Source organism: Lepus europaeus, chromosome 10 (genome assembly GCF_033115175.1).
Source record: "Lepus europaeus isolate LE1 chromosome 10, mLepTim1.pri, whole genome shotgun sequence".
Lineage (NCBI taxonomy): Eukaryota > Metazoa > Chordata > Mammalia > Lagomorpha > Leporidae > Lepus > Lepus europaeus.
This window is the reverse complement of record NC_084836.1, coordinates 64,008,445-64,076,412: the sequence shown is the minus strand read 5'-3', so window position 1 is coordinate 64,076,412 and position 67,968 is coordinate 64,008,445. Positions and strand designations below refer to the sequence as shown.

Genomic DNA, 67,968 nt, shown 5'->3' with positions numbered 1-67,968 from the left:
AAAGCTCAGTCACTCAGACTGGGGGTGTCCAGTGGCCAGGCGGTGGCTCTGTCTGTGTCTCTGCCTGCGCTCAGGGCCAGGCCAGGGGGTGGAAGCTGGGGCAAGACCGTGGAGCAGGCGTCTCAGCCCTGGGACTAGAACAGCAGCCATCTCTCCTGTTACCCGCTTCCCGAGGCTCGTGGATCCACCTGTGGCATCCTGGAGAGCGTGTTGGGGCCAGAACAGCCCAGGCAGGCCGCAGAGTTCCCCGGAGGATGCTCGCTCCGCCCTGCGCTGGCTGCAGCTACATTAGCACTGGCCCCTCGCCAGAGCGCTGCTCCCATAAATACAGTTTAAAATGTGTAAACGATTTGAGAAAAATATTTTTAGAGAAATTTTCTAGGCATTACAGAAAGCTATAAAGTAAATGAAGAGGTTTGATAGCCTAGAATTTTGTAAACTAAAAAAGGTGCTCTAAATTTGAAGAGATTAGAACGAATATTTGCAACACAGAATAGACAAAGACTTGATATCTGTTATTTAGAAAAATAAAAGTCAAGTATGGGGCAGGGAGAAGTGGTGGTGTTGTGTACTGGTAGTGGGACAATTTGGCAGTAGCAAGAACCAGCAATTTGAGACCTTGAAACTTACGCCACAGAAACATTGGCAGAAATGTAAATGTGTCCAAAGGATCTACTGTGGTATCAATCTGGGTGAACACAAAACAGTCTAAGTACATTCTCTCTCTTTCAAGATTTTATTTATTTGAGAGGCACAGTTACAAGGGAGAAACGGACACAGGTGTCTTCCATCTGCTGGTTCACTCCCCAATTGGCCGCAACAGCCAGAGCTGCACCGATCCAAAGGTAGGAGCCCGGAGCTTCCTCCAGGTCTCCCACGTGGGTGCAGGGGCCCAAACACTTGGGTCATCTTCCACTGCTTCCCAGGCCACAGCAGAGAGCTGGATCGGAAGTGGAGTAGCCGGGTCTCGAACTGGCGTCCATATGGGATGCTGGCCTTCAGGCCAGGGCGTTAACCAGCTGCGCCACAGCGTAGGCCCCTATTTATTTATTTGAGAGGCAGAGTTACAGACAAAGGGAGAGAGAGACACACACACAGGTGTCTTCCATCTGCTGGTTCACTTCCCAATTGGCCACAACAGCCGGAACTGAGCCAATCTGATTATCTTACGATTATAATCGGAAAAGTATGCAGCTGAGGAATATATTAGAAAATGTTCACGACATAGAAAATATTATGGTTGGGGCTGATGCTGTGGTGTAGTGGGTAAAGCCGCTGCCTGCAATGCCAGCATTCCATATGGGTGCTGGTTCGTGTCCCAGCTGCTCCACTTCTGATACAACTCTCTGCTAATGGCCTGGGAAAGCAGTAGAAGGTGGCCCAAGTGCTTGGGCCCCTGCGCCCACGTGGGAGACCCTTTGTCTTCACAACCTGAGAATTTCCTCAGAGCAGCTGGGTACACTTGGTTCAGAGCCTCTGAACCGTGAGTGGCTAAGGAGGGAAGAGGAGCGTACAAGGGGCCAGGATTGGGCCTCTTTCGCCTGAAACCTGTATGGATTTGAGCAGCTTGACAAACAGACCACACAGCTGCCACACGTGAGCTTTGTAATGTGGGCTTCTAGTGCCTGCCAAGTGCCCAGCTCTAGGAAAAACAGCTCTCAGTGCGTATTCTTGTCGTCACCCCGGTGTGGACAGGACATTTCTTGTTGGAATGGCAACAGGACTGTCTGGAGGGAAGCCTACAGGAGTCCACGCGGGTGTCCAGCCAGAGCATGCGCACTGGGGTCTATTCAGGGGTCCGTTCCGCGCATGTGTAAACCGTCCGCCCATCGCCGATCTTCCCCAGCCTGTCACCGGGAGAACTAGGGAGTGGTTTTTGTTAAAATATTCCTTTACCATTCTTTAGGCGTTAGCCCCTCAGGCATCCCTGTGGACTGTCAGACCATTGTTCACAATTACTGTGGAGGAAAAAGCAGGTATCAGGCCAACTTCTTCCAGGCAAGGTTGGGCTGCATACGGTAGGAGCAAAGAAATCCTACCCGAAAATGTCATTGACGCCCAAATCCCAAATCTCAGCCTGTAATCTCAATCAGGTGTGGACAAGGATCTGGGCACAATTCCTCTCCATCTGTGGACTTGAGCAGTTAAGTAAACAAGTCATTTGCTCCCAACATGTAATGATGGTCTGGCTGGGATCACAGTCACGGACCTTCTGGCTCAAAGGGGAGGAAGTGGAAGGTTGGTGTAGTGGGTAAAGCCGCCAACTGCAGTGCCGGCATCCCATTTGGACACTGGTTCGAGTCTCGGCTTCTCCTCTTCTGATCCAGCTCTCTGCTATGGCCTGGGAAACCAGTGGAAGATGGCCCAAGTCCTTGGGCCCCTGCACCCACATGGGAGACCCAGAAGAAGCTCCTGGCTCCTGGCTTCAGATCAGTGCAGCTCCTGCCGCTGTGGCCATTTGGGGAGTGAACCAGTGGATGGAAGACCTCTATCTCTCTGCCTCTGCCTCTCCCTCTCTGTAACTCTACCTTTCAAATAAATACATAAGTAAATAAATAAATATTTAGGAAAAAAAAAATCACCAGGCCAGGTCCATTCTGAAACCCAGCCAGGCCTGGAAGCGATCATCCTCCGTGTCCCCAGTCCCGTGTGCTATGCTCTGGGCCCTTCCCTGGGTGCTTTTGTCGCCCCAATCCATCTTCCCATTTCAGTGAACGCAGGCTCTTGCAGCTGAGTGGTTTGATCAGGCAGCTTCCTGTCAACCCAACGGGGGGCCCTGAGGGCTTCTTTCATTTCATATTCTCCCTGTCGCTTTCAGCCCTCGCTGGCAGTGTTTCTGCTGCTTTACCATGATCAAAGATCTTGTGGACCAATTAGCTGGAGCCTGCAGGGCAAGTTCCTGTGGGGCAGGGTGCACCCTTGGGGACTGTGTGAGCAGATTCTCTGAGAAGAGGGGAGTCATCCGGGGGGGCGAATGCAGTGGTCTCCAGTGTTGGACAGATGGGTGTATGCTCATTATTCTCCTAAAACAAGACCTAACTGTCCTTCAAAATAGATTTGTTTCAGTTGATAAAATTGGAAGAGATAAAGATGAAGAGAAAAATGAAGATCAAAGGAAATCCCACCACCTAATACAACAACTGCTGAGAGTCTGCCCATCTTGTCTGCTTCTGCATCCCTCTGTATACAGGACCATGCTGCCCACGCGGATCGATGGTTGTCATCTTCACTTATTTAATCATCAACATCTCGTCGGACCCTCGCCAGCAGGGGTCCAACGCAATCACGACACGGTCACTGTTTCTCGGTTCTCAAGGAACTTTTACTTGTGGGGGCAGAAGGAAAGAGGGGGAGAGAAGGAAAGAGAAGGAGGAGCTCCAAGCCTAATTCCCAATGTCTCTTTATACCCCAAGTCCGTGGAGCATCCGCTCCACAGCCAATAGCGGCTCTCTTCACGTGCAGTTCACACTGGTATCATCCAATCAGATGAAAGGGCGTGTATAGCCTCAGGTCGAAAGTTCATCTGTTTCACCTGGTTCTTCCTAGTTGTTTATGCAGAGTCCATTCTGTTTCATCTGTTTCACCTGGCTGTTTTCGTGGGCCTTGTGGTCGACCGATTGCTGCAAGCTATGCAGATGAGGAGGTTCTCACAGGTGGCCAGCCTGCGGTTCCCCACAACATCTCTCTTTTTAAAACAATTATTTAGGGGTGTGGCGCCGTGCGCAGTAGGTTAATTCTCCACCTGAAGTGCCGGCATCCCATATGGGCACCAGTTTGAGTCCTGGCTGTCCCTCTTCCAATCCAGCTCTCTGCTGTGGCCTGGGAAAGCAGTAGAAGATGGTCCAAGTCCTTGGGCCCCTGTACCTGCGTGGGAGACCAGAAAGAAGCTCCTGGTTCCTGGCTTTGGATCAGCGCAGCTCCAGCCGTTGCAGCCATTTGGGGAGTGAACCAGTGGATAGGAGACCTTTCTCTCTGTCCCTCCCTCTCACTGTCTGTAACTCTACTGCTCAAATAAATAAAAAATCTTTAAAAAAAACCATTTATTTATTTATTTATTTGAGAGTTGGAGTTACATAAAGAGAGAGGGAGAAAGAAAGAGAGAGGTCTTCCATCTGCTGGTTCACTCCCCTAAATGGCCGCAATGGCCAGAGCTGCACTAATCCGAAGCCAGGAGCCAGGAGCTTCTTCCAGGTCTCCCATGTGGGTGCAGAAGATGGACTTGAGCCATCTTGTGCTGCTTTCCCAGACCAGAGCACAGAGCTGGATTGGAAGCGGAGCAGCTAGGACATGAATTAGTGTCCATATGGGATGCTGGTGCTGCAGGCAGCAGCTTTACCCTCTATGCCACAGTGCCAGCCCCAATCATAATCATTTCTATGTCATGAACATTTTCTAATATATTCCTCTAACAACTGCGTATTTTTCCAATTATATACATAAGCTATCATTTTAAAATATATGTTCATGCTTGTATTTGATGAATGAATAGAACTTTTTTTTTTTTGACAGGCAGAGCTAGACAGTGAGAGGGAGAGAAAGGTCTTTCTTTTTTCCGTTGGTTCACCCCACCAAGTGGCCGCTACGGCCAGTGCACTGCGCTGATCCGAAGCCAGGAGCCAGGTGCTTCTCCTGGTCTCCCATGTGGGTGCAGGGCCCAAAGACCTGGGCCATCCTCCACTGCACTTCTGGGCCACAGCAGAGAGCTGGACTGGAAGAGGAGCAACCAGGACAGAATCCGGCGCCCCAACCGGGACTAGAACCCCAGGGTGCTGGCGCCGCAGTTGGAGGATTAGCCAAGTGAGCCGCGGTGCTGGCCTGAATAGAACATATTTTAAGATCCATTTCTTGGGGCCGATGCTGTGGCGTAGTAGGTAAAGCAACCGCCTGCAGTGCTGGCATCCCATATGGGCGCTGGTTCATGTCCTAGCTGCTCAACTTCCCATCCAACTCTCTGCTATGGCCTGGGATAGCAGCAGAAAATGGTCCAAGTCCTTGGGTCCCTGCACCCATGTTGGAGGCCTGGTGGAAGCTCCTGGCTTTGGATCGGCACAGCTCTGGCACTGCGGTCAACTGGGGAGTGAACTATTGGATGGAGGACCTCTCCCCTCTCTGTGTAACTCTTTCATATAAATAAACAAATTTTTTTTTTTAAAAAGATCCTTTCTGTGATAGTAAAAATGTTTAAATACTTTTCACATTCACTTACTAATGATGTCTTGCTTTCTGTGACTTGTCTACAGAGCTGGTATTTATTATGTGTGTAACTATTTAGTAAACATAATGAAATATTTTCTCCCAATTTTCTTTTTAATTTTGTTTGAAGTGGTTTTTTTTCTTAAACCTAGAAGACTTTTTATTGATTGTTTCCTTTATCTCATCTGTGAGAATTCTTCAAAATGTTCAAGGAGAATATGTAGTGTGAAAACACTGTGCATTGATTTCGAAAACTTGTTGCATGAAAAAGAAAGTTCCCTTCAAAAAGTCACTTTATTGTTGTTTGCCTTGCTTATTCAAAAGGCAGAAAGGGAGAGATAAAGTTATATTTAGAGATCTCCCATTAGCTGCTTCATTTCCCAAAAGGCCACAACAGCATAGGCTGGGCCAGGTTGAAGCCAGGAGTCAGGAGCTTAGGACTCTCCTATGGGTGACCCAGCTGCTTCAGCCATCACCTTGCTGGCTCCCAGGAAGTGCCTTAGCTGGAAGGGATTATTGGGAGCAGACCTGGGACTCAAACCCAGGCACTCTGACTCAGGAGCAGGTGTGCCAAGTGGTGTCCTAACTGTTGCTCCGAATGCCCACCCCTAAAATTATCTTTTATTTCTATTTTCCACCAGCTTTTTGAGGTACCCTTGTATGTCTTGCATAACGTTTACAAATACATTCTCTGCACCCAAGATAAGATATTGTCCTATATGTGTTATTTTAATACTTCTGTAAGCTTTACGCCAGTTGTAATCACAAGCCATCTGAAACCCGCATGTGTGTGTCCAGTCAGTCCTCTGTACCTGTGCATTCAATCAACCATCAATCAAAAATATTGGGGGAAAAATGTGCTCCTATTGAACACACAGATTTTTTGCTTGTCATCATTTCCTAAACAATACTGCATGGCAAGTGTATTTTTCAAAGATTTATTTATGTATGTATGTATTTGAAAAGCAGAGTTACGGGGCGGGGGTGGGGAGGAGAGAGAGAGAGAAAAAGAGATCTTCTATCTGCTGGTTCACTCCCCAGATGGGGGCCAGGAACTTCATCTGGGACTCCCACATGGGTGCAGGGGCCCAAGCATTTGGGCCAGTCTCCGATGTTTTCCCAGGTGCAGTAGAGGAGCTGGGTCAGAAGTGGAGCAGTCGGGACACCAACTGGCACCCATGTGGGATGCTGGTGCTGCAGGTGGCATCTTAGCCCGCTATGCCACAATAGCAGCCTCCATATTAGCTATTATAAGTAATCTACTGATGATTTTAAAGTATATGGGAGGATGTGCTGGTTATATGCAAATAAAGTAAGGAAAAGGGTGCAGAACTGAGAGGAGACAGGATACAAACTCTCAGCCAGAGCAAATTTATTCAAGGAAAATAAATAAATTTGCAGAGGTGGGTGACCCACTGCCAGCACACACAGACTGAACACGTGGCAGAGGGCCCAGTCCTTAGCAGACTGGACTTGTTATCTCATGGTGGGCTAGGGGTCTGGAGTGGAGGTGGAGGTGACAGATGGAGCTGAATTTTTCCATACAGGTTTTTTTTTTTTTTTTTTTAAGTTTGGTGCTGGCTTCCAAACCTGAAAAAGACTGCAGGGGTTGGGGTGGGGAACAACACAGGGTGTGAGACTCAATTGGTCTCTTGAAAGTATGTTAAGGATAAGAGGTAAATTCTGATTTTATCTATTTTTGGTTGAGGAGCTAGAATGGCTGAAGCTTATGTCTTTGTTCCATTAATCCTGGATCTGTGTAGAGACAAGGAGGTGGATTCCGGTTTCTTTCTGGCTACTTCCTGCTGATATGGGGATAGCCACAGGGCAGGGGAATCTATACTCAAGATCAGATTGATGGAAGAAGGAGAGCAGTCTTGTGTTGTTCCTGCATGATGGCTTGGGATGGAGTAGTCATTCATTCCTGTAAGAACTTTTGAAATAAGTTAATTATAAATATTTTTACTTATTTATTTGAAAGAGTTATACAGAGAGAGGAGAGACAGAGAGAGAGAAAGGTTTTCCACTGTTGGTTCACTCTCCAATTGGCTGCAATGGCCACAGCTGCGCCAATCTGAAACCAGGAGCTAGGAGCTTCTTCCAGGTCTCCCACATGGGTGCAGGGGCAAAAAAGCACTTAGGCCATCTTCCACTGCTTTCCCAGGCCATAGCAGAGAGCTGGATTGGAAGAGGAGCAGCCAGGACTCAAACTGGTGCCCATATGGGATGCCGGTGCTTCAGGCCAGGGCGTTGACCCACTGCGCCACAGTGCCAGCCCAAAAATAAGTTAATTAGACATGGTTGGAGTAGGAGCACTATGATTAGGAGGATAAAAGGAGATATTAGAGACCTTGCCTATGACAGAAAAGATGGCCAAGATGAGGCAGGATTATTTTGGGAACACATTTTGTTACCACATTTTTTAATGCATTTGAACCCTTGTCTTGCCACACCCAATTTATTGGTGTAAAAACAACATTATTCACCCAAAAAGAGGCAAAGGAGGTCTAGCCCCCACAGTTCTGGAGAACTACTAGTAGCCACTGATGAATCCACCTGATCCTGGAGATGAGGCAGTTGCCTCATCTCCTCATGCTGAGGGAGGGATAGGTCTTCAATTTTATTTGCTTTGTCTACCAAAATGGCCAATCCAGCCATTCCTGTTCCAATTCCTACCAAGCCACCCAGTGAGATTAGCAAGGTGCCGAGCCCAAAATTCCTCTCAATGAGGTGGCTTAGAGGGACAGAAAACATAGATTGGTCTAGGGTATAGGACAAAGTGGGAGACAGGAAGGTGAGTGTATAAGTCCCTGTCTGGCTGGTGGGGAGGCAGAGGTACGCCTGGTTGCCACGGAGAAGGAGAGCCCGTGCTTCTGGTCCTATACATGACAACTGCATGGAAAGAGACAACCTTTAGGCTTCTTTCTGGCTGGGGGACTTGATGAGTAATTGCCATGGCAGCCACTTCCACTGGGTGTGAGGAGGAGTGGTGGGCAGTAGGGGGTGGACCTGGAAGAGTGACAAGTGGGGGTGAAAGGTAGTGGGGGATTGGAGCCATGAAAGGGGGCCAGGTTAGAAGCAGCAGACAGGGGTGGTGCTGTGGCGTAGCAGGTAAAGCCACCATCCTCAGTGCCGGCATCCCATTTGGACACTGGTTCGAGTCCCGGCTGCTCCACTTCCAATCCAGCTCTCTGCTATGGCCTGGGAAAGCAGTGGAAGATGACCCATGTCCTTGGGCCCCTGCACCCACATGGGAGACCTGGAGGAAGCTCCTGGCTTCTGGCTTCGGATTGGCGCAGCTCCGGCCATTGCAGCCAGCTGGGGAGTGAACCATCGGATGGAAGACCCTCCCCGCCCACCCCCCCCCGCCTCTCCTTCCCTCTCTGTGTAACTCTTTCAAATAAAGAAATAAATATTTAAAAAATAATCTTAAAAAAAAGAAGCGGCAGACAACAGTAAAGCATCTTTCCTAGAAGAGGAAATGAGAGTGCTAAGAGAAGTTTTTTCAGTCTGTTGGGGCCAGGGTTAGGGCTAAGACTGACTAAAGACACTGGCAAAAGGGGACAGTGTATTATGGTAAAAAATGTAAACAGAGGGTAGAAAACGATATTTGCGTAGGTGTGGGGTCACAGTGGTCACCCTGGGAGCCAGCAATCGATGAGGTCGGGAAGGTAAACAGGGCAGAGATGAATAGTAGAGAATAGTAGCTATCTCATTGCATCCTGTAGGGGGCGCATAATTACGATTTGTCTCATTCCTGACATCGTTTGTGTTCGCCACTTGGCTCCGGCGGCCTTTGCCAGGCTTCGCCTCCATGAAGTAATTAGTGTTTTTTTTGGGGGGGGGGAGGTAATTATGAAGCTACATAAATACTGTGTTACCCATTAACTAATATCCGTGTGGGGCTACCATAATGGAATACCTTAGACCCAGTGGCTTAAACAACAGGAGGCCATTGTCTCGCAGTTCTGGAGCTCGAAGTCCATGGTAAAGTCCAGGGTGATGTGGTTCTGATGAGAGCCCTTCCTTGCCTGTAGATGGTTGCTTTGTCATTGTGTCCTCATGTGGGGGGGGGGGGGAGAGATCTTCCACTTCTTGTTTAAAATTTTTAGAATTTTTATTTTTAAAATTGTATTTAAGTTATACAAGTTTCATGTATTTTGTATATACATATATACATAGGAACATAGTGATACTTCCCACCCTACACTCCCTCCTGCCCACGCTCCAACCATTCCACTTCTTATGAATTGGATTAGGTCCACCCACATATCCTCATTTAATCTTTTTTTTTTTTTTTGACAGGCAGAGTGGACAGTGAGAGAGAGACAGAGAGAAAGGTCTTCCTTTTTGCCGTTGGTTCACCCTTCAATGGCCGCCGCGGTAGGCGCGCTGCGGCCGGCGCACTGTGCTGATCCGATGGCAGGAGCCAGGTGCTTCTCCTGGTCTCCCATGGGGTGCAGGGCCCAAGCACTTGGGCCATCCTCCACTGCACTCCAGAGCCACAGCAGAGAGCTGGCCTGGAAGAGGGGCAACCGGGACAGGATCGGTGCCCCAACCGGGACTAGAACCTGATGTGCCGGCGCGTCAAGGCAGAGGATTAGCCTAGTGAGCCTCGGCGCCGGCCCATTTAATCTTTTTTTTAAAAATATTTTATTTATTTACTTGAGAGGTAGAGTTACAGAGAGAGAGAGAGAGAGAGAGAGAGAGAGAGAGAGAGAGAGAGAAAGGTCTTCTATCTGCTGGTTCACTCTGATCACAATGGCCAGAGCTGAGCTGATCTAAAGCCAGGAGCCAGGAGCTCCTTCCAGGTCTCCCACATTGGTACAGGGGCCCAAGAACTTCAGCCATCTCCCACTGCTTTCCCAGGCCATAATCAAGGAGTTGGATCTGAATTGGAGCAGCCAGGACTCAGACTGGGGCCCGTGTGGGATGCTGGCACTGCAGGCAGAGGCTAACCTACTCCACCACAGTCTTGGCCCCAAATACTCTATTTTTTTTTTTTTTTGACAGGCAGAGTGGATAATGAGAGAGAGAGACAGAGAGAAAGGTCTTCCTTTTTGCCATTGGTTCACCCTCCGATGGCCGCTGCGGATGGCGCATCTCGCTGATCCAAAGCCAGGAGCCAGGCGCTTCTCCTGGTCTCCCATGCGGGTGCAGAGCCCAAGCACTTGGGTCATCCTCCACTGCCTTCCTGGGCCATAGCAGAGAGCTGGCCTGGAAGAGGGGCAACCGGGACAGAATCCGGCGCCCCAACCGGGACTAGAACCCGGTGTGCTGGCGCCGCAAGGCGGAGGATCAGCCCGTTAAGCCACAGTGCTGGCCCCAAATACTCTATTTTTAATGAGAGTTTACTTTCTCTGTTAAGTTATATAATTTCTTTAAGATTTACTTATTTATTTGAAAGGAAGAGTGAGAGATCTCCCTTTCACCCATTGACTCCCCGAATGATTGCAAAAGCCAGAGCTGGGCCAGGCCAAACCCAGGAGCCAGGAACTCCATCTGGGTGTCCCATGTGGGTGATAGGGACCCCAGTACTTGAGCCATCATATTCTGCCTTCCCAGGCACATTAGTAGGAAGCTGAATGAGAAGTGGAGGATCCAGGACCCAAACCTGGCAGTCCGATATGGGACGTGGGCATCCCAAGTGGCTTAGCCCACTGTGCACCACGGTTGGCTCTCAGTTACGGAATTTCTGTAACAAACTTGAAACTTTTTTTTCTTTTAACATTATTATAAATCAGTCCTGTCTAAACTAGATATATTTTCCCATGTCGACACCAAACATTTAAAAATAATCGTCATTTTAAATTAATTTATTAGGTGTTTAAATTGATGAGAATTATATATAATCATGCTATACGACATGATGCTTTGAAATATGTATACTTTGTAGAATGGCTACATGAACTAATTTGCACATATATAACTTCACATATTAATCTCTTTTTTGTAGTAAAACACTTAAAATCTTTCTTAGCAATTTTCAAATAAATCATACTTAATATTTTCTACATTAATTTTGGACTTAATTTCTTTCATGAATTTTTAAATGTCATAATCTATTTTGTTGGTGGTATTTTTTACTTTTAACTAATGTCATCCATTTGTTGTTGAGCCATGGTTTCTGTTTCTTGCCCTCCACCACACCAGAGGTGAGCACCAGGAACAGTGGCTCCTTATATTCTAGACAGCCGTGTATTTCATTTCATAGAAATGCCTTCGAAAGAGAAAGGGGACGCTACTATCAGCTGTGCTTGGACAACGAGCGTAACCCTGGGTCTTTCTAGGCAAACTGGGATGTATGGTAACCCTGGTTATAGTGGCGATTCTGAAACGGGAAGAGGGCAGAATCTTCTGTAAGTGAATGAGTATGTCAGAATGCCCAGGGGTGCAAGCCGCATTTAGAGTGCAAGCAGAAAGCCCGAAACCACACCAGAATGGGATCTACGTAACTGCTAACCAGGAATTGGGAGAACTGAAGAGAGGAAGGGAACACTGGGTTGCATGACACGGAAACTGCCAGAAGCAATGGCCGCTCCTAGGACTGCGGAGGAAAAGTGGTCTGATTATTTGAATCTTCCTGCTCCAAAGAGAGCTCCTGAAGCAGCTGGAACTCAGACCCTGCGGAGGAGGCAGCAGGTGCCTGGGGTGGAGAAGAGCTGCAACCTGCAGCCCAAGGTCGCTGCTGGACCCAGTGTTGATGCCCTGGTGAAGAATGGTTGCCTGGGTGACATTGGCAGGGAAGGAAAGCAAACACGAGGGAGGAAATCCCGCACCTGCTCTCCCCATGGAGCCCCTGTTAGAAGATCCTGGAGAGAAGCTAGCAGAGGAGAAACACGACTTGCAGATTTCCAGGCACGGTAACGTAAAGAAACAAGCTGGCCGGCGCCGCGGCTCAATAGGCTAATCCTCTGCCTGTGGCGCCGGCACCCCAGGTTCTAGTCTCAGTTGGGGCGCCAGATTTTGTCCCGGTTGCCCCTCTTCCAGGCCAGCTCTCTGCTGTGGCTCGGGAGTGCAGTGGAGGATGGCCCAAGTCCTTGGGCCCTGCACCCCATGGGAGACCAGGAGAAGCACCTGGCTCCTGGCTTCAGATCAGCGCGGTGCGCCGGCCCCAGCGGCCATTGGAGGGTGAACCAATGGTAAAGGAAGACCTTTCTCCCTGTCTCTCTCTCTCGCTGTCCACTCTGCCTGTCAAAAAAAATAAAATAAAATAAAAATAAAGAAAGAAAAAAAAAAGAAAAGAAACAAGAAGCTTAGAGAAAATGGCTTCATAACCAACGCAGTCCGTCTCTCAGTCCCTCTGCAACCACTCAGTGCTTCTGGGCACAAGACAACAAAACAACTTGTGCCTTTGGCTGTGAGATGCATGTTCCCCTGTACAATGAAGACATTCTCATTCTCCTACAACAAGAAGAGAAGACACAAGGCCCTATTGCTATTCACCTCTGGGTGGCAATCCCCGTGTCTTTGGCAGGTGCATAGTACAATCACACAAACAAGCACCCCATTTGCATGCCTTATTAGAATGAGAAGCCAGATCATTGTCCATTTCCCCGAGAGAGAAGGATTCACTTGGCGTGCAAATTAGCTTTATTAAGCTTCAGTGGTCATCTCACTCATACATGGCTGTTGTATGGGACATCTGCGTATGCCTGCAGGGTGCCAGCTGAGAGAGCATCCTCTCCTTCAGCGGAACTTGTGCAGCTGAACTCCCCATCAGGCAACCCTCTGACCCCGTGGAGCTCGTGGAAGTAGCTACTCCGGGGAATCACGCGTGGTCCTCCTCTGATTCACTCACTACCACTGCTCTCCGTGCACCGCTCACTGCTCCTCTGACAGCCTTGCACCTGCCTTGCTGCCTAGCCTTTGCCTGATGGGCTCAGCATTACCCCTGGATTCGTTTCTGGGCTGAACACTTGGCACTCGCTTTAGCTTTCCCTCTCTTCGATAGATGATAAGGTTTTTCTTCTGTTTATGAAATTTTGCTCTCTCAAGCAAAAGCTCCTCTTGCTGGATTGTAAGACTTGTCCAACTGACCCTGTGGGACTGGACCCTGAGCACCTCACTGGCTGGTTGTACAAAGACATTCCCTGCCCACACACTCTCCCTGCCTGTGTTTTCCTGGCTTACGGTACACAAATGTTTAACTTTGATCCCTACTGCAGCCATGGTTTGCAGTAAGTGACCTGGTTTTCACAGGAATTCTTCCGCTGGCCACTCAGGTAGGGTGCGTTAATTGGTTATTATGTATCTCATAGACGCTCTGACCTCAAATGAATGGCTGATCTCACTCTCCCTTGGCCACTGGAACGAGCTGGCTCATTGCAGGTTAGTGCAATCAGTTTGCAGCTGTAAATGACAGCAAGTGGAGGACTGCATCCTGACACTTTCATATTTCCGGGAACAAATTCCCTCCCGCCCCTGGCACCCAGTCCCAATCTGGGAGCTTCTCTTGGGGTCTAACATCTTGAACCTGGAGATCTGGATTTGGGAGAATAGGTGACCTTTTTTCCATGGCGGCGGATGTTTTTTTCCAATTATTCTACGTCAAATACTGGGAAAAACAAGGTGAATTGACTAATTGCTTTCAATATTACTTATTTATTGCTCTCATTTACTTATTTACTAGGATTTCATTTACTTGTTTACTACACTTTAAAATAAGAACCAATCCTTTATTTCTATAATTTCATTCCCAATAAGATAGATGAGATACTTGTCACCTTGGGGCTGGCATGTAGCACAGCAGATTAAGCTGCCCCCTGTGACGCGAGCATCCCATTTCAGTGCTGGTACAAATTCTAGCTCTCTGCTATGGCCTGGGAAAGCAGCAGAAGACGGCCCAAGTGCTTGGGCCCTGACACCCACGTGGGAGACTAGGGTGGAGTTCCAGGCTTCTGGCTTGGGCCTGGCCCAGCCCTGGCTGTTTCAGCCATTTGGAGAGTGCACCAAATGGAGGATCTCTCTCTCTCTCTCTCTCTTTGATCTCTGTCTGTAACTCTGCCTTTTAGATAAGTAAAATAAACATTTTTTAAAAGGTACGTATCACTGTATGCTCTTTGCATTAGAGAGAGGATAAGAAAAGCAATAAATAATGGCAGTTTTAGAGGAATATTCACTTAGGTTATTAGGATATAAAAAAAAAACTAAGCAAATAAAGACAATTGTTAACTCTAGAGAAAATAAAATGTGCCAAAAATAAAAAATAATTATTTGCATAGTATTTTTTTTAAAAGATTTATTTATTTTATTTGAGAGGCAGAGAGAGAAAGAGATCTTCTATTTTCTGGTTTACTCCCAAAAGGGCTGCAATGGGGAGGGCTGGGCCAGGCAGGAGCCAGGAGGCAGGAGCTTCTTCCAGGTCTCCCACATGGGTGCAGGGGCCCAAGTACTTGTGTCATCTTCTGCTGCTTTCCCAGGTGCATTATCAGGGAGCTGGATCAGAAGTGCAGCATCTGGGACTCGAACTGGTGCCCATATTGCATGCTGGCGTCACAGGCAGTGGCTTTACCTGCTATACCACAGTGCCCCTTGTCTAGTCTTCTTCAACACTGAGCATCAGTCTGGCCAGGTTTTAGAATAACTACGTTGGCAGAGTGTAGGCTGCGGAGGCAGAGGAGGGGAAACAGGCTGAAGCATCAGGTTCCACACTGAGAGGCCATGGAACGTATCTAAATCAAAACTGACCCAGGAGAGCACCCCAATCAGACGTATGGTGGCAAAAACCCAGAGAATCAGCTACCAGAAAACAAAACACTTCCTCCGTGGGGTGGGAGACAGTGGGAGAGCAGGGAGGGATACTTCTGCTTTCCATAGCCATCTTTATAGAACCATTTAGCTGGCTGTGTCCCTATTCAATGTTGGTAAAAGTTGTAAAAGTGACAAGCACCATTCAGTGGCAGGCATTTGGTCTAGCGGGTAAGATGCCAGGTACAATGCCCCTGTCCCTTGTTGGAGTGCCTGAGTTTGATTTCTGGCTCCGCTGCTCGCCCCAGCTTCCTGCTAATGCAGACCCTGGGAGGCAGCACCAGCAGTCTTAGTAATTGGGCTCCTGCCACCCACATGGGAGACCTCAGCTGAGTTCCTGGCTCCCATCTCCCACTCAACTCAGTCCAGCCTTTGCAGACATCTGGGGAGTGAACCTGTGAATGGGATCATGCTATCTCTCTCTCATTGTCTCTCCTCTCTTTCTGTTTCTCTGTGTGTGTCTGCCTCCCATATAAATTTAAAATGAAAACTACACACAATTTAAAGGAGATGGAGAGAAGATTCCCTTGATTTCTGCAAGCAGCTTTCTGTTGCAAACAGCTAAAGCTGTGATTTGGAGGAAATACCAAAAGCATAAAGAAGGAAATTAAAGTCACAAGCATCTCACTACCCAAACATAATTGCTCTTAGGATTTCAGCCAAGATTAGAGTATTTATACATTCCCAGTTGAATATTTAACCTGGCACATTTCCGTTACAGGTTGAGTCAACTGCATGGAACAAGCCGGGCGGAACACCCAGCAGGCCAGGTGCTGAGTTAGGCACAGGGCCAGGAGGCAGGACACAGCCCTGTACTTTAACTCTGCTATGAGTTGGAATCACTGTAATAGAAGCAAAAGCAGCGTGGGGATTGACTGAAGAACTCTCTGCCTTCTTTTTTACTAATAAACTAACACTGTTTAATAACTGTATTTAATTGAACTTAATTCTCACAGCCTCAGAAGTTCTAGACGTTCCTGGCTCCTGGCTTAGGCCTGGGCCAGCTCCAGCTATTGCAGACATTTGAGGAGCGAACCTTAAAAAAGATGTATTTATGTATTTGAAAGGCAGAGCTACAGAGAGGCAGAGGCGGAGAGAAAGAGAGAGGTCTTCCATCCGCTGGTTCACTCCCCGGATGGCTGCAATGATCGGTTCTGGGTCAATCCGAAGCCAGGAGCCTCTTCAGTCTCCTACGCAGGTGCAGGAGCCCAAGGACTTGGGTCATCTTCTATTGCTTTCCCAGGCCATAGCAGAAAGCTGGATCGGAAGTAGGGCAGCCAGGACTCGAACTAGTGCCCATATGGGATGCTGGCACTGCAGGCAGAGGCTTTACCTCCTACACCACTGTGCCAGCCCCAGTAAACGAATCTTTCAAAAAAGAAATTCTTTACATTTTTAAGTCAATTCAGGTCAAGAGGGCTGAGATTTCTTCTCTTAATCTGATAATAGGAAAAAAAATTAAACAAGCCTCACAGGTTAAAAAAATAAAAATGTTTTGCTGTGCAGCTGCCAGGAACCAGACACTTCATCTGGGTCTCCTGTGGGTGGCAGGGGTGCAAGCACTTGGGCCATCTTCCACTGCTTTCCCAGGTGCATTAGCAGGGAGCTGGCTCAAAGTGGAGCAGCTGGGACTTGAACCACCACCCATATGGGATGCTGGTGCTGCAGTTGGTGGTGTAACCCACAGCTTATTGAGACAATAAACCTGTAAGAAATAACCACCTGGGGTCATTGGACAATGATACCGCCTCAACTTCTGTGACTGAGGGCACCCCAAAGATAACAAGGTCATTCTCAGTTATGTCAGCCATGCTCTGAGAGACAGTACACCCAGAGAACAGAATTTGGTAGCTTCCTGATGGGCCTTTTGTGTGTTCACGTCAAAAGCGTACACTGATCTTGGCAAAGTTTCTCCTTAGTAGTCCTACTAAGATTAAACCAAAGCCCCTGGGGGCCAAGTCCTCTGCTGACAATGCTGGCAGCAGTGTCACTCAAGAGGCCTGGCTGAAAACCAAGATGTGGTGTTCCACTTGAGGAGTCGGCCCCAGGCGCCGGCTTCCAGTTCCCAGCTTCTCTTTGAACCCCGGTACAGGGAGTGGGAGGCGGGAGGCGGGAGACGATCCGATCCTTTCAGTCAGTGTAAGCGCAGGGTTCTTGTAGGCGCTGAGGAGCAGGGGAGGGGAGGCGCAAGGCTGCGAGCCATTCCCACAGCCAGTAGAGAGCATGTGGTTTAATCTTGCAAACGACCCTCTGGTCCCTCTGGTTGCTGGCGCGGGCTCTGCAGAGGGGCTACCTCGCTTGTGCAGGGCTTTTGCTTGGTCTCAATTAGGATCGGGGTTCCTCCAGGAAAGCTGATTAGTAGGACAGGGGAAGGTAGCATTTACGTCAGCAGTGTAGGAAGTATGGGGATAGGAACCAGTCAGCATCCGTCCTTCGCTGCCTGTCCCGAGAGGCAGCTCGGATTGGCTGCCCTCAGTAACATTGGGAGGTAGGCGCAAGGCCTTCCACCACGTGTCAAGGAAAGGGTCTGTGAGGGGGCTGCACCGTAAGTGGTAGAGAGCCACGGGGCAGACGGCAAGACCCCCAGCTCTGTTCCTTAACTCTACCCGGCGTGTTAGGAACCATTGTTCTCATTTGAGTGAGGACCTCAGCCTGCTGTCTATGGCACCACCAATTCAAGAAATCATTTCTACTAGGCTTTGAAACAAACGTGACTTGGGCTAGTGCTGTGGCATGGTAGGCTGAGCCTCCACCTGCAGTGCTGGTAGCCTATCTGGGCTCCAGTTCGTGTCCCAGCTGCCTCACTTCTGATCCAGCTCTCTGCTTATGACCTGGGAAAGCAGTCCTTCTCCTGCGACGAGGGCTAGGCAGGGAAGGAGTGAGGAACAAAGCAGCTGACAGGTTTCCCACAGTCTCTGTCCCACGGCCTGGCACCCTGACTCCACCCCCTTCCCTGCCAATTCAGCACACCCACTTTCCCATGATACACCTGGACCTCCTCCACCATGAAGAAGATGCCATGTTGAACACATGTATGCTGAACTCCACGTGGAGACACTATAAAACCTTCCCAGAGATCATCGTGGGCACTGACTGTAGCCGAAGCTCCACCCCATTTGTATACTCAGGGTATGCCCCTACCCAATAAAGGAGACCACAGAAGTGGGGTGGGGGCAGGTCTCTGTGGTGTATATTTTCTTCATGTGTTGTCCCCATTGTGTCTCTGGTTGTACAGTTTTTCTTTAATCTCATTAGATAAACTCTATTCTCATTGTTATCTCTATGTCTCTGCTTGAAATAAGTGAGCATGGTACACTTCCCCCACACCAGTCCTCCTACTCCTGTCAGCAATACTGATAATAATAGTCCCTCCTGCGAGTTACCCAGTGGTTGGTCCTGGTCTGGAATGTCAGGGCTGTGTAGTCCCGCCCCCAGGCCGGCAGAAAGAAGAAACCCCATCAACTGGTTTTCTGGAGCATGCTCAGAGGCTGCCAGGAATTTCAGGGCTTGATTGCTCAGTCCCCAAGCCAGCGATTGTTTTTATTGCCGCATACTTGCCTTGCTAAATCTATGTGGCTCAAATGCACATGCAATGAGCTGGTGTTCCTGGAAGATCACGCAACAATTACAGGGGCGGGGTGAGGCAAGGAGGCAAAGCAGGCTGAGGAGAGGTGGAGTTAAGTCTGCCTAGTTTTGAACGGTGGTGAATATCTCATAGAGTTAACAAGCTGGCTCCTGCCTAGCTCATGCCTTAGTGTCCCTCTAGACATCTCTTTTTTCAAGACGCCTCCGCCGATCCCTCAAGGCGAGACTAATTGTCCCTGCCTTGTAGGAGTTCCTGCAACACATGGTTCCTCGCTCAGCATTACGCAAATCATGTTTTATTATAAGTACTTATTTCCTTGTCCTACGCCACGGAACTGGAAGTTCCTCCAAGATGGAGATTATGGCATTTCACCACCACGTCCACAGCCCCAGGCACAGAACCGGCGTATGGGGATGGCTCAACCCCGAGTGTCAGCTCAATGAATGAATAAAGGGTCGTCCCTGATTTTTGGCACGAGGAGGAGTGGATCTACAGCAGATCCTTCCCGGGGCACCTCACTTGTCTCACTGAAGCCAGAGTTGGATTGCTCCAGAAAGCAAACTGCCCGATTCTCTGTGGGCATCCACACAAGTGTGCAAGGTGCAGTAGGAAAGCCAGGGAAATGGGGACACCTCATGTGCTAGGGAGAAGCTGCCACCACAGCGAGGACCCAAAGACAATGGTCAGGGACTCTGACATCAAACACAGGTAAATGACAAATTCAGAATCATTTATTTGTGGAAAACTTCTAGATCTTCAGGCAAGATCGCAGGAATCTGGCCTCTCCAGCTGAGGCCACTCCCTTTGTCCCTACCCTGTGCCGCAAGATGGCAGTACTGCAGGTGCAGGGTTGGCTGGAAAGCCAACAGCTTTGCTGCCAGTCGGGGCAGGCTCAATTTCAGGCAGCAGTGACAACACACCAGAGCCTTACCAGTAAAAGCAGCAAACTCGGTAGAAAAGGAACAGAGACAATAGGGAACACAGCTCCTCTGGCCTGTTGGGCCAGCAGTAGACCAGCCAGAAATCTAGTTCACAATCTGCAGCCTGGAAACCAGTCAATGCAATACTGGAGCAGAGGCGAAAGCAAAGCCAACACTGATCATTGTCTGGAACTGGAAGGCCCTCCCAGGCTGTGACAACCAAAAATGTCTCCAGATGTTCCCAACGCCTTCAGGTGACTGGGGGGGGGGGGGGGGCAACTTGTCCCTGGTTGACAACCATTTGTCTAGAGCAATCATTGAGGAAATAACATTTCTTAAAAGTTTTAAAAACTCAGGGCCGATGCTGTGGTGCAGCGAGTTAAAGCCCCAGCCTGCAGTGCCGGCATCCCATATGGGCGCCAGTTCGAGTCCCAGCTGTTCCTCTTCCAATCCAGCTCTCTGCTATGGCCTGGGAAAGCAGTGGAAGATGGTCCAAATGCTTGGGTCCCTGCACCTGCTTGGGAAACCCGGAGGAAGCTCCTGGCTTCTGACTTCAGATATTCACAGCTGCGGCTGTTGCGGCCATCTGGGGAGTGAGCTAGCAGATAGAAGACCTCTCTCTCTGGCTCTACCTCTCTCTGTAATTCTGCCTTTCAAATAAATAAGTCTTTTAAAAAACAATTTTAAAAAAATCAACAGAGGGGGCCCTGCGCCATGGCTCACTTGGTTAATCCTCCACCTGCAGCGTCGGCATCCCACATGGGCGCCGGGTTCTAGTCCCGGTTGCTCCTCTTCCAGTCTCTGCTGTGGCCCGGGAGTGCAGTGGAGGATGGCCCAGGTGCTTGGGGCCCTGCACCTGCATAGGAGACCAGGAAGAAGCACCTGGCTCCTGGCTTTGGATTGGTGCAGCACCGTCCATAGTGGCCATTTGGGGGGTGAACCAACGGAAGGAAGACCTTTCTTCTCTGTCTCTCTCTCTCACTGTCTATAACTCTACCTGTCAAATAAAAAAAAAGTAAATAAAAAATCAACAGAGGAACTAAAATAGTGTATTAAATTTTAAAAACATGTATTTATTTATTTATTTATTTAAAGGCAGATGGAAATCTTTCATCAGTTGGTTGACTCATCAAATGCCTGGGATAATCAGGACGCTGCAGAAGCGCTGGGAGCCCTCTGCGATGTCTCCTAGGTGGAGACTCCATTTTGCCTTCAACAATTGTTGACTAGCAATACTTCCTTTTTGCCTCCTGATTGGAAGATGTCCTTGGCTAAGAAGTATATTTACACACATTTCTTCAGTCATTACTCTGCCCGTTTCATGTCAGAAACTCTGGCCGGGACATTGTGTCTATTGCTCCAAGTCTGGCTGCAGCCTTCTCTGTACCTGTTAGCACTGCTGCAGAGGGAGTTCTCGCTGTTCTTGTTCGAGAATGTCTCGGGCAGGCCGGCCACAGTTCAGTGACCTTCGTATTACTCCAGGCTCCTTCTTCTTCCTGCTGCCCTTTGTTTCGGCCGAGATCCACTGGGGGCTGGGGAACATGCTGAGACTCGGCGGGGGCGGGGGCAAGCCTGGCCCATGGGAGAGAGGAGGTTTGGAGGGCAGCTGACCCCCGCCCCTGTGGGGAAAGAGCTGGAAGAGGGGCCCAAGCAAGGCAGGTTAGAGGGTTCATGGAAACAGAAGCAGCCCATGCCACACCACCTTCAGCTATTTTTTTCTTTTTTTTTTTCCCCCAACGATTTATTTTTTAATTTTAAAGGCAGAGTTACGGAGGCAGAGGCAGAAAGAGACAGAGAGAGGTCCTCCATCTGCTGGTTCACTCCCCAAATGGCTGCAACAGCTGGAGCTGGGCCGACCCAAAGCCAGGAGCCTGGAGCTTCTTCCAGGTTTCTCATGTGGGTGCAGGGGCCCAAGCACTTTGGCCATCTTCCACTGCTTTCCCAGGCCATTGCAGAGAGCTGGATGGGAAGTAGAGCATCCAGGTCTTGAACCAGCGCCCATATGGGATGCTGGCACTGCAAGCAATGACTTTACCTGCTATGCCACAGTGCCAGTCCCTACCCTCAACTATTTTTTTTTTTTTTTTGGACAGGCAGAGTGGATAGTGAGAGAGAGAGAGACAGAGAGAAAGGTCTTCCTTTTTGCCGTTGGTTCACCCCCCAATGGCCGCTGCGGCCAGCTTATCGCGCTGATCCGAAGCCAGGAGCCAGGTGCTTCTCCTGGTCTCCCATGCGGGTGCAGGGCCCAAGGACTTGGGTCATCCTCCACTGCCTTCCTGGGCCATAGCAGAGAGCTGGCCTGGAAGAGGGGCAACCGGGATAGAATCCGGCACCCTAACCGGGACTAGAACCTGGTGTGCCAGCGCCACAAGGCGGAGGATTAGCCTGTTAAGCCACAGCGCCGGCCTACCCTCAACTATTAATGATGACTAAAAATGACATCTTCCACCTAAATGCACAGGTTACCACTTAAATAGCTTCCGCCCCAGACCACATGTCCTTTCTATTCAGGCTAGCTTCACCAGAGCACGCGAGGTCTGTGAAGTCGCCTGGGGTCTGCCTAAGCGCATGGTGGAACTATGGCTCCCTGCGGCCTTGCCACCTCCCAAAGGTGCTTCCGGAAAGTGAGCCCTGGTCCCTCGTGCTCTGGGGCCCCCAAACCTTGCCCTCCTCTCCCATGGGCCAGTGACTCTCCTTGCGTTCGGGGAAAGGCACTGCTTCTCTGAGACGTGTGGACACCCGCAGCTCACACACCCTTCTGCTTCTTTCTCCAAACTCTGCACGTTTTCTAAAGATACTGCGGTCGGGGAAACTCAAGCTGGAGGAAATCTGTGTGCAGGCCTCTCCCACATCTCACCGCGGGTCGTGAAGTGCCAATGGCTACCCACTTCTGCGGGGAAAGAGGAAGCGAGAAAACAAGGAACTGCGGAGAAGCATACATTCGGATCTCAAAGTATTCCTAGTCCTGATTTCCTCCATAAAGTTTTTGTGTCTTCAACTAAGAAAATTACTTTTGGGCCTCTGTAGCCTTCTCAACAGTGCATAGGTCTGAGTTTTGAATTTTCCGAGGCAGTAGGCACTGTGACCAGTCCCCCAACACCCTCACTCTGTCCCATGATTAAGGAATTCATGGCAGCTGCATGGGGAGCACAGAATCAGACAGAGCCCGTGTGCTGACGTCAGCAGTCAGCCACAGGGCCCTTTCGGCGCTCCACGGTTGGAGTCAGCGTGGGTTGGCTTTTCTGTTGCTTATCGCTTAATGCATTCTTCCTGATTCGGAATTTGATGCCACGAACAGAACTACTGCAAACAGTAGACAGTCGTGGGTTGCAGGGTACCCCCCTCCCCAGAAAAAAAACCACAATATGTTACACACTGGTTTCTGGATCCTGTGAATGTTATGTTATTTAGAAAAATAGTCTTAGCTATGGATATAATTAAGTGACATTCTTGTTTTCAAGTTCAACCAGATGTTGCGGATACACAAGTTCAAGACATTTTAATTAAAAAATTCAAATTTGACCTCTATTACATGAGCACTCATCAAGATCAAAAAAGTATTTTCAACAGAACTTAAGCCAGAAATGTAAGGTTTTGTGAAAGAATTAGTTCCAAGACTTATTTGATGATGTCCCTGACTTAAGCAATTGATTCTCTGACGATGGAGAAAGGATCCCAGGTCTGGGGGTCTGAACACCTGAGCTCTGTCCTTGGTGTCCCTCAGTGAGCTGGGGTCCTTGGGTAGACCCCTCTGTCTTTTGAGCATTGGTTACTTTGTCCATGGAACTATCAGTGGCTACCAAGTGCCCTAAGGCATCCGTGTCAGCTAGGTCATTGGTGCAAATACACACTGTTGGGCTCTCTCTCAGGCCTACTGGATCAGACCACTCTAACACCGGGGCACACGGAGCTGTAGTTTTAGTTAACTGGGTGATGACGATGTACAGGTCCCTCTAGAAGCTACTGGGCGGTGACATCCATGATCTCTCTAAAAATGTAGTTTCTGATTTCTGTTCTTTCTATCACTGTTTATCCTATCCATACTACCAGACATTGTGCTAAAACAAAAGAAACAAATCATAAAAAAGACAATGATTCAATCATATTTATACCACCCCACCTCCCAGCAACTATGCAGTGCCTCGTGGGTAGTAGGCACTGGATAAATATTTGAATATTTCATCCATGGTGAGCAAATAAACGAATGTTGTTTCATGCGGAGCCCAATCGCCTATGAAAAGAGAAATCTGAAGAGAGAAAGCGTTTTTAAACTGTCCGACCTACTCTCGCACTGCCCGCCTGCTCCAGGAAGAGGCCATGTGAGCGGGCTTCGTGCGCGCCTGCAGACCCAGGAGGAAGGGGGTTGGGAGTCCCCCCGGGGCCATATTCTCCGGGTTTCCCACTGGAAGGCACCCCAGCAGGCGGTGAGTCTCCTCTCGTTGAGTTCTCCAGGCGAAAGACGTCCTCCGCCATGCCACAGCGCTCTGAGCCTGCCAAGACCGCTTCCGGTCTCTGTGGGCCCCAGGGTGTGGGCAGAGGCAGCCACTCCTCTGTTAGAAGTTACAGGTCAATCCGCCGGTGGTGGGCATCAGCCGAGCAAAGTGTCCTCAGCAGCAAGTACCCCCGGGACGGGCGAGACCCCCCGCTTGCCACCGTGAAGTCCCTTCCCCCACCACCTCCTCAACACTCCACCCACCACGGCTCCAGCCTGCCCAGCTCAGACACTGTCTGCGGGCCTTGGGAGGTAGCGGCTCAGGATGAAGTCCGTCACCGCGGTGGGCAGCTTGGCCAGGGGGAGGTAGAGGAGCTTGGCATCCAGGCCGGGGTTGTAGCGGATGCGGGGGCTCCGGGAGACAATGGCGTGCTCCATGCTGTCCGTGACGGCCCTGAATCTCGGCTCTGCCAGCTGCATCATGTGTTCCAACTTCTGGGTATCTGTTTCAGGGAACAAACACAAAAGGGTCTGTTACTGTTCCTGAAAGGTGGTTTCTTCTTTTTAAAGATTTATTTGAAAGAGTTACAGAGAGAGAGAAGGAGAGGCAGAGAGAGAGAGAGAGAGAGAGAGAGAGAGGGAGGTCTTCCATCCTCTGGTTCACTCCCCAGTTGGACGCAACAGCCGGAGCTGTGCCGATCTGAAGCCAGGAGCCAGGAGCCAGGAGCCAGGAGCCAGGAGCCTTCTCTTAGTCTCCCATGTGGGTGCAGGGGCCCAAGGACCTGGGTCATCTTTTACTGCCTTCCCAGACCATAGCAGAGAGCTGGATGGGAAGTGGAGCAGCCAGGACTCGCACCAGTGCCCATGTGGGATGCTGGCATTGCAGGTGGCGGCTGTTTACCCACTACACCACAGTGTCGGCCCCGAGGTGTTTTCTTCTGCGTGCCATCCAAGCTCCGTTTCCTTGAGCTTCTGAGTCTAATGTCTCAGGTAGCTCTGCCAACCACCCCTGGCATTCACCTTTCACAAACAGCCACTTGTCAGTTATAGCAAATAATCGTATTTCTCCTGCCAAGTGCAGTGCATGGACTTCCTACTCTTGCGTTAGACCCGTGACGAGAGCTGCACCCGGTTCTTCCTCTAACTGTGCCACTTTGTAGTTACAAAACCTTGAGTTTAAACGCTCATAGTCTGTAAAGTGGGGACAGCAACGCTTGGATGACTAAAGGCAGGAAGATGATGGGGCAGGACAGGAGCAAACATATATATTGTGTGCATGGAGAATCGGAGGAAGGGAAAACCCTGTCTCCCTGGTAGGAGCCTCACATACTGCAGAGTTGTCTGTTTTCCTTCTGTGCCCTTTCCTGAGTTCCCACGTTTTCTACTGAAGCACATAAGAAAAAAAATGTTATTCAGAAATAGAAATACTGGATGATGGAAAAAAAGGCACCAAAATCCTTGGGGCAGAAGTCACCACAAGTTCAAGTGCTCCCCAGCACGGTGGGGTGGCTGTAGTTCACAATAAGGAATTACAGGTGGCATACAGAGCGTACAAGCAAGGCTCCAGATAGACAAAGATACAGGAATGGCAAGGTTGATTGGCTTATGTAGTGCGCATGTGTTGCAATATTGCATTCTACTCCATAAACATGTGCGAGTGCTTCATGGCAAGCAAAAATTAAAAAAAAAAAAAACTATATGAGAAGATAGAAATGCTGCCCCCAATGCAGTCTTAGGCCACTGTGGACTCAAGTGACCTATGGCACAGACGGGCAGCTTGGAAGACTCTAGAAGCCAGGAGGGTCCATTCTGCCTGCCCTGGGGAACAAGTGGGGCTGCAACAGGGCGGGGGGGGGGGGGCTGGGGGCGGAGCTCAGCCCCCTGGGGACTGAGGCTAACTTTGGGGATGGTGCAGCCAACTGGGAAGTGCCCTCTCAGCGTCAGGACCCTGGGGGGTGCTTGCTGAGGGCAGGGCAGTGTCCCTCAGGTACCCTTCACCCCCCGCCCTGAAGACCTCCGCTTCTGCTTCTCGGGGAGCAAACGTGTGCAGGAGATGCTAGGCTACACGTCAGGAGTCCCCTAAGGAGCCTAGCACATGTGCTGCCTGACCACCTATAACATGACGACGTCTGTGGACCACGCTCTGTCCTGCCACCCTGGCGAGGCTGAGACAGGGAGGTGACTGTCAGAGGGTTTGCTCCGGGTGCCTGGGGCTCTGTGCACTGCTCAGGGGCAAGTGGAGCCTGTGCAGGCTTGGGGCGGGGAGGGGTACTGGGCAGGGGACCCCACAGGTGGCGGGAGGCACCCTCTCACGGTTCTCTCAAATACAGATTGGCTTCTAGTGTGCTGGGCACCCTGCTAGGCTACAGGGGGAGGTGACAGAGGTTCCGGTCTGCTCGGTCTGCTCGTCCCTCGCTGGACACAAGTCAGATGACTACAGCAGCCTTGGATTTGCACGCCCTGGGGAAAATGGTTTCATTCTCATGCGAATGAGCGATGTATCTAGTACCAGGCAGGCCCTGGGCTGCGGCTTTGGAACAGGATCAGAGGACCGGCCAGACTCCACAGCAGGCTCTGCTGGGCCGGGACTCTGCAGCTCATGTGCCTCCTGCGGGGAGATCGGCCACCTCTTTCCCACGGTGCGAACTCCTGTTCAGTCTTCACAGTGCGCGAAGGCACCAGCAGCCTCTCTGCGTGGCTCCTAGGACAGCAGAATCCGGGGCGCCATGGCCTTGTCTTGGCCACTCGTGCACATGCTCCGTGTAGTGCTGGGCTCACTTTCTGAGCTGCTTCCTGGAGACTGTCCCTCCTGTGTCTCTGCAAACAGCGGGCGCCGCGGGGAGCAGTAGGGTGTCAGCGCTCGGGAGGACGGCAACCTTCTAGAAGCAGTTGGCACGGGCCGGAGAGCTTTCCTTCGAAGTCACCGTGTGGCCGTCAGAAGAGCCGCAGCCTTACTGAGTTGCATGGCTGCCACCGTGGCACCCCTTGCTTCCTGGACTGCACGGAAGCCTCTGCACCCTCTGCCTGCAGGGGCCACTTGGAAAAGGGCTCCTGGTGTGTCCATGGCGGAATCTGCGTTTCCCCCAGGGAAACAGAGGACGCGGATTGTTCCACCTCTGCCTGACATCTACTCCCCCCATTCCCAACAAGGGCAGATCTGCCCCTGGGGAGCCGCACCTGCCTCACTCAGAGTTCCTCGGCTTGGGCGGAGCAGGGGACCCAGCCAGAGCCAGACGCTTGCCTCTGCGTGGGCGAGGAGCTCAGGGCTGGGGGCATCCGGCTGTGCGCTCTGATGCCCACACCACGGTCCCTCTGAGTTAGAGGGACATCTAGCACTTCTCGGGCAGCTACTGGAAAGGACGCTCCCTCTGTCCCAGAGCACCTCACCGCGGGAGGAAGTGAGGAGATGCTGTAGCCAGGGGGAGAGAACGTGTGGTCTGGAGCGGACACAGAGGGCAGAGCCAAGACCCAGGGTGAAACCAGGCCCTAACGACGTTGCTAGAGGTTAGATCTGTCTGTGCCTGAAGCCCGTCTCACTCAACTTTCCAGCCACGTGAAGCAAGAAATACCTGCTCTGCTTCAGTGATTCGAGTTAGATTCTCCGTCACTTGAGAAAGTCTCCGGTGATAAAAATCCTGAGGACGTGTGTTCTCCCCGGATTTCAGGATGGTGTGTTCTCCCCGAATTTCAGGATGCTGTGTTCTCCCCGAATTTCAGGATCGTGTGTTCTCCCCGAATTTCAGGATGTCTGGACTTGAAAGGTGACTTTCTTCAATGAATGCTTTTCCGAAGATTTCCTCCCCCCGCCCTGCGTTTTCTCTAAGTCAGTGACTGATGCCGCCAGCCCCGGCTTCCTCGATCTGCAGCTTGCATTTCTTCTTGGCTCCCCTTCCTTCTCTCCAGCAACACCAGGCGTGACACACGTGGGGCACCGTCGACCGCTCTCCAGCCACCCCGCTGACACGTGCAGCCCCTGGAGCTGCCCTGCCCAAGCACCAAGCAGAGGCATCCTTGGGTCGCAGGATGCTTCCCGTCGAGTTTCTCCTCCGCCCCTCGGTCCCCCCTCCCCGCACCCATGTGCGTTTCTGTAAACATCAGAAGCACTTTGCGGTCCCAGAGACAGCCTGCAAAAGAAAAAAAAGAAAAAAAAAAAAAGAAAGAAAAAAGTCCCAGCCATCCTCCCTTTCCATGGCCCGGCAAACCCGGATCCTGATCTTCTACAAGGTCAGCTCATTCTGGACGGGAGCCCGCTTCCGTGGCCTTGTGTTTGCCCTGGATGGCCCTTAGCCACATGGGTCATTACGTCTGTTTTCCTTGAGCTCTGTCTGAGGCTCCCAGCTACTCCTCAGCCCTGCTCAGCGCCCCGCTGGTGGTGGCCTCCCCGTGAACTCTGTACTGAGTGCAGACATGGCTGTCTTGGTTTTGTTGTCTTGGTTTTGAGCTCTGTTGATGCATGATGCCCAGGGGAATCTGTTACTAAAATAACCCTGGGGTGGCTGGAGACCTGCCCTAGACCTGAGTGACTGCAGTTAGCTCACCCAGTGTTTCTGTGTGTACATCAAGGATTCATCACTTCGGTCTGCAGATAATTATGATTTCAAGATCTCTCTTTGGGGGCTGGCACTGTGGTTCAATAAGTAAAGCTGCCACCTGCGTGGTTCGAGTCCCAGCTGCTCTACTTCCCACCCAGCTCTCTGCTATGGCCCAGGAAAGTAGCGGAAGATGGCCCAAGTGCTTGGGCCCCTGCACCCACGTGGGAGACTTGGAAGAAGCTCCTGGCTCCTGGCTTCAGTCTGGTACAGCTCTGGCCGTTGTGGTCATCTGGGGAGTGAACCAGCAGATGGAAGACCTCTCTCTCTCTCTGCCTCTCCCTGTCTCTCTGTAACTCTGCCTTTCAAATAAATAAATAAATAAATACTAAAAAAAATCTCTCTTTGCAATCCTGGAACCTACAGCGTGTAGGTGGCAGTGTTTGGAAGAGAAGGAAGCCTCACTCAGTCCAAGCAAAGATAATACCAACTGCGCAGCTTTTAAACCCGCCGTGGTCACCAGGGCCCAGCGCTAGTCCGTGTGCTTTGCGTAGCTTCATTTGCTTGATTCTCAGAGCCCATTGCAGATGAGAGTACTGAGAGGTTAAGTCTCCTTCCCCAGGTGAGCAGGCAGCTGGAATGCACACCTGGGTGGCCTGGTTCCAAGCCTCAGAACCTGACCAGGACAGAAAACTCTGTCCCAAGTGAGAGAGGAAAAAAAAATCCGGGTCAGGGAAATGTGGGATGTGGCTGAGGCCCAGGGGAGCGAGGGCAGGGCTGGCAGCACGGCTGCTTTGCTCTGACCTGGGTTGGGGGGGTGGCATACCTCCTGAGCCCTCCAAGAACCAACCCAGCTTCTTGGCTGGTGGCCCCATTGTGAGAGCCAACAGCCGACCGCAACTGCGACTGCCGAGGGAGCTGCCTGCACTATGAGCCGGAACCTGCTTCTATGGGCAGAGGTTGCCCCAGGTATCGGCGGCTGGGGTGACTCTTAGGGGCGCTCTGCCTCCCGGCTGGTGGAGCCAAATTTGGAGAGAGCTGGAGGTGTTGCGAGTCATCCCCCACTGAAACCAAACGGGCCGGCTTTGACTCAGAAGCTGCCGGTGACCGCGGGGCCTTCTGCTTCTCTCTCACCAGGAGATGTCCCAACAGGCCTTCGGGCCAGTTCCTCCTCCCCTGCTCCTGCAGGTCCCCCACTGTCACGCTCCATAGCGGCCGCTCCCCCTTCCCACTGGAAGAGCTGCACTAAACTGGGCAGGGGGCAGCGGAGCTGTCCTTCATCCACCCTCCAAGGGCACCTGAGGCTCGCGGGTGACCCTCAGCACAGGGAGAGCACGGGAAGCTCCCTTTAAACACCCAGTGCTCATTTTCCTCTTTATTTAACAAGCACTTGGTGTGAGATACTTCCCACCTACGCATCCTCATAGCCACCCTGTGAAGTAGGCGCTGTCGTTAGGTCCATTTCACAGATGAGAAAACTGAGGTTGCTATGACTGGACTATGATTTGAGAGTGTACTCCCGGTCCCTGGGGAGGCAGTGTTGGCAGGTGGGTGAACCTTTAGGGAGTGGGACCTACCGGAAAGTCATGAGGACATTGGGGGCATCAACCTCTGAAGAGATTCGTGCATTGCTCAGGGAGCCTGGTTAGTCCCCATGGAGCAAGTTGCCACAAGAAGAGCCCAGCTGACCCTCGAGCCGGGCGGCTTCGTGTTTTGCTCTGTGACCTCTTCCCCATGAGCCCTCGCCATCGCAATGCCATCTGCATGAGGCCCACTTCCGAGGCGGACCCAGTGGGGCCACCATTGATCTTGAACTTCCAATCTGTCCTACTCTGAGCTAAATAAGCTCCTTTTCTTTATCCGGTGCTCAGCCCTGGCTGTTATGGCTGTGGAAAGTGCACTGGCACAGCGGCATGGGAAGATCCCACACATGTGCGATGTCTCCCGGCTGGGACTTGGCAGCACCAGCCTTGAACCTAGGAAGCCCGGCTCCAGGAGCCATGCCACTCATCTCAGCACGCTGTCACAGCATTCACCATTCACCTGCATGATGGTGTTGAGGTGGGGGGTGGGTAGATGCCAGGTGTGGGAAGTGTCTCTCCTAATCCCCCCATCTCCCCAGCAGCTATGGTTCCACTGCTCGGTCTCTGTTCTTGAACACCCCAGCTTGGCCACTAGCTGTGTAGCCTGGGCTCTGGAACCCTGGGAGCTTCCAACCCTTCATCTGGACACTGAACGATTGTCAGCAACGCCCACAATGTCCCCGACCCTCCCCCCATTCCCTCCACCACCACTCTGCCCCTCCCCCGCCCCTGGGCAGCTCACAGGTGTGCAAGTACTCCTCGCCGTAGCTGTCCCGGGTCTCCTGCGGCAGCCTGTCCCACAGCTTTCGCAAGCGTGCCTCCAGCTTCTCCTTGCCCAGGATGGACGTCCGGTAGTTCCCAGGCTCAATGATGCTAACCTTTACCCCGAAGTAGTGGAGCTCACGCCTGGGACATTAAGAGTCACACTCAAACTGGGCCACAAGAGGACAGCCATCTCTCTGGAGGGACCTGTCTCTCCAGGAACTGAGAGTGCTCTCCCCACCCTGGCCCACACATTGCATTCAAGCAGAAAAAGCCCTTCCTTAGGGCTGAGTCCCTCCGCAGCCTGGCCCCGAAGAGGCTGAGAAATTGTGTTAGGCAAACCCAGCACAGAGGAGGCCAATAAAGAATCGAGGCCAAGATCTCAACACCCACCTGTTCCTCCCACTCTCGGCCCCACACCCCGCACCCACGTGGCTGTTGGGGTGACACGGTCTATACAAGGGCTACACAGGAGGCTCCTCCGAGGGCCCCCTGCAGCACTTGTGCCCCCAGGCCTCTCTGTCCTACGCCCGTGGGCCCAAACAGGGTTCTAGTCACTCTGGAATGGCTCCAGAGAGGACCCACCTGATGGTTCTCCAGCCCCCTCTTCTCATCCCTTCTTTGTCTAGTCCTTGGAGAAGGCCCCTAGAAGTCTTGTCTTCCTCCCTCCAGAATGGCCTGCCCACACGCTGTTCCCCCGACCCTCTCTTTCTAAGTAAAACCCCCAGGATTCCCACCCAGAGTGGGGTGACCCTAGGACCCAGTCACCTGATGCTGTCAGAGAAGGCCTCGACGCCAAACTTGGAGACGCAGTAGCCACCACCGATGACAGCCACACGCCCACCAGAGCTGGACATGTTGACCACTCTGCCCCGGGCCTTCTTGATCATGGGCAGCATGTGCAGGGTCACGTCAATCAGCCCCACCAAGTTCACATTGATCACCTTCACAAAGTCCTCCTTGGTCAGCCACTCGTTGGGACCACTGGGTAGGCCCACACCTGCATTGTTCACCAGGGCCCAGAGGCCTGGGAATGAGATGAAAGGACAAAGAACCACAGAAAATCAGCAGTGCTTATCCAGTACCTGCCAGCTTAGGGTCCGAGAAAGGTGGTGCAGGTGCCTAAAACACAAGACAGGGGGCGACTGCCTGCAATGCGGGCACCTCACATGGGCGCTGGTTCCAGTTCTGGCTGCTCCACTTCTGAGCCAGCTCCCTGCTAAGGGAATGGGAAAAGCAGCAGAAGATGGTTCAAGTACTTGGACCTCTGCACCCATGTGGGAGACCTGGATGGAGTTCCGGGCTCCTTGCTTTGGCCTGGTCCAACCCTGGCTGTGGTAGCCATTTAGGGAGTGAGCCAGTAGATGGAAGATATCTCTCTGCCTCTCTCTATAACTCTGCCTTTCAAATAATTAAATAAATAAATCTTAAAAAAAAAAAAAAAGATACAAGAGCGCCTGGCATGGGGCTTGGGGCTTGGGGCCTGGGGCCTGGGGTGTGGAGCTATAACAGCCTAATGCACGTCAGCCTTTTACTAGCCTTCTCCCTAAGGGACATTCACATAAAGCCTGCTGGTCGGCGGGGGCTCTGTCGCGGTCACAGTCCCAGCTTCAGCTAAGAGCACCAAGTTATTAGCTCTGGGCTAAGCAGTATCCTTGTCATCCCAGTGAATTCACGTATAAATTCTCCCCCATCACACTTCCCCTTCTCTGTTCACCAGAGCACAAGAAATGTACTCACTTCACGTTACCCAAATCAGTCCCTCCCTCCGTGCGTTCATTCTCACAGCCAGCCACTCATCCATCCGTGCCTTCATTCTATTCTCTGCCAGTTACAAGACCAAGGAGGCATACTTCTCCCTCCAGGGGCTCACACGCCAGAGAAGAACAATAGGTAAAGATACAACCTATTCAAACGGAATGATTATGGGAAATGTGAAAAGGACTCGCTGGGTTGGGATAAAGAGGGCAGGAAAGACGCTGGGTAGTGTTGTCCAGCTCTGCAGGGGTTTGGGGCTCCACCTCCAACCTTGAGCTAATGACTTCCCCTCCATGGGTCTCGGGTCTCGGGTCTCGGGCTGGGTGAGAGAGCCTGCATCCAGCCTGTGTTTTGCAAGCCAGGGTGAAGTGCAGGGGCGGCTCTCCTTGCATTTACTTTACAGATGGAGCATCCAAGGCCAACTCCACTGCGGGGAGGGTGATGCCAAAGACACTGCAGGGCCTCCAAATGGTCCTCATGGACCCCTTCCGGCTCCTTCAGTCAAGGGTTCCGTGATCCCACAGCCTTGGCTCCTCCCCTCCCCCTTCCCCCAGACCGCACCCCGTCCTTGGCCCCCACAGCCCCAAGACCCCTGCACATTCCAACACGTTCCACTCTCTCCCCAGGGCGGCCTGGATTCCAGTATCAGTCCTGGGCCACCTCGCTCCCAAGACAAGGGGTGCCCACCCGAGCCATGCCCCCACCCTATTTCCTGCCTCCTTCCAGTTACAGAGACTCCGGGAGACCAGCGGGCTGTCAGCACCTAGAACCTTCCCAGCTGGAGGGGGATCTCTGGTCTAACAGAGGAGAAAAAGCTCCCGAGACCCAGAGACCACGAAACCCAAGCAGCCCCTGCCTTCAGAGAAGGGGCTCAGGCTCGCCGCCCCTCCCATCACCCCAGCAAGAGGCTCCAGCTTGGGATGCTCTCCCAGCTGCAGAGCCAGGACAGTAAGTGGCCAGAGCCATGCTAGCCGCTTTAGGGGCGTGCTGACCTCGTGTGTCCAGGAACTCTTAGGGGCAGCAAGAGAGGACACAAGAACCACCTTCCCCCTCCCCCTAGGGCCCTGTGCTCTATTCTTAGACACCAAGGATGCTGCCCAGTAGCCTAGGCAGGATCACGGCCCCTCAAAGATGTCCCCACCCTCACCCTGGGGACCTGCGACTGTGTTGGTTACGCAGGAAAGAGCAGATGGGATCGAGATTGCGCCTCACTGTCCCTCAAGGGAGGAGGCGACTCTGGATCAGCCTGGGGGCCCGGTATCACCACAAGGATCCTCCAGAGTGGACAAGGAGACTGAGGCCAGGGAACCAGAGATGGAGAAGGACCCAGCCCAACCTTGCTGGCCTTGAGGATGCGGCCAGGGGCCGAGGGATGCAGGCGGCTCCAGGAGTTGGAGAAGGCAACAGAAGGGATTCTCCAAGAACCTCCGGGAGGAGCGCTACTCTGCCAGCATCATGGCTTTAGCCCAGGGAGGTCCATCTTGGGCTTCTGTCCTACAAGGTCCTAAAGCTGAGTCATGTTAAGCCACGAGGTACACAGTAATTTGTTACCTGAAACAGGTACACCCAGTGCAGTGGGAAACTAAGCTACTTGGTGAGTCACTCCCCTGTGTGGCCCAGGAGTGAGGGAGGGAGGTGCCGGGCAGCCTGTGGAGGAAAGAGGCTCACCCCTGCTGAATTATTCATTAGTTAGTTCATTTAACAGATATTTATGATAAATCAGAAAAGTAAAGTAAAAGGCGTTGTGCACTGCATGGCGACGAAGGCTACGGAGAGAAGGTTAAGCAGGGCTCTGTGGCTTCGCCGTGCACTTCGACCCCTTTCTGGGCGAGGACCGCCCCCACCCGCCCCAGGCTGCAACCCACTTTTCCTGCTCCTCCGGTCCCTGCGCCCATGTCCATGTCCACGCCCACGCCTTGCGTGTTGGAAAGTCGCTGGACAGAGCCCCACGGGCATTCAACCTCCTTTGCCAATTAGGAGCAGACACTGGGATGCAGACATTTTCCCTGAGTCAAACCAACAGCCACGACGTGACGCAGGAAGAGAAATTTCACGCTCCGCTCCGGGGGCCGGGAGTCAGGGGCCGGGGGCCTGAGGCCTGGAGCCGGTGTTGTGGCACAGCCGGGTTCAGCCGCCACCTGCGACGCCAGCTCCACTTCCCATCCAGCTCTCTGCTGGTGCGCCTGGGAAAGCAGCGGAAGATGACCCATGTCCTGCCCACGTGGGAGACCCAGATGACACTCCTGGCTCCTGGCCATTTGCAGAGTGAACCAGTACGTGGAAGACCTCTTTCTCTGTTTCTCCCTCTCTCTCCGTAACTGTGCCTTTCAAATAAATAAATAAATAAATAAATAAATAAATAACATCTAAAAAAACCTGCTCCCCTGCCTGACAGGGAGGAGAGCAGATGCTCCCCACTTGGGAAGCGCAACCTGCTGTCCCCCCTCTCCCTGTGACCCCAGCCAGAGATGCGGGTGTGTTCCAGAGGGGCTGCGGTGAGGACGACGCAGTCCCAGAGGCACCTCTGTCGGCAGGGCAGCGTCTGGACAATCAAAATGCATCTCCCCCCGCCCCCCCTATCGCCACTCTGCCCCATCCCCCGCTGGGCTTCAGGGATAGGAAATCACCTCCTCGGCCAGCTATGGGTGGCTCCCTGCGTCACCTCTCCCACCCTCTGGACACCAGGCCCCCGGGCGCTATCAGATGCTGTGGGCCATGGACAGAGACGGGAGGGCTAACCCAAGGAAGGCAAAGAAAAAGCCATTTGCCCCACCTTGCTCGCCCACTTGGTCCCTCACCCACTGGGCCGCCGCCCGGATGCTCTCGGTCTTGGTGACATCCAGGAGCGTGGTGTGCAGCCGGTAGGACGTCTCCCGCAGGAGCTTCTGGGCCCCCTCCTCCGAGAAGCAAGCCGCCAGCACCCGCATGCCCCGCTCCACCAGCTGCCTGGCCAGCAGGTTCCCGAAGCCGGAGTCACACCCCGTGATGAAGACGAACTTCTCCGAGAGGTCGGGGACCAGGTTGCAGTTCTTGAACCAGCGGTACATAAAGGAGAGGTCTGTGAGAGCTGCCATGGGGCCTGCGTGGGGGCGGCCGGCCAAGAAGCGCGGGGCTCTGGGGACGACGGGAGGGGCTGGTCCTGGAGCCCTGGCCGGCAGTCTGCGGAGCCCAAGGGGGAGGGCTCCCTGCCTTCCACCCCTCGCCACAGACGCGGGGCCCTGAGTGAGCCACTCTGTAATTTTTATAGGTGGATGTGTCACCACACCAATTAGTCCGGATGCAAGAAATTCAAGCTCAACCTGAAGCCCTGTCACCTCTGACAGCCCTGCTGGCCGCCTCCCTCCCTGTCCCTGCCCTGATGGCTGAAGACACCAAGGATGCGGAAAAGCCCCCACGGGCCAGGTGGGTGCCGGGAGGGGTCTCTGTGTTGTGGGGTGAGGGAGGCAGCTTGAGGAAGGGGAATCCAGTCGCAAGACCCTCCCCTACCCCAGAAATCTCCCACTCCAGCCCGACCTCAGCCCCACCCCCAAGGTCAGGGACCAAAACCAGAATCATCTGTCCTGAGTGCTTGTATGTACTTTAAATTCAATTTTTATTTTCAGGGGGGAAAGAAATAAGACAGATTCACTGGTTAGAAAACAAAAATTGGCTTTACATCCTCTGGCTGGGTGCGCCTCCATCAGCCCAAGGCCAAGGCAGCAGGGCCTTCCCACAGAAGTGGCTGGGGCTGTGGGCCCCAACTCCAGAAGATAGACCCGAGGGACGTTGGCCTGGCTCCTGGGAGGGTGATGCTCAGGTCCAGGTGACTGCCAGTCCCTGGTGACCAAACCAGCAGGGGGAGCCAAGGACTGAGGGCACCCCAGCTCCCCCAGGACTGGACCCCCAGGGCCCCTCCCCAGCACCAGGCACATTCTAGGTAAGCTAAGGAGCTGGAAGGGGGGCTGGGAGGAGGGGGTGTGGAGATCGGCTGACTTGGTGTTCAATGGGATGTGCAAAGGGAAAGCAGGAGCGGAATCAAAGGTATGGGGCCAATGACAGGTGGAACGACAGGTGGCTAAAGAGCTCAGAGACCAGACGCTGGGCACAGAGAGGGAAGGCAGAAGAACAGAGGGCTCTGAGTGATGGCCGCATGACAAGGATACGTGGGCAGGCTGGCGGGTAGCCGAGGGAAGAATCCTGGGCTCTGGGAGGACACAAGATGTAGAAGGAGCAGAGGAGGGGCAGGGCAGAGACCTGCCGGAAAATTCTCAGAGTCAGAACTTAGAGGGGAAGGAGAGAAACTGCAGACACTGGGCAAGGCAGGAGGCGAGCTGGTAAAGCTAAGGAAATGCCGGAGGGGGCGAGCTGTGGGCGGCAGAGGGGCACACCCAGCATTGCATAAGGTGCAGGCCCAGGACCAGGCTGGGGCCTAGAAAGAGGCCCTGAGTCAAGCTGCGGGTCCCTGGCTCACACCACACACCTGTGATCAGAGGGCCTGACGCAGAAATGGGGCCAGCCAGTGGCCTAAGCGGAAGGACAAATGACGCCCGTCCATGTGCCGCTTCACCACATCTGACCAGAGCCAGGATGAGAGGAGGCCAGCGGCACCTTCGGGATGCTTCGCAGGGCCTGGCCGTTCTATGCCAGGGAGTCGAGGAGGTTCAACCCCGATTCCAGCCCATGCATGGTGGAACTGCGGAGAGAGGAAGGCGAAGCTCCCCTGTCTGTACCCGCCCCCTAGGCTGGCGTCCTGGGTGAGTGACAAGCAGCCATGGCTGGGAGAAGTCAGCTGATGTCACTCAAGAGCTCAGCAGGTAGAGGGGCAGAGCAAGTGAGGCCCCCCGACACCCACCCCTCCCGAAGCCAGAAGACTCAATCCTCATGTGGCTCCCCAAGGCCACAGGACGCCAATGCATGCAATGGGTCTCTGTTCTTCAACTCTAAAAAGTGGTTCATTCCTCCTAATGTGCCCAGGGTTCCAACAATGACTGTCCCAGGAAAAACGCAGGGCAGGGGTGAGGAGGGGGTGAGCTAAAGGACCCTGGAGACTTGAGAGTGTCCTCCCCCTGTGCCAGTCCCTACCCCTGGACACACTGCCCCTCCCGCAGCACCCCATGGAAACCCAGCCATGCACTCCCCCCCATAGCTTCACAGGGCCTGGGCTGGCCTCGGGGAAAACCAGTGGATGATGGCGTCCACCAGGAAGGTGGGCATGTAGCTCATGGGGAGGAAGAAGAGCTTGGCGTCCCAGCCGGGCGAGTACCGGGTGCGGGGGTGGCAGGCGGTCAGCGCGTGCTCCATGCAGTCCGTCACCATGGACAGATCCAACTTGCATGCTTTCAGGCTGTTTTCAGACATTTTGGCATCTGTTCAGGATGAGAAAAGATCTTAAAGTACTTGCCCATCCCCCTCTCCCATTCAGAACTATAAATTAGGAGAGTTTTTAAGAATTCCCAATCCTCTCAGATTGGGCTCAAGTCTAACCTAGCCTCACCCACAGGGAGTGTGCACCCTTCCCCCTAGAGCTGCCTCTTCAGCCCTTCCTAGAACGTTCCAGAACACATGCCGAAGGTCTCTGCTGGGACTCTGACCACAGGAAAACTGACTTTCTCTGAGTCCAGCTGGCCAGGAGCCCACGGTGTCTCCCCTCTCTGGCTTTAGTATGCCCTTGAAAAATAATGAAGAGGGGGCTGGCTTCAGGCACAGCCGGTTAAGCCTCCTGCAATGCGGGCATTCCATATGGGTGCTGGTTCATGTCTCGGCTGCTCCACTTCCTATCTAATTCCCTGCTAATGTGCTTGGAATATGAGCGGAAGGTGGTCCAAGTACTTGGGTACCTGATACCCACATGGGAGACCAGGATAGAGTTCCTGGCTACTGGATCAGCCTTGCCTAGCCACGGTCATTGCAGCCATTTGGGGAGTGAACCAACCAGTGGAATCTCTCTCTCTCTCTCTCTTTCTCTCTCTCTCTCTCTTTCTCATTGCATCTTTCAAATAAAATAAATCTAAAAAAAAAAAAAAGTTTGCCACTCTTCCCATGTGCACACTCACTCACAGGATGCCAGAAACTCCTCGCCATAGATGGCCCTGACCTCCGGGCTGGCACGCTCCCAGGCCGCCCGTAAGGACTGCATGAAGCTCTTCGGGTCTGCCATGTTGGTCTTGAAGAAACCGGGCTCAATGATGGCCACCTTCACCCCGAAGGGGGACAGCTCCCTCCTGCAAGGCAGAGCAGTGGAGGGTGCAGACACAGCGCTCATGGAATCCACACACACACCCACACACAATAAACCCCACAGAGCACTGGGGCGGGGAGACTGGGGAGCGGGGAGGGCACAGCTGGGAACGGTACTGGGACCACAGCGCTGCTTCTGCTCGGGGCCCACGCATTGGACCCCCAGGCGCTCATTGGTGTAAGTCAGATGTACACTGCCGCCAATCACTCCCACGCTGTGCCCTCCTGGTCCCCTCACAGCCCATGCAGCCCCACGTCCCGCCCATAGAACCCCCACCCTGCTCCTCCGCCCCTACCCATCTTCTCCCAGCCCGGTCCCAGCTCAGCCCTGGCCACCGTCTTCCGGGGACGGGCCCTCTGCCTCTGGCCCTGCCTCCCACACTCAGCGCCACGCCCTGCCCTCCTGCCATGGCGCTCTCTCGACGCAGACTGGACTAAGTGGCTCCCTGATTCAATCTCTCCCATGGGGCTCCATGCCAACAGCAGGATGAACAGCCCCACCCAGGGCCCTGGACCCACCACAAGCCCACTGTGCCCACCTCTCCACCGGCCAGGCCCTGCCTAGTCCTCCCCTCCAAGTGCACCCCAATACCTGAGGGAGTCTGAGAAGGCCTCTACACCGTGCTTGGAGATGCTGTAGCCGCCACCACTCAGTGACAGGCGGCCCATGAAACTGGAGACGTTGACCACGCGGCCCCTGGCCCTCCTCACTGCGGGCAGCAGGCTCAGGGTCACCTCGATCGTCCCCAGCAGGTTCACGTTGAGCACGTCCACAAAGTCCTGTTTGGTCAGCCACTCGTTGGGGGCCGTGGGCATGGAGACACCAGCGTTATTCACCAGGCCCCAGAGCCCTGGGAAAGGAGTGGGCAGCTCTGGGCTGTGTGTGTGCAGTGTGGACACAGCTGTGGTCCAAGTTCATGTCCCAGTGGGATTTATTGTGTACATAACGATGTGTGACATCGGGAAAAGAGGGACGGGGTGGAAATGATGCGTGGTGATGGGGGTGTCAGGGTGTGCACATACTTTAAGCTACTGGTGATTGGGAGCAAAAAGATCACCTTTGCACCCTTGCCCTAAGCTCATAAGCCCCCAGCCCACTCAGCATTGGGAAAATTCCCTGGAAGACAAGCGGGGGTGGGACAGGGAGAGACAGGTCATCAGGGATTTGGAACAGTCAGAGTTCCTAACCCATGACCCTCAGATCAACAGGACCAGGAGTTTTTGGTGGGCAAGGGCCGGGGAGGTGGGGGAGACAGCTTGGCCCTGGGCATACTGGGAAGAACATAAGTCCTTACTACCCATAAACCTTCCCTGGCCTCCAAGAAAGGAATACCTGGATCCTATTATTGTATTCTTTTTTTAATTTAATTTAATTTTTATTTTTTATTTATTTTATTTTTTTAAATTTTTAAAAAAATTTTTTGACAGGCAGAGTGGACAGTGAGAGAGAGAGACAGAGGGAAAGGTCTTCCTTTACCGTTGGTTCACCCTCCAATGGCCGCTGCGGCCGGCGCGCTGCAGCCGGCGCACCATGCTGATCCGAAGGCCCTATTATTATATTCTATTTAGATAATATTGTGAGCATATGAACCAACTTTCATTGCCAGGAAAAGCAGGAAGCACGCATCAACAGCCGGCAGGGTAGGAGAGCTGTGACAGTGCTGTGATGGTCTCTCAAGGCTGGGAGGCACGGACACTGAATGCCAGGTGTTGGAGAGGTGGTAATGGAAATGCTGATCTCAAGGTGCACTCCGGAGCGCGTCATCGGCTCTGGAGGGTGGGATTAGGGTGAACGTGGTTTCACCCTGACCCTCTTCTGTGCTTTCTGGAAAGAGCGTGTTTTACATTTCCAATCAGAGAAAGACAAACCAATTACAAACAGAGCAGGCAGCCTAACACGGCAAAATAGGATCTACCATGGGGTGTGGGTGCAAAAGTCCTTCAGCATTCCCAACCTCAGTTCTTCTAAGTCAGGCACAGATGACCTTTAAGCCTTGCAGAGGGGAGAAATGTGATGGATCCAATAAGAAGTGCAGAGCTCCTGTGCCTGGCTCCAGCCTCTAGCCTGGCCCAGTCCCCCGGGGCCCGTGCCAACCCCCAGGTCTGGCTCCAGATGCAGCCTTTGGCCAGAGGGTCAGCCCTAAGCCTAGCTGGGCTCAACCTGGGGCTCAGTGCAAGCATTGCAGGAGTCCTGCTCTGAGGAACATGACGTTCAAACCCTTGAAAGTAAAATTTAAAACAAAAATCTTGGCATTTTCCCAGTTAGCAGGCAGGCAGTGTCTCCTTTGCACAGAGAGAAGCAGACAGGAGCAGGGAGGGGCTGGTACCTCGGTCTCCCACGCGCTCCTGCACCCACTGGGCGGCGGCCGCGATGCTCTCGGTCTTGGTGACATCCAGGCTCACCGTCTCCACCCTGTCCGATGTCTGGCGCCTCAGCTGCTCGGCCCCCTCCTCTGTCAGACACGCAGCCAGCACCCTCAAGCCCCTCCTGTCCAGCTGTCTGGCCAGCAGGTTCCCGAAGCCCGAGTCACAGCCCGTGATGAAGACGAACTTGTCCAGGAGCTGGCTCACCACCTGCCTCTCCCGGTACCAGCGCACCAGGTAGTACAGGCCCACAAGGGCCGCCAGCCACAGCCATATGGCTTTGCGGGGTCACACACAGACAGGCTGCGGTGAAACCTGAGTGTGGCACCTGCTCCGGCAGAGGAGGGAGCAGCCCGAGGGCTGTGGTAGACAGTCTGCTCCCTGGTGCTCTGGCAAGGTTCTTCCTTCCCAGCTAACCACTGTCTTTCTAGAACTCATTTATTCTAACTCCACCCCTCTACTCTTTGGACTTGTTTTGCAGGTGCCCAAACTCCTATGCGTGGGCTTCAATTTTATTTGAACCAAAGCGAACCTATTTTAATTATATTTCCCATTAACTTTTTTTTTTAAATAAAAGATTTACTTATTTATTTGAGAGGCAGAGTTACAGACAGAGAGAGAAGTCTCCCACCCACTGGTTCACTCCCCAAATAGCAGTGGCTGGGCCCATCTGAAGCCAGAAGCGGAAGTGGAATAGCTCAGACTTGAACCAGAGCTCATATGGGGTGTTGGTGCCGCAGGCGGAGGTTTAACCTACTATGCCACAACACTGGCCCCCTCCCATAAACTTTTTGAAGTACCCTTCTCTGTGTGTGTCTGTGTTTGTGTGTGTGTCTGTGTGTATGTCTGTGTGTGTGTTTGTGTCTGTGTGTATCTCTGTGTGTCCGTGTCTGTGTGTCTCTCTGTGTGTGTCTGTGTGTGTGTATCTCTGCGTGTGTGTCTGTGTGTCTGTGTGTGTCTCTCTGTGTGTGTCTGTGTGACTGTGTGTATCTCTGTGTATGTCTGTGTGTGTCTCTGTGTCTGTGTGTGTGTCTGTGTATCTGTGTCTGTGTGTTTCTGTGTGTGTGTGTCTGTGTGTTTATGTGTGTGTGTCTGTGTGTTTATGTGTGTCTGTGTGTGTCTCTTTGTGTATGTCTGTGTGTGTCTGTGTGTCTGTGTGTTTCTCTGTGTCTGTGTGTGTCTATGTGTGTCTGTGTCTGTGTGTGTCTCTCTGTGTATGTCTGTGTGTCTGTGTTTGTGTGTTTGTGTGTATGTGTGTCTCATAACCCATGCGCTGCTCAGCAACACTTCCCATTCTACTGATCCCTCTCTGCCTTCCTGTGCACACACAGATGCACACTCAGGTAACCACACGGAGCCCACACACAATGGCATCACTCCAAGGTCTGGTCTTTTTACACATCCTGTCTGTCCACACTGCCAGACCCAGGCCTTCCCCAGTGCAAGACCATCTCACTGGAGAGCTGCAGTCATGGGCAAGACACAGTAGACGGAATCCCCTCTCTGAGCCTGCACGTCCTCTTCCGGCTCAGCATCCAGACTTGCCCCTTGGAGAACCAAGTCAGAGTCTCTCCAGGAGTGGAAGGGGGAGGAGAAAGGGCAGGAAGAGGTCCCCTCCCGGGATGAGCGCCCTGGTTGCAGGGAGGGCGGAGGGAAGGTCGTCAGGAAGCAGGTGCAGGGGAGTGGGAGGAAGGTTGGGGGAGAAGTTCCTGCCTCCATCAGAGGCTCCCGTGCAGCTGGCCCAGAGGGAGGAGATGAATGGTGTCTGTGTGTGCGCGCGCGCGTGCGCAGATCCCAGCCCTGCCCGAAGGGCTCCCCCGTACCAGCAGGGGGCGCATTGCACCCCAGGAGCGTCATCCCTCCAGCGGGGGCCGCGCTAGCTCCTGGGGCGACTGCCCGGGAAGCCCTAGGGCAGACAGAGGGCAGATCCTAATCGTGGCCGTCAGAGAGGCTGAGGAGCGAGGCAGGAGCCAAACGTCTCTGCGGGCGTCTCCCGCGCGCATACGCACAACCTCCGCCAGCCCCTGCCCAGGCCATCCTCACCCTGACCCCTGCGCCTCGGCGTCCCGGGGAGCCACAGCCCAGACAGATCCAGGAGCCAGGGCCCAGACGCAGTCCCTGCGCGCTCCGGCCACGCGCGCCCCCTACTGGCGGCCTGCGGCGTCGGGCGGGTGGCCTGCGGGGTGTGGGCCCCAGGGGAGCCAGGCTCAGCCTGGCAGTGAGGGCCCCAGCCGCGCCCCTTCTCCATCTTGGCTAGGGCTTCGCAGGGGGAAGGGGGCAGTGTCGGAGCTGGAAGGGCGCGAAGGGGCGCCTCGCCAGACCTGGGCGCCGCCCTGCAGCCCGCAGCCCCCACCAAGTGTGCGATGGGTCCCAGAGACAAGAGACCCCTGCCCAGCCCGCCGCGCCTGTCTAGGGCCCGGAGGGAAGAGGTTTGTGCTGGGCGCTCAGGGACCCTTGCCCCGCAGGGAGGGAAGGAAGGAGGAGAGGCGCTGACATGATAGCCCCAGGCCCCTGATGGGACCCCCTGCCCCGGTGCAGGTTCCCGGCCTGACCCGACCCTTGCTGAGGGGGAAGGCTGCGTGGAGCAGGGGCATCTGGGCTCCGGCTTTGTTTTCGGGTGGCAGTTGTCCTGTGGTGACCGAAGTGCACCCTTGAGTGGCAGCCCTTTGGGACAGTTGCACCTCAGTGCAAACCCAGAGCCCAGCATGGAGGGTGGGCTTTGTGCCCTCCCTGTCCCTCCCTGGCACTGTGGAGGGGACTTGTGGGGAAGGACCCCCTCAACGCCTACCATCCCCCCAGTGGGGGGCTGGGACGCACAGTTGCAGCCTGTGCTCGGAGATGGTGTGTCGTGTGGTTATGGGAGAGTGTGAATGAGTGAGTGTGCAGGGTTTGATAGGACTGGGGGGCTTCGCCCTGAGAGGGAAGCTCTAGCTTGGCTGTTGGATTGGCACCGGGGGACTCCCCTTGGGCTCCTGGCATCCCTTCCCTGTCTTCTGGGTCTTCAGCATGCAGAGTCCAACACCAAACACCGCCCATGCCTCCCAGGGTATGTACCTTGCTTTGCTGTTACTGCACAAAAGGCTCCGTGCCCTTGATTTTTTATTTCTTTATTCATTTGAGAGAGAGAGTTGCAGACAGAGGAAGTGAAAGGTCTTCCATCCTCTGGTTCACTCCCTAAATGGTCAGAATGGCCAGAGGTGGGCTGATCAGAAGCCAGGAGCCTCCTCTGGGTGCAGTGGCCCAAGCACTTGGATCATCTTCGGCTGCTTTCCCTGGCCATAGCAGAGAGCTGGATGGGAAGAGGAGCAGCTGGGACACGAACTGGAGTCCATATGGGATGCCGGCACTGCAGGCAGAGGCTTAGCCCACTATGCTGCCACAGCGCTGGCCCCACCACCCCTTGATTTTAGTACTGAGGGAAAAAACTGAGACCCCCAAGGTGCCACTGTGAGCTGCAGGAGCCCAGGAACCTGCAACCATGCTCTCTGGGAAGCCGGTAACATATAGACCCAGGTCTCAGCAGGTATTGGGTGGTTCCAGAAGGCTCCAGCCCCGCAAGCTCAACACGGGTTAGAGCACCAGGACAAATGGGCCCCAGAAGTGACACACTGCACACAGGTACGGGAGGGGAGGTGGCCTGGGCCCTGAGGGACAGCAGGAGTGCATCTGCACTGACCCTGCAGCCCAGAGCAGCCACTGAGGGGAGGGGCTGGAGCTCCCCCTACAGGGGTTGGGACCCCTCAGTCTGCATTGTCAACCTTTCTCGACCTGGTCTCTAACCTTGCCACTGTAGGTTCCTTTTGAAGTCTGGAGAGGGGAGCAAGTGCCCCTCCCCCCATGGCAGGGAGACCGAGAGGACAGAGACAGATCTCCCTTGGGTGGTCCCGCTCATCCCTGAACTCCAGAAACTCCCCCAGCGCTTCTTCCTGCAGGCCCACAGCCCCAGACTCCACAAGGTCAAGGCTGGGAAATCACTGTGTGTGTCTGAAATGTGTGACTTTTATTAAAAAAAAAATAAGCAAAAGAAAACCATGGTTTCAGGACAAATACAAAATTGGTTCCTAGGTCCCATGCCAGGCTTGATATGCAATTTCTATCCTATGGGAGGGTGCAAACTGGCCAGGGCCAAGGGACGCCCTGGCTAGGTGCATGGGAGGAAGAGCAGGTGTGGGCAGAGCCTCCATCCCTTGTGTGGCTTCCTCGGGGTTGACCACAAGGCTTGAGTGGCCGCCCAATTCAACTGAGCTCCCTGTTCTACAGCCAAGTTCTGGGTCTTGCCTCCTAGTGGGCCCAGAGCTGGTACCCCAAGAGTGTCCTGGGGACAGGTAAAGACGAAGGCAGGCCCTGGTGACATGACAGCTTCCCCGCCCACTTCCTCTCCCCAAGGTGCCCCTTCACTCACTCAACGTCCAGCTCTGCACCACCAGGCGCCCCGGGTGAGGCTTCACAGGGCCTGGGCTGGCCGTGGGGTGCCCCAGTAGACCATGGCGTCCACCAGGAAGGTGGGCATGTAGCTCATGGGGAGGTAGAAGAGCTTGGCGTCCCAGCCGGGGGAGTACCGGGTGCGGGGGTGGCAGGCGGTCAGCGCGTGCTCCATGCAGTCCGTCACCATGGACAGATCCTCTGTGCACTTTTGCTCCATAGATTTAGTTGATTGCATGTCTGTACGAAATAGGAAACAACCCAGGTGTATTCCCACCTCCACTGCTCCTGCTTTGGGGTCAACTTAGGAAGGGACATTTCTCTTAAGAATTCATGTCACCCACCCCCAAAACCCATGCCCAATATCTAATCCATCGAATTCCCCTGGAAGTGCCCACTGTCCCAACGAGAGGAACAGCTGTTCTGGTCACTCTTCCTGGGGATCCCTGGGCTGCACGAATTCAAAGTCTCAGCCAACACTCACGCAATCTAAGCACGTAAGGACCAGCTGTCTCTGACGCCAGCCCACGAGTCCAGGCGTGCCTTCCTGTTCTGGCTTCATGTCGCCCCTTAGAATAATCGATGTCCTAATGAAACAGCGGTTCTATGTTCTAATCAGCCTGGACACTTGCTTAGGTGCCCAGTTGACCACACAGCACCATGGAAATGGGACTTGTACATCTGCACTTTCTGGGGTGGGGGATGGGGTGGTAGCAGAGGCCCAGACACATCCTGATACTGCTAGAGGCGCTCATGCTGACCCAGATTCCAAATAAGGAGGTGCTTCTCTCCCCATTGCCCACAGCTCACTCACAGGCTGCCAGAAATTTCTCGCCATACAACTCCTTGATCTCTGAGCTGGCCCGGTCCCACAGTCCCCTGAAGCTCTGGATGAATCTCTCGCTACTGGTTACCCTAGTCTTGAAGTAGCCGGGCTCGATGATGGCCACCTTCACCCCAAAGTAGGACAGCTCCCTCCTGGAAGACAGGGAGATGGAGAGGAAGGACTTCTGTGGTCTCGGGCGGCAGCACACACAAGAAACAAGACAACCTCCTTGTAGAATCGGGGTGACGTAAACCAGGATAATATGCAGCATCCCCAGGGTACAAACTCTGAGAGCATTGCCCCAGAAATGTGGGATGCTTATTCAAAGAGCTCTAACCCTACCTGTTCTGCTGCAAGGTACTGAGAGCAATGCTGCCCCCTCTGTAGCCCTCAATCCCACGGATCACCAGGCTTTGCCCATTTCACCTCCTCCATGTTGCCTATGCATGCCCGCCCCAGTCTGCTCCCTGGCCCTCTCCTGGCTGAATCGTCGCCACCATCTCCCATGGAGCCTCTCTGCCTTTGGCCTTGGCCCCTGCACTCAGAGCCATGCCCTGTCCTGCAGCCAGGGGGCTCCCAGATGCTGACTGGACTAAGTGGTTTCCCTGACTCAATCCCTTCCATGAAGCTAAGTGTGGCACCTGCCCAGGGTCCCTGGCCCTCCACAAGCCCACCAGCCTCCCTCTGGTCAGACCCGGCCCTGTCCATTCCCCCCTAAGAGCACCCCAATACCTGAGGGAGTCCGAGAAGGCCTCTACACCGTACTTGGAGATGCAGTAGCCGCCACCAAACAGCGACAGGCGGCCCATGACGCTGGAGACGTTGACCACGCGGCCCCTGGCCCTCCTCACTGCGGGCAGCAGGCTCAGGGTCACCTCGATCATCCCCAGCAGGTTCACGTTGAGCACGTCCACAAAGTCCTGTTTGGTCAGCCACTCGTTGGGGGCCGTGGGCATGGAGATGCCAGCGTTATTCACCAGGCCCCAGAGCCCTGGGAAAGGAGAGGGCAGCTCTGGGCTGTGTGTGTGCAGTGTGGACACAGCTGTGGTTCAAGTCCACATCCACTAGCCTGACAGCACTGGGATGGGTGTGGCACGGGGGCGAGGGGTAGCACAGAGAAGCACATGGGGTCTGCTGGGCTTGGGGGGCTGCGGATCCTGTAAGCTGCTGGGCGACAACCGGCAGCCTTCCCCCCTCTGCTCCTCACGGCCTAGCTCAGTGCGTGCTACCCTGCACGACACCCCGAGCTACAGGACCTGCTGCCCACACTGTCTGGAGCTATGGGACTGACATCTGCGTGTTCACGCGCTCGTGTCGCCCTCTTGGGCACCAGCAGCCTCCCCGCTGCATTTTCAGACTTTCTGAACAGCTTGTAGTGAGTGCTGATCGTATATCACGGGAAAAGACAGACCACAGAGAGAAGCAAATGGGGAAGAGAGGGAATGGAGGAAGATTAAAAAAAAAAAAAAGCAGAAAGAAAAAAAACAAAGCAAGCTGAGACATGAGTAAGGTTTGTTGAGAAAGTGAATTTGGGGCCGGCGCCGTGGCTTAACAGGCTAATCCTCTGCCTTGCGGTGCCGGCACACCGGGTTCTAGTCCCGGTTGGGGTGCTGGATTCTATCCCGGTTGCCCCTCTTCCAGGCCAGCTCTCTGCTATGGCCCGGGAAGGCAGTGGAGGATGGCCCAAGTGCTTGGGCCCTGCACCCACATGGGAGACCAGGAGAAGCACCTGGCTCCTGCCATCGGACCAGCGCGATAAGCCTGCCGCAGGGGCCATTGGAGGGTGAACCAACAGCAAAGGAAGACCTTTCTCTCTGTCTCTCTCTCACTATCCACTCTGTCAATAAATAAATAAATAAATAAATTTTTTAAAAAAGTGAATTTGGAATGTAGAGAGGGGTCACGTGTTTGACGTCAGTGGACTGCCTTGAAACCCACTGTATAAATGTTTTAAAAATATTTATTTATTTATTTATTTGAGAGGTAGAGTTACAGCCAGTGAGAGGGAGAGATAGAGAAGTCTTCCATCCCCTGGATCACTCCCCAAATGGCCACAATGGCTGGAGCTGCGTGGATCCGAAGCCAGGAGCCAGGAGCTGCCTCTGAGTCTCCCACGTGGGTGCAGGGGCCCAAGGACTTGGGCCATCTTCTACCACTTTCACAGGCCATAGCAGAGAGCCGGATCAGAAGTGGAGCAGCCGGGTCTTGAACCGGCACCCATATGGGATGCTGTTGCCACAAGCAGCGGATTAACATACTGTGCCATAGTGCTGGCCCCCCACTTTATCAATATTGAAGAACATTCCTGCAGGAAGTGCTTGGCAGTCCAGTGGGTGGGGCCAGAATTGAACAAAGCTGGATAAGCCGCTGCTTGCGATACCAGCATCCCCTATCAGAGTGTTGGTTCCAGTCCCAGCTGTCTTGCATCACAGCTCTGGGCTAATGCGCCTGGGAGAGCAGTGGACAATTGCCAGAGCACTTGGGTCCCTGACCCCCAAGTGTGAGAACTGGATGGTGATCCTTGCTTGTGGCAATTGCCTGATGGAGCCCCGTCCATGAGGGCAATTTAGGTAGTGAACCATCATGTGGAAGATCTCTTGCTCTCTCTTTCTCTCCCTTTCTCTCTGTCACTCTGGCTTTCAAATAAATTAAAAAAAAAAAAAAGCCTTTTTGTAAAGAGTGGAAAGCACCCACCAGGCAGGCTTGGGGGAGCAGGCAAAGCCTACTTCTCCCACCCCTGGCATGCCGTCCTCTGCTCCAGAAAACATGGGCCCTCTTCGGTGAACTGGGAGGGCCACCGTCTCCTCAGCTCTTCCAGTCCACAGTTCACGGATCTGCCAGGAAACTTCCCTGGAACACCCACACACAAGCTCCAGAACTGCATAGTTTTCCCGCCTACAGACACAGCTCCAGGGACTGCAGGGCAGATGAGGGGGTGTGGCCAGTGGACAGGCTCCTCCCCTGCTCGAACCAAGCCCCATGGCCATGCAAATTCCTACCCAGAGAGATTTATTCCCAATATCCCAATCACATACAGGCACACAGAGAGGCAAATGTACAGAAGTTTACCAAGAAAATTAAAAGTTGGAATTAGATACCTTGACATAAGCATAGCAGGCTTTAAGGACAGAATATTCTAATTAACTAAACGTGTCATTTTGAAGATATTTCCCTTTTATTGTAATACTACTTATATTAAGTAAAAAGAATGTGATATAAACTAGAAAAAAAATAGAATTCTGTAGACAACAAATATTAAACTACCTCTCTCAGCAGTGCAGATTAAGGATGATTTGGTTTCTATTTTTATGTTTTTCAGTATTTTCCACAAAGATTATGGTTTCCATTTGGAAAAGTGTAAGGAATGTTCTTTACCTTTCCTAAAAGACAGGAAAAAAACAGGAAAGACAGCGAGAAAAGGGGACCGACCACCCATTACATAGTTTCCCTAAACCTGTCCTTAACCTTCGGACCCATCTGAAAATGGGAGGAGTTCCCCTCTCTCGGTGGACACCAATGGTCACCAGGAGGAGCAGGGCAGGTACTGAGGGCCTGAGCCTGGCTCCTGCGGGGCCCCAGCCTCCAGGGCAAATCCGAGACCAGGGCTCTGCCCCCTCCCCTCCCTCAGGTGCCCGGCTCCAGCCCGGGCATCAGCATCCAGCAATGAGAACTTCTGCTTGGAAAGGAGGCGCCAAGACAGGAGGGTTCTAGGGGGCAGATTCTCAGCAGGGCAGCCTTGCACCCTGGCCACAGGGCCCGCAGCAGGAGAAGAGCCAAGCCTGGCCTGACGGGCGAGGGCCAGAGTCAGACTGACCTCCAGACCTGAAAAACACCTGGGGACTCCTGCCAGGTTGGAGAGAGAAGCAGCCGGCAGACAGGAGCAGGGAGGGGCTGGTACCTTGGTCTCCCACGCGCTCCTGCACCCACTGGGCGGCGGCTGCGACGCTCTCGGTCTTGGTGACATCCAGGCTCACCGTCTCCACCCTGTCCGATGTCTGGCGCCTCAGCTGCTCGGCCCCCTCCTCCGTCAGACACGCAGCCAGCACCCTCAAGCCCCTCCTGTCCAGCTGTCTGGCCAGCAGGTTCCCGAAGCCCGAGTCACAGCCCGTGATGAAGACGAACTTGTCCAGGAGCTGGCTCACCACCTGCCTCTCCCGGTACCAGCGCACCAGGTAGTACAGGCCCACGAGGGCCGCCAGCCACAGCCACATGGCTTTGCGGGGTCACACACAGACCGGCTGCAGGGAAACCTGAGTGTGGCACCTGCTCCGGCAGAGGAGGGAGCAGCCAGAAGAAGGCAGTAGGCAGCCTGACCTCAGGCGCTCTGGCACAGCCTCTGCCTTCCTACCTGACCAATGTCTGTCCAGAATGTTTTTTTAATCTTGACTCCTCCTCTCTGCTCTTTGGACTGCTATTGCAGTCCTATGTGTGGACTTCAGAGTTTTTATTGAACTGGAATAAACATATTATCTAAATCATTGTGCACATGTATGTGTGTATATGTGTGTGCACATACATGTGTACACGTATATAGTGCGTGTGTACATGTGTGCTTGTGTGTACACGTGCATGTGTGTATGCATGTGTGTCCATCATAAGCCATGTCCTGCCCATCCACTCCTCACTGATTCCCCTCGGATCCTGTACACACACACAGGGACCCATACAGGTGCACCCATTGGTATGCAAGCCCCAGAGTTGCAGGGAGGGAGGAGGGGCTGTGTGCACAAGTAGGTGTGGCTCTCTCACCCTCTCCGCCTCCCCTGGGCACTGCTGCCACTGCCCTCTGCCCTCAGGTACACTGGGCCTATCCTGCCGGGTCACATTCAGGGTCGGGACCCACAAGACCTCCAGGGTCTCAACTCAGGAAGACCCCAGTGATCGTGGGGTCTGGCCTGGCCAAGGCAGGCAGGTGCTGAGCTTTGTCAGTATCACGGGGCTGGGACACACCAGGGAGCTTCCTTCAGAGACCCACAGGGCCGGAGAGCGAACCCTACAGCTGTGCACGGAGGGCTCCAGGTGAGGTGGAGACAGCCCTTCCCAGCAGGAGGAGGAGGGAAGGGGGCAGGGAGCTGGGGCGGGGACTGGGCCAGAAGCAGCCAGGGCTGTGCTGCCTCCGCCGCCACCCAGTCCTGCATTCCTGTTCCTCTGGCCACCTGACAGAGGCCCAGGAGCTGGGCTGCAGGGACGGAGGTTCCGGCCCAACCAGAGGCTCCCGGGCAGCCAGCCCAAGGGAGGAGAACAGGGGTGCAGATCCCAGCCCGGCCTGAGGGCTCCCCGTGCCAGCAGGGGGCGCTCTGCAGCCTTGGAGGAGTCATCCCTCCTTCGGGGCCGCACCTGCTCTTAGAGCCACTGCCAGGGAAGCCCTGGGTGAGACCATGAGTGCGCAGGGGGCGGGACCGCTCTGCAGCCCGGGACACGCAAATCCTAATCGTTGCTGTCAGAGAGGCTGAGGCGCGAGGCTCAAACGTCTTTGCGGGCGTCTCCCGCGAGCATTCGCACGCCCTCCGCCAGCCCCTGCCCAGGCCGTCCTCACCCTGACCCCTGCGCCTCCACGTCCTGGAGAGCCACAGCCAGGCCCACAGTGGAGTCCCTGCCCACCCCGGCCATGCGCCCTCTGCTGGCGATCTGCCGCTCGGGCGTTGTGGTCTCTGGTGGTCAGGCCCCAGCGGAGCCCTACTGGACCCGGGAGGAGGGGCTGCTATGAGGGTGGAGATGGGGACCTGACCGAGACACTGATCTTCCTCCTGCAGTTGTCACTCAGCCGGCCCCCGAGTTGCAGTCCGTGCCTCGGGCAGAGGCCCTGTTTGTGTGTGTGTCCACCCCCATGAGACTAACAGGGCAGGCAGCTGAGAGCGTGGGAGGGGCGCCGGCCTGGGCTGCCCCCGGGTGGCAGAGGTGCAGGTGCAGGGGCTCTAACGGAGGGGAGGGCCACCTCCCTGGAGGCCTGGGGAGGGGTTCAGTACCCACGGGAAAGGGCTTGGGTCCACATCTCCCGCTGTGGGCATCTCCTTCCTTGCAGTCCCGTCTATCCTGGAATCAGGGCAGGGTATTAATCCCAGCAGGGAAGCAATCCCTTCTCCCCTGTGTGTCTGCAGGCCCAAGAGAGCCCCAGAAAACCCAATGTCCGCTTCAAATCCCTCCGCAGGTTGGCCCCTCCTCGCCTGACCTCAGGAAGGCACCTGACCTTTCTACTAAAGTCCACCCCACCTTCCCCAAGGCCAAGGTTGAATCGGGGGGGGGGGGAGGAGATGCAGTAATCTTTGAATTTTTTTTCTTAAAATAACCACGAGAAAACCATGGATTTATGACAAATGCTAAATTGGTTTGTGTGTCATACACCGAGAACCTACTGAGGTGTGTCCCACCTGCCAGCGCCGGCTGAGTCCCCTCCCAGGCTGCTGGGCAGGGGTGGGGTTTGCTTCTGCCCATCCCCACCTGTGCACAGGTGTCCCCGTGAGAGGTGCAGAGTGGACAGGCCGACGCCCACCCTGAGGAGGCAGAGCAGGTATGGGCTCCTTGCACCTGCTATGCCCAAGGCCATTCAGATGTGCCCCTGGGAGCCAGGAAGGTGGGAGTTCCGAGTGGCTGCCCAAGGCAACCTAGCACAAGTAGATTCCTGGAGAGAGGCAGAAGGAGACCGGAGAGCGCCCCGCCCCCCTCTCCTCTCTCACAGCCCAGCTCTGCACCACCTAGTGCCTTGGGCGAGACTTCACAGGGCCTGGGCTGGCCTCGGGGAAAACCAGTGGATGATGGCGTCCACCAGGAAGGTGGGCATGTAGCTCATGGGGAGGAAGAAGAGCTTGGCGTCCCAGCCGGGCGAGTACCGGGTGCGGGGGTGGCAGGCGGTCAGCGCGTGCTCCATGCAGTCCGTCACCAACGGGAGGTCCTGCCTGAACGGAGACTTGAACGACTGACCCAACTTCATGTCTGCACAGAACAAGAAAGGTCTCACGTGTGCTTCTGCCTCGCTGGCTCCCGCTTACAGTCAACACAGAAGGAAAGGGCTCCCCACTTCTCACCCTCCTCCTCCAAAGCCCCCAATCCCTGCACCCGGCTTCCCTGGAGACGCCCCAGCCCTGACTCCACAGGAAAATGGCTCCCACTCAGCCCCCACTCCCCTCCACCTGGCAAAGCCGGGCACCTAAACGCAAGGTCTTGGCCACGCAGAAACGCAGGCGCAGGGTCTCAGCTCTCTGTAGTGCCAGCTGGCCGTGAGTCTGCGGCGGCTTCTCTTCCTGCCTCACTCCACCCGCACAGTTACCCGGCTTCTGATGCTCGGGGGTGCATGGTCTACTAAGCCTGCACATGGCTTCAGGTGACCACTGACCACACATGACCGTGGAAATGGGGCTGAGCGGCCCGCCCCGGTGGGGGGGGGGGCGGAGCCTGCAGGATGGACCCTGTCAGGACTGGAGGCACAAGCGCTGGGCTCAGGATTCCCACAGGACACTGTCCCTCTACCGTGTGCACACTCACTCACAGGATGCCAGAAACTCCTCGCCATAGATGGCCCTGACCTCCGGGCCGGCGCGCTCCCAGGCCGCCCGTAAGGACTGCATGAAGCTCTTCGGGTCTGCCATGTTGGTCTTGAAGGAACCGGGCTCAATGATGGCCACCTTCACCCCGAAGGGGGACAGCTCCCTCCTGCAAGGCAGAGCAGCAGAGGGCACAGAGCTCATGGAATCCACACACACCCCCACACACAATAAACCCCACAGAGCACTGGGGTGGGGAGACTGGGGAGCGGGGAGGGCACAGCTGGGGAACAGTACTGGGACCACAGCGCTGCTTCTGCTCGGGGCCCACGCATTGGACCCCCAGGCGCTCATTGGTGTAAGTCAGCTATACACTGCCGCCAATCACTCCCACGCTGTGCCCTCCTGGTCCCCTCACAGCCCATGCAGCCCCAGGTCCCACCCGCAGAACCCCCGCCCTGCTCCTCCGCCCTCGCCTAGCCTCTCCCAGCCCGGTCCCAGCTCAGCCATGGCCACCGTCTCCAGGGGAAGGTCCATCTGCCTCTGGCCCTGCCTCCCACACTCAGCGCCACGCCTGTCCTCCTGCCATGGGGCTCTCGCGACGCAGACTGGACTAAGTGGCTCCCTGATTCAATCTCTCCCATGAGGCTCCATGCCAACAGCAGGATGAACATCCCCACCCAGGGCCCTGGACCCACCACAAGCCCACTGTGCGCACCTCTCCACTGGCCAGGCCCTGCCTAGTCTTCCCCTCCAAGTGCACCCCAATACCTGAGGGAGTCCGAGAAGGCCTCTACGCCGTGCTTCGAGATGCCGTAGCCGCCACTAAACAGTGCCAGGCGGCCCATGACGCTGGAGACGTTGACCACGCGGCCCCTGGCCCTCCTCACTGCGGGCAGCAGGCTCAGGGTCACCTCGATCGTCCCCAGCAGGTTCACGTTGAGCACGTCCACAAAGTCCTGTTTGGTCAGCCACTCGTTGGGGGCCGTGGACATGGAGACGCCAGCGTTATTCACCAGGCCCCAGAGTCCTGGGAAAGGAGAGGGCAGCTCTGGGCTGTGTGTGTGTAGTGGGGGACTCAGCATGGTTCAAGTTCGCAGCCACTAGCCTGACAGCCCTGTGACAGGTGTCTGGGGCATGGGATAGCACAGAGAAGCACACGGGGTCTGCTGGGCGTGGGGAGGCTGCTGATCCTATTAGTGGCCCCTAACCTTAAAAACCGACTTGCTGGCTTATTCTGTGGAAATGAGCAATTTGGATGGAGAGATGGCTCTTTCCCAGGTCCACCTGCTCCCTGACACAGCCCTCCAGTCACCGGCTATGGCCTCCAGCAAGTTGGCTCCCCAGCACTGAGCTGCCAGCCAGGACTGTTCTTCTGGTAATGAAATGTTACCCGGTGCACCTCCGGGTTTTCAGTTTAAGGCTAAAGTTGCTTTTATCTTTGTTTTTCAGTGTCGTCCACATGAGTAGGAAACGGTAAGGAATGTTCTTTTCTCCTCTCAAAATAAGACAGAACAGTGTAGAGGAAAGACAGAGAGAAAAGGGGACCCATCACCAGCTCGGCTTCCCTAACCTTCGGACCCATCTGAAAATGGGAGGAGTTCCCCTCTCTCGGTGGACACCAATGGTCACCAGGAGGAGCAGGGCAGGTACTGAGGGCCTGAGCCTGGCTCCTGCGGGGCCCCAGCCTCCAGGGCAAACCCGAGACCAGGGCTCTGCTCCCCTCCCCTCCCTCAGCTGCCCGACTCCAGCCCGGGCATCAGCATCCAGCAATGAGAACTTCTGCTTGGAAAGGAGGCCCCGAGACAGGAGGGTTCTGGGGGGCAGATTCTCAGCAGGGCAGCCTTGCACCCTGGCCACAGGGCCCGCAGCAGGAGAAGAGCCAAGCCTGGCCTGACGGGCGAGGGCCAGAGTCAGACTGACCTCCAGACCTGAAAAACACCTGGGGACTCCTGCCAGGGAGGGGAGAGAAGCAGCCGGCAGACAGGAGCAGGGAGGGGCTGGTACCTCGGTCTCCCACGCGCTCCTGCACCCACTGGGCGGCGGCCACGATGCTCTCGGTCTTGGTGACATCCAGGCTCACCGTCTCCACCCTGTCCGATGTCTGGCGCCTCAGCTGCTCGGCCCCCTCCTCCGTCAGACACGCAGCCAGCACCCTCAAGCCCCTCCTGTCCAGCTGTCTGGCCAGCAGGTTCCCGAAGCCCGAGTCACAGCCCGTGATGAAGACGAACTTGTCCAGGAGCTGGCTCACCACCTGCCTCTCCCGGTACCAGCGCACCAGGTAGTACAGGCCCACGAGGGCCGCCAGCCACAGCCACATGGCTTTGCGGGGTCACACACAGACCGGCTGCAGGGAAACCTGAGTGTGGCACCTGCTCCGGCAGAGGAGGGAGCAGCCAGAAGAAGGCAGTAGGCAGCCTGACCTCAGGCGCTCTGGCACAGCCTCTGCCTTCCTACCTGACCAATGTCTGTCCAGAATGTTTTTTTAATCTTGACTCCTCCTCTCTGCTCTTTGGACTGCTATTGCAGTCCTATGTGTGGACTTCAGAGTTTTTATTGAACTGGAATAAACATATTATCTAAATCATTGTGCATATGTATGTGTGTATATGTGTGTGCACATACATGTGTACACGTATATAGTACGTGTGTACCTGTGTGCTTGTGTGTACACGTGCATGTGTGTATGCATGTGTGTCCATCATAAGCCATGTCCTGCCCATCCACTCCTCACTGATTCCCCTCGGATCCTGTACACACACACAGGGACCCATACAGGTGCACCCATTGGTATGCAAGCCCCAGAGTTGCAGGGAGGGAGGAGGGGCTGTGTGCACAAGTAGGTGTGGCTCTCTCACCCTCTCCGCCTCCCCTGGGCACTGCTGCCACTGCCCTCTGCCCTCAGGTACACTGGGCCTATCCTGCCGGGTCACATTCAGGGTCGGGACCCACAAGACCTCCAGGGTCTCAACTCAGGAAGACCCCAGTGATCGTGGGGTCTGGCCTGGCCAAGGCAGGCAGGTGCTGAGCTTTGTCAGTATCACGGGGCTGGGACACACCAGGGAGCTTCCTTCAGAGACCCACAAGGGCCGGAGAGCGACCCCTACGCCAGCGTTATTCACCAGGCCCCAGAGTCCTGGGAAAGGAGAGGGCAGCTCTGGGCTGTGTGTGTGTAGTGGGGGACTCAGCATGTTTCAAGTTCGCAGCCACTAGCCTGACAGCCCTGTGACAGGTGTCTGGGGCGTGGGATAGCACAGAGAAGCACACGGGGTCTGCTGGGCGTGGGGAGGCTGCACATCCTCTAGGCAGCCCTTGTCCTTTACAATCCCCCCTTGTGGCTTCTTGGACACCAAAGAGCACATTTTGGGTGGATAGATGGCTCCTGACACAAACTGTCTCCGCGCCCTCTCTCGTCTCTGGCTCTCCCATCAGCCAGCAGCAACACCTGGTTATCTGGTAACAAAATTGGCGAGGCATCCCTACGTTTGGGGCCTTTTCTTCCTGCGGCCTCCCCTCCTCAGGTTGGTAGGAAAGACTGCCCCCCCAGTGCAGTTGGTGGTGAGCGGTCCTCAAGGCTGGGACCCCAGGGCCACCCCAGCACCACTGGGAGCCCTTTCTCTCAGGGACTCCTCCCTCCCACCCTCTGGCCACTTGCTCCCTGCTCTTCCTGTGTTGGTTCGGGAAAGGGTACTTTGTAGGCGGGGAGGGGGTTGGGGGAGTGGGCAGGCACTGAGACCAGGAAGTGGAACTGGGTATGTGGAGGGAGCCCTCCATCTTCACCCCTGGGCTTCGTGTGGTTGGACCTGGCTTTGGTTGTGTGTTCCCTAGTCGCGCAGGTGGGAGGGAAGATGTTAAGGCCAGTACCCCGGTCCCTCCACGACTCAAAGTGTGCCTTTTCGTGTTAGGGCCTGCTGGGCTGCGTGGAAGGCGGGAGGATTGTTCTTCAGGTTTCCTACTGAGGAAGGCAATCCTCCAGCGGCGAACGGCGCAAATCAGCCTCACTGGCAGAACAGGACAGAAACGTGTGCCCTCAGCCACACAGGAGGGTGTGTGTGGTGGGGGGGCTAACATGGCTCGGAGCATTTCTCTAGCTCTCTAACAATGCCTCTCCAGTGACTGCTCTGTTGACCTCTACCCTGAGCTGTGGCCCAGGGCTCTACTGAGTGGAGCTTAAAGGCCCATGGTGACAACTGTTAATCTTTCTGATTTGCTTTGATTGCAGTGAAACGATGACACACCTACAAGACCAATCATGCCGAGACGACCTGAGTCGAACACATGCTTTTCCAAGGACTCAGAGACTAGGTTTTGCCTTTCTTCTCCTGGGTACCATCTAGAAGCAGGTTCATTTTTGAAAAAAAAAATTTTTTTTTTGACAGGCAGAGTGGACAGTGAGAGAGAGACAGAGAGAAACGTCTTCCTTTTTACCATTGGTTCACCCTCCAATGGCCGCTGCGGCTGGCGCACCGATGGCAGGAGCCAGGTGCTTCTCCTGGTCTCCCATGGGGTGCAGGGCCCAAGCACCTGGGCCATCCTCCACTGCACTCCCTGGCCACAGCAGAGAGCTGGCCTGGAAGAGGGGCAACCGGGACAGAATCCGGCGCCCCGACCGGGGCTAGAACCCGGTGTGCCGGCGCCGCAAGACGGAGGATTAGCCTAGTGAGCTGCGGCGCCAGCCTGAAAAAATTTTTAGAATCAGGACTAACACTTCTACTAAGAGCACTGGGAACTTCCTTAGGGTGTAAAGTAGCTGTGTTACATATACAGGGATTTGTCACCCTATGACAGGCATCTCCCTTCCCCTTTCATAGTTTCACTGACAAGGATCCAAACGCCAACACTGTGAAGATCTACCCCCAGCAGTCTTAGAAATAATGAGCTTGACATAGGATCCGAGAGAGCCCAGAAAAGGGGAGAGTGGAAAGGCAGACCTCACCCCCCGCTAGGAATGTGCCCTGACACACCTGACGGCCAAGCCCCCAAAAACCTCCCTGCCTGACACCCGGAGTTTCCCAGAAAATCAGCAGAGCAGAGCTAGAAATGCCGCCTGGTAATCAGGGGATTCCTCTTGCTTTATTCCTAATCTCCCTGCGAAACCCTTCTGCTTTAAACTCCCTGCCGCTTGCTGGCTTCGTGGGTGGAAATGAGCAATTTGGATGGAGAGATGGCTGTTTCCCAGGACCACCTGCTCCCTGACACAGCCTCACTATTGTCACCAGCTTTGGCCTCCAGCAAGTTGGCTCCCCAGCACTGAGCTGCCAGCCTGGACTGTTCTGGTAAGGAAATGTTACCCGTTTGCTCCTTTGGGTTATCAGTTTAAGGCTAAAGTTGCTTTTATCTTTGTTTTTCAGTATTGTCCACATGAGTAGGAAACGGTAAGGAATGTTCTTTTCTCCTCTCAAAATAAGACAGAACAGTGTAGGGGAAAGACAGAGAGAAAAGGGGACCCATCACCAGCTCGGCTTCCCTAAACCTGTCCCTAACCTTCGGACCCATCTGAAAATGGGAGGAGTTCCCCTCTCTCGGTGGATGCCAACGGTCACCAGGAGGAGCAGGGCAGGTACTGAGGGCCTGAGCCTGGCTCCTGCGGGGCCCCAGCCTCCAGGGCAAATCCGAGACCAGGGCTCTGCTCCTCTCCCCTCCCTCAGGTGCCCGGCTCCAGCCCGGGCATCAGCATCCAGCAATGAGAACTTCTGCTTGGAAAGGAGGCCCCGAGACAGGAGGGTTCTGGGGGGCAGCAGGGCGGCCTTGCACCCTGGCCACAGGGCCCACAGCAGGAGAAGAGCCAAGCCTGGCCTGATGGGTGAGGGTCGGAGTCAGACTGACCTCCAGACCTGAAAAACACCTGGGGACTCCTGCCAGGGAGGGGAGAGAAGCAGCCGGCAGACAGGAGCAGGGAGGGGCTGGTACCTCGGTCTCCCACGCGCTCCTGCACCCACTGGGCGGCGGCCGCGACGCTCTCGGTCTTGGTGACATCCAGGCTCACCGTCTCCACCCTGTCCGATGTCTGGCGCCTCAGCTGCTCGGCCCCCTCCTCCGTCAGACACGCAGCCAGCACCCTCAAGCCCCTCCTGTCCAGCTGTCTGGCCAGCAGGTTCCCGAAGCCCGAGTCACAGCCCGTGATGAAGACGAACTTGTCCAGGAGCTGGCTCACCACCTGCCTCTCCCGGTACCAGCGCACCAGGTAGTACAGGCCCACGAGGGCCGCCAGCCACAGCCACATGGCTTTGCGGGGTCACACACAGACCGGCTGCAGGGAAACCTGAGTGTGGCACCTGCTCCGGCAGAGGAGGGAGCAGCCCGAGGGCTGTGGTAGACAGTCTGCTCCCTGGTGCTCTGGCAAGGTTCTTCCTTCCCAGCTAACCACTGTCTTTCTAGAACTCTTATTTATTCTAACTCTACCCCTCTGTTCTTTGGACTTCTTTTGCAAGGGCTCAAACTCCTATGGGTGGACTTCAGAATTTTTATTGAACTGGTGTAAACCTATATTTTAATTAGATATCCCATGCACTTTTTAAAATACATTTGTTCATATGTATGTGTGTATATGTTGTGCACATACATGTGTATGTGTTTATAGTCCATGTGTTCATGTATATATGTATATGTGTGTGTGTTGTCCATCATAACCCGTGTCTTGCCCGTCCCCTCAGTCTCCTATGCACACACACAGGTACCCACACAGGTGCACCCACAGGTGCACACAGAGGAATGAAAGCCCCAGAGTTGCAGGGAGGGAGGAGGGGCTGTGTGCACAAGCAGGTGTGGCCTCCCCTGGGCACTGCTGCCACTGCACTCTGCCCTCTTTCTCCATGGGGCCTGTTGCCAGGTCACACTCAGAGTCGGGACCCACAAGACCTCCAGGGTCTCAACTCAGGAAGACCCAGTATCCAGGACCACAGAGACGGTCTGACCAGGGCATGGCAGGCGCTGAGCTTTGCCAGTATCACGGGGCTGGGGCACACCAGGGAGCTTCCTTCCGAGACCCACAAAGGCCAGAGAGCGACCCCTACAGGTGTGCACGGAGGGCTCTTGGGTGAGGTGGAGACAGCCCTTCCCAGCAGGAGGAGGAGGGAAGGGGGCAGGGAGCTGGGGCGGGGCCTGGGCCAGAAGCAGCCAGGGCTGTGCTGCCTCCGCCGCCACCCAGTCCTGCATTCCTGGGCCTCTGGCCACCTGACAGAGGCCCAGGAGCTGGGCTGCAGGGACGGAGGTTCCGGCCCAACCAGAGGCTCCCGGGCAGCCAGCCCAAGGGAGGAGAACAGGGGTGCAGATCCCAGCCCGGCCTGAGGGCTCCCCGTGCCAGCAGGGGGCGCTCTGCAGCCTTGGAGGAGTCATCCCTCCTTCGGGGCCGCACTGCTCTTACAGCCACCACCGGGGAAGCTCTGGGGGAGACCTTGAAGGGCTGAGGGGGCGGGACCCCTCTGCAGCCCGGGACCCTCGAATCCTAATCGTTGCTGTTAGGCTGAGGAGCGAGGCAGGAGCCAAACGTCTCTGCGGGCGTCTCCCGCGTGCATACGTACGCCCACCGCCAGCCCCTGCCCAGGCCATCCTCACCCTGACCCCTGCGCCTCGGCGTCCCGGGGAGCCACAGCCCAGACAGATCCAGGACCCAGGGCCCAGACGCAGTCCCTGCGCGCTCCGGCCACGCGCCCCCCCTACTGGCGGCCTGCGGCGTCTGGCGGGTGGCCTCGGGGTGTGGGCCCCAGGGGAGCCAGGCTCAGCCTGGCAGTGAGGGCCCCAGCCGCGCCCCTTCTCCATCTTGGCTGGGGCTTCGCAGGGGAAGGGGGCAGTGTCGGAGCTGGAAGGGCGCGAAGGGGCGCCTCGCCAGACCTGGGCGCCGCCCTGCAGCCCGCAGCCCCCACCAAGTGTGCGATGGGTCCCAGAGACAAGAGACCCCTGCCCAGCCCGCCGCGCCTGTCTAGGGCCCGGAGGGAAGAGGTTTGTGCTGGGCGCTCAGGGACCCTCGCCCCTCAGGGAGGGAAGGAAGGAGGAGATGCGCTTCCGTGACAGCCCCAGGCCCCTGAAGGGACCCCCCTGCCCCTGCTCAGGTCCCCCGTTCTGACAGACCCTTGTTGAGGAGAAGGCTGGGCTTGGGAGGGGCGCTGCCCTGAGGGGGAGATGGGGACCTGACCCAGCCAACTGACTTCTACCTCAGGCCATCTCACCTAGTTGTTCCCTGAGTTGCACTCTGTGGGTCGTGTTGGAGGTCCTATATGGTGTGTGTCCTCCACTAGGGAGCCCAGCAGCGCAGGCTGGGCCGGGACCGTCACAGTGCCCTGCCTCTCTGGCCAGCAGTGCAACAGCACCGACAGGCACAGCGTGAATGCACGCCACGGCTGCGCTTTTCACTTCCTGAGTTTTGTTCCTGGGCTTGCCCCCAGGTGTCCTGCGTGTGCACAAACAGAAGTCAGGAGATTCAACTGTTGGATCACATGCCAGAGCCGGCCTTGCCCTCAAGAGGGGGCTTCTACCTCTGTGATTTATGGAAAGCTCAGGAAGTGGTTTCCACAGAACAGGAATAGGACCCAGGGAGGGGCCCCAACCCCGCCCAATACCTGAGGGAGTCCGAGAAGGCCTCTACACCGTACTTGGAGATGCAGTAGCCGCCACCAAACAGCGACAGGCGGCCCATCACGCTGGAGACGTTGACCACGCGGCCCCTGGCCCTCCTCACTGCGGGCAGCAGGCTCAGGGTCACCTCGATCGTCCCCAGCAGGTTCACGTTGAGCACGTCCACAAAGTCCTGTTTGGTCAGCCACTCGTTGGGGGCCGTGGGCATGGAGATGCCAGCGTTATTCATCAGGCCCCAGAGCCCTGGGAAAGGACTGGGCAGCTCTGGGCTGTGTGTGCGCAGTGTGGACACAGCTGTGGTTCAAGTCCACATCCACTAGCCTGACAGCACTGGGATGGGTGTTGCACGGGGGCGAGGGGTAGCACAGAGAAGCACACGGGGTCTGCTGGGCTTGGGAGGCTGCGGATCCTGTAAGCTGCTGGGCGACAACTGGCAGCCTTCCCCCCTCTGCTCCTCACGACCTAGCTCAGCGCATGCACGGCGGACAGCAGGCGGCCACCCCGCACGACATCCCGCAAGACACCCCGCACTACAGCACCTGCTGCTCGCACTGTCTGGAGACGTGGGACTGATGTCTGCATGTTCACGCGCTCGTGTCGCCCCCTTGGGCACCGTCGGCCCCCCGGGCAGTTTTAGACTTTCTGAGGGAGACTCAGAGACAGAGACAGAGGTCTTCCAACTGCTGGTTCACTCCCCAAATGGCCGCAGTAGCCTGGGTCTGCCAGGCTGAAGCCAGGAGCCAGGAGCTTTTCTGGGTCTCCCTCATGTGTGCAGGGGCCCAAGGACTTGGGCCATCCTCCACTGCTTTCCCAGGTGCATTAGCAGGGAGCTGGATCGGAAGTGGAGCAGTCGGGACTTCAACGGATGCCCATATGGGATGCCAATGCTCGGGCCTCGGCTTAACCTGCAAAGCCACAATGCTGGAAACATTTTCAGACTTTTTTTTAACAGCATATTTGAGAGGGCTTTAAACGTTTCCAGGGCCTGGCGTTGTGACATAGTAAGTTAAGCTGCTGCCTGTGACTCCGGCATCCCGTGTGGGCACCGGTTCAAGTCCCAGCTGCTCTACTTCCGACGCACTCACTGCTAATGCACCTGGGAAAGCAGCAAGTGCTTGGGCCCCTGCACCCACGTGGAAGATAGAAGATTCTCTCTGTTTCTCTCTTTCTGTAACTCTGCCTTTTAAATAAACAAATAAATCTTTAAAAAGTGTGTGTGGAGAATGCGTGTTATCTTTTCGATGTGCCTTCCATGAGCCCTGGGGAGCTCCTCGCACAGTGGGTGCCTGCTGAGGTTCGGGAAGGTGTGAGTCCCCCGAGTCTTCCTGTGTTACAGCTGAGTCCCCACCGGGAGGTGCACTCTGACCCTGGTGCCGGGAGCTGGGGCTGCCAGAAAGGTCTTCAGTGAGAGGTCAACACGTGGAGCCCTCGTTCGTGAACGTGGTCTCTGTAAGAGGGGCAGAGACCAGACTAAAACACACCCCAGGACTCTCTGATTCAGGCTCAGGGGTGTCCTGGACCCCCTCAGGGCTCCGCCTGCAGGGAGCCAACCCAAGATCCCCCTCGACCTTGCTCTTGTAAAGCTTGCACCAACTTGAGCCCCTTTTCATGACGAAGTAGCCTGCCTCTGGTGTTCCATTACAGTGTATGAAAAACTGACCAACACCCAGTGCTCCTCAGCCACCTGATGGGGGAGGGGGGGGGGAGAGAGAGAGAGAGAGAGAGAGGAGAAGGGAGGGAGTGGAGCACCGAGGCAGAGTTTCACTGGGAAGGAAAGACTTGAAATCCTGTGTGGGAGACCTTGGACAACAGCCCTTCCTCTGACCTCGCAGACTGCCCGGAGCATCCTACCTTTGTACTGAGCAGACTTCTGCACCACGGCTTGGAAAACCCGGGGGTCCAGCATCTCAGGGAGGCCAGGCTGCACCCCCCCAGGCACCCTGCATACAGGCCCTGCCCTGTGGCCCTGAAAGTGTCCCCCTTCCTCTCTCCCACCCAGAAGGCCACCCTCAGCCGCTCCCCTTCGAGTTCACTCAGTTCTGGGAAAAGCTCGAAGGAAGACATAGACAATGCCAAGGTCAAACAGAGTCCCCAGCCCTGTGACCTCAAGTCTGAACTGGTCCAGAAAGACCCCTGTCATCGTGGGAAGGAGCCCTCCTACACCACGATGTTCTAAGAGCCCAATCAATATGAGTATATAAAGACAGAGGTCCCAGAAAATAGAAATTTAGAGGATTTCATGTACGACACAAAAATGTAGCAAATGGTTTCAGCACCCAACCACAGAAAGTAGTTTAAAGTAAGTAATGCTGTATCAAAAGGTAGAATATTCTATCTCGTTAAGTATAACATTTGAAAAGAAAGTTCCATCATGTTCTAAAAATGTTCATCTTGGGGCTGATGTTGTGGCATAGCAGGTAAAGCCACCACCTGCAACACCAACATCTTGTCGGCACCAGTTCCAGTGCTGGCTGCTCCTTGCTAATGGGCTGGGAAAAGCCATGGAAGATGGCCCAAGCATTTGGGCCTCTGCTACCCCTGTGGGAGACCTGGATGAAGTTCTTGGCTCCTGGCTTCGGTCTAGCCCAGCCCCGGCCACTGTAACCATCTGGGTAATGAATCAGTGGTTAAAAGATATCTTTCTCTAAGGGGCCAGTGCTGTGGCGCAGTGGGTAAAGCCACTACCTGCAGTGCTGGCATCCCATATGGGCACTGGTTCAAGTCCCGGCTGCTCCTCTTCCAATCCAGCTCTCTGCTATGGTCTGGGAAAGCAATAGAAGATGGCTCAAATCCTTGGGTCCCTGCATTCATGTGGGAGACCTGGAAGAAGCTCTTGGCTCCTGGCTTCAGATCGGCACAGCTCCAGTCATTGCAGCCAGCTGGGGAGTGAGCCAGCAGATGGAAAACCTCTCTCTCTCTCTCTGCCTCTCCTCTCTCTGTGTAACTCTGACTTTCAAATAAATAAATAAATCTTAAAAAAAAATCTCTCTCTTTAACTGTGACTTTTAAGTGAATACATAAGTCTTTCTTAAAAGTTGATCTTTTTAAAGGAAAAATATCATACAAATGTGCTAAATAGAATCCTACAGATACCAAAATGTTGGCTCTACCTATGTCTGGAGAGCAATGGAAGGGTGAGTTTTGTTTTTGTCTTTATGCTTCTTGGTATTGGCAGCAATGATCATATTCTATCTATATTTCAATAAAAGAAATCATGGTTCTTTTCCCCTCCCACAATAAAATGCACACAACTGCATGCTTTTCAAGGCAGAGAAGCGGCCTCTTCCTTGTTTTTGACCTTCCTAAGCCCCATCTGCCATCTCATGGCCTCCTCCAGAGAAGGAGGTGGGTGTCCACGGTCTCCAGGAGAAGCAAGGCAAGTGCTGAGGCGGGAGCCTGGCCCCCACCACAGATCCAAGCCCAGGGCTCTCGTCCCACCTTAGAGAGGAGAGAAGTAGCCAGCAGACAGGAGCAGGGAGGGGCTGGTACCTCGGTCTCCCACGCGCTCCTGCACCCACTGGGCGGCGGCCGCGACGCTCTCGGTCTTGGTGACATCCAGGCTCACCGTCTCCACCCTGTCCGATGTTTGGCGCCTCAGCTGCTCGGCCCCCTCCTCCGTCAGACACGCAGCCAGCACCCTCAAGCCCCTCCTGTCCAGCTGTCTGGCCAGCAGGTTCCCGAAGCCCGAGTCACAGCCCGTGATGAAGACGAACTTGTCCAGGAGCTGGCTCACCACCTGCCTCTCCCGGTACCAGCGCACCAGGTAGTACAGACCCACGAGGGCCACCAGCCGCAGCCACATGGCTTTGCGGGGTCACACACAGACTAGAGGTGTTCAGAGCCGTGTCTGGTCTCCCAGGCAGGAGGGCTGTGGCAGCAGCCTGGCCAGCAGGCTCCCTGGACTGGAGTCCTCACCTCGTCCCTGATGGCCATTTTCCTGGAAATTTCTGTATCTTACTTTACTCCTCTTTGACTGTTTTTGGGATTGCTAAATCTGTCCTTGGAACTATCAAGTTCTTTCCAGAAGGAAAACATGAGAACTCAGCAACACTCTGTCCGCTGCTGACACAGGTTCCGGCGCAGGTGTGCACACAGGGAATGTCAAGTGCTCTTACGTAAGCGCAAGCGCACAACTGCCTCTATTGGGCCAAAGTCCTGAGCCACGGCGTCCTGATTACAGGCGGGGTTTTCTGGGGGAGCTGCAGTCACGGGCAAGACACAGTAGACAGAATCCCCTCTCTGAGCCTGCACGTCCTCTTCCGGCTCAGCATCCAGACTCGCCTCTTGGAGAACTAAGAGTCTCCAGGAGCGGAAGGGGAAGGAGAGAGGGCAGGAAGAGGTCCCCTCCCGGGATGCGCACCCTGGTTGCAGGGAGGGCAGAGGGAATGTCGTGAGGAAGCAGGTGCAGAGGAGTGGGAGGGAGGGAGAGAGGTTTCCCGCCCCAACCATCGGCTGGAGCAGAGCTGTGGCTGCAGTTAGTCTGAGCACTGGCCTGGACCAGGACCATGGACTGGCCAGCCCGTGCCCCTGTGGTCAGTCTCTAGTCTCAGGATGTCCCTCATGGTCCCCACATGGGGCCTCCAAGAAGGCGGGAAAGAGCAAAGCCATGGGCTGCTAAGGGCCTGGTTTAGGTGTTAACCACACAACGTGTTCCTGGCCTGCAGGCCGTGCACCACCCTGCTAGGCCAGGGACAGGACACACACAGCCCCTTCCTTGCAGGAGTGGCAGAAGTGGGGAGTCACTGACCCTCTGCTCTTCCGAAAGGGCCACAGTCACAAAGGAAAGCAGTGAGGGCCACTCCCTCATCCGGGCAGACTCAGCTCTCCTGGCTGCACCAGGCCCACTCTGCAGGACAAGAGGCCTGGGCAGGGTGGGGGGGGTGGGGGGGGCCGTGAAGGTCTGATGGGACTTTGAGGCCCCGGGGACATTGGACATCCCCGTCACCTTGCTTTTCTTTCCACTGTGCCAGGCCCGCCATTGCAGCCCTAGGCAAAGCCTAGTGGCACACAGCTGTCGGTCTCCTGACACAGGCGTCCCCAAGCCTCCTGAACACCGCCCCGTGGAAGCTGTAGACTGTGGTCTCATGGTCACCATCTTTTTCAGAGGTACCTCGAAGTGTTGCTGTGGGCTCAGGGACAGCAACAGCAGGCCACAAGGATTTCTCCTAGCAAGCCAGGACACTTGGCCAGGAGTGTGGATGTGGGCCCCTGGGAAGCACACAGCTCAGAGTCTAAGGGAGACGCAGAACAGCGGGCTTCGGAGAGAGTGTATTTACAGCCAGGACTTTGGAGAGGGGCGGGGGAGTCATTGCCAGGAGCCTCGGGCCAGGGGTCCCAGACAGGGCCAGGGGTCCTGCAAAGCCGTGTTTCTCCAGCTCAGCTTCAGTTCCTCCTCTCTGGGTTTGGCAGGGTCACCTCCATGGCTGGACCTGGCTTCTTCACTCCAGAACCTTCCGGAAGCAGTGCAATAGTTCCCAAACCCTTCAGCCTTGTCTGTCCACAGTCCACCTGCCCCGGCTGCACAGGTAAGCTGGGGGACTGTGGGGACAGCTGGCCTCACCCCTCCCTCCAGGACCGG

General features: G+C 54.8%; 5 protein-coding genes across 8 annotated transcripts; all 5 read right to left on the bottom strand.

Annotated features, from left to right (window-relative positions):
- Positions 1-24,166: 24,166 nt before the first annotated feature.
- SDR9C7 (short chain dehydrogenase/reductase family 9C member 7) lies at positions 24,167-35,587 on the bottom strand. Its single transcript, XM_062202103.1, has 4 exons — positions 35,287-35,587; positions 31,524-31,782; positions 30,736-30,899; positions 24,167-24,384 (listed from the first exon to the last, which is right to left on the bottom strand). The coding sequence occupies exons 1-4, from the start codon at positions 35,585-35,587 to the stop codon at positions 24,167-24,169; spliced, it is 942 nt and encodes a 313-aa protein (XP_062058087.1).
- Positions 35,588-36,088: 501 nt separating this feature from the next.
- On the bottom strand, positions 36,089-41,381 carry LOC133768052 (retinol dehydrogenase 16-like; the record flags this gene model as incomplete). The annotated part of the gene is made up of 4 exons (XM_062202468.1): positions 36,089-37,858; positions 38,550-38,713; positions 39,322-39,580; positions 41,057-41,381. Coding segments are annotated over 4 exons (966 nt in total), but the record flags the coding sequence as incomplete, so codon positions are not given.
- Positions 41,382-44,184: 2,803 nt separating this feature from the next.
- On the bottom strand, positions 44,185-60,252 carry LOC133768671 (retinol dehydrogenase 16-like). 3 transcript variants are annotated; one of them, XM_062203419.1, is made up of 5 exons: positions 59,730-60,252; positions 47,074-47,332; positions 46,330-46,493; positions 45,496-45,755; positions 44,185-44,382 (listed from the first exon to the last, which is right to left on the bottom strand). In XM_062203419.1, exons 1-4 carry the CDS (start codon positions 60,040-60,042, stop codon positions 45,538-45,540), a joined length of 954 nt encoding a protein of 317 aa, XP_062059403.1. In that variant the 5' UTR covers positions 60,043-60,252; the 3' UTR covers positions 44,185-44,382; positions 45,496-45,537. The 3 variants fall into 3 exon arrangements, with proteins under 3 accessions (XP_062059403.1, XP_062059402.1, XP_062059401.1); XM_062203418.1 differs by lacking the exon at positions 59,730-60,252 and adding an exon at positions 50,240-51,278 and having other exon boundaries at positions 45,492-45,755; XM_062203417.1 differs by lacking the exon at positions 59,730-60,252 and adding an exon at positions 50,240-51,277.
- Positions 52,644-56,265, bottom strand: LOC133768669 (retinol dehydrogenase 16-like). Of its 2 annotated transcripts, none has more exons than XM_062203415.1 (4): positions 55,827-56,265; positions 54,591-54,849; positions 53,821-53,988; positions 52,644-53,271 (listed from the first exon to the last, which is right to left on the bottom strand). In XM_062203415.1, the coding sequence occupies exons 1-4, from the start codon at positions 56,137-56,139 to the stop codon at positions 53,034-53,036; spliced, it is 978 nt and encodes a 325-aa protein (XP_062059399.1). In that variant the 5' UTR covers positions 56,140-56,265; the 3' UTR covers positions 52,644-53,033. The 2 variants fall into 2 exon arrangements, with proteins under 2 accessions (XP_062059399.1, XP_062059400.1); XM_062203416.1 differs by having other exon boundaries at positions 53,825-53,988; positions 55,827-56,263.
- A 1,326-nt stretch (positions 60,253-61,578) lies between the features above and the next one.
- Positions 61,579-66,380, bottom strand: LOC133767670 (retinol dehydrogenase 16-like). Its single transcript, XM_062202102.1, has 2 exons — positions 65,880-66,380; positions 61,579-62,633 (listed from the first exon to the last, which is right to left on the bottom strand). The coding sequence occupies exons 1-2, from the start codon at positions 66,190-66,192 to the stop codon at positions 62,311-62,313; spliced, it is 636 nt and encodes a 211-aa protein (XP_062058086.1). The 5' UTR covers positions 66,193-66,380; the 3' UTR covers positions 61,579-62,310.
- Between the last annotated feature and the right edge of the window lie 1,588 nt (positions 66,381-67,968).

Excerpts from the sequence above, each read along its gene's own strand:
- LOC133767670 (XM_062202102.1), bottom strand. The coding sequence starts at position 66,192 with ATGTGGCTGCGGCTGGTGGCCCTCGTGGGTCTGTACTACCTGGTGCGC. Across the intron at positions 62,634-65,879 it reads GGAGCGCGTGGGAGACCGAG|GGCTCTGGGGCCTGATGAAT; the intron begins GTACCAGCCCCT and ends GTCCTTTCCCAG.
- SDR9C7 (XM_062202103.1), bottom strand. The coding sequence starts at position 35,587 with ATGGCAGCTCTCACAGACCTCTCCTTTATGTACCGCTGGTTCAAGAAC. Across the intron at positions 31,783-35,286 it reads GGACCAAGTGGGCGAGCAAG|GCCTCTGGGCCCTGGTGAAC; the intron begins GTGGGGCAAATG and ends TCTCATTCCCAG. Across the intron at positions 24,385-30,735 it reads CGAGGAGTACTTGCACACCT|ATACCCAGAAGTTGGAACAC; the intron begins GTGAGCTGCCCA and ends TCCCTGAAACAG.
- LOC133768671 (XM_062203419.1), bottom strand. The coding sequence starts at position 60,042 with ATGTGGCTGTGGCTGGCGGCCCTCGTGGGCCTGTACTACCTGGTGCGC. Across the intron at positions 47,333-59,729 it reads GGAGCGCGTGGGAGACCGAG|GGCTCTGGGGCCTGGTGAAT; the intron begins GTACCAGCCCCT and ends CTCCTTTCCCAG. Across the intron at positions 45,756-46,329 it reads CGAGAAATTTCTGGCAGCCT|ACATGCAATCAACTAAATCT; the intron begins GTGAGTGAGCTG and ends TATTTCGTACAG.
- LOC133768669 (XM_062203415.1), bottom strand. The coding sequence starts at position 56,139 with ATGTGGCTGTGGCTGGCGGCCCTCGTGGGCCTGTACTACCTGGTGCGC. Across the intron at positions 54,850-55,826 it reads GGAGCGCGTGGGAGACCGAG|GACTCTGGGGCCTGGTGAAT; the intron begins GTACCAGCCCCT and ends CTCCTTTCCCAG. Across the intron at positions 53,989-54,590 it reads GCCTTCTCGGACTCCCTCAG|GAGGGAGCTGTCCCCCTTCG; the intron begins GTATTGGGGTGC and ends TCTGCCTTGCAG.